General features: G+C 36.6%; 3 protein-coding genes across 4 annotated transcripts; 1 reads left to right on the forward strand and 2 right to left on the reverse strand.

Moving 5' to 3' along the window:
* Positions 1-5,053: 5,053 nt before the first annotated feature.
* Positions 5,054-10,155, reverse strand: LOC110734485. Of its 2 annotated transcripts, none has more exons than XM_021914648.1 (4): positions 9,652-10,149; positions 5,862-5,969; positions 5,411-5,475; positions 5,054-5,292 (listed from the first exon to the last, which is right to left on the reverse strand). In XM_021914648.1, exons 1-4 carry the CDS (start codon positions 9,748-9,750, stop codon positions 5,148-5,150), a joined length of 417 nt encoding a protein of 138 aa, XP_021770340.1. In that variant the 5' UTR covers positions 9,751-10,149; the 3' UTR covers positions 5,054-5,147. The 2 variants fall into 2 exon arrangements, with proteins under 2 accessions (XP_021770340.1, XP_021770341.1); XM_021914649.1 differs by having other exon boundaries at positions 5,200-5,292; positions 5,416-5,475; positions 9,652-10,155.
* A 2,150-nt stretch (positions 10,156-12,305) lies between these two features.
* On the reverse strand, positions 12,306-29,627 carry LOC110734486 (kinesin-like protein KIN-7K, chloroplastic). Its single transcript, XM_021914650.1, has 24 exons — positions 29,267-29,627; positions 28,879-29,135; positions 28,657-28,754; positions 27,581-27,670; positions 26,883-26,935; positions 25,219-25,284; positions 25,070-25,123; positions 24,756-24,815; positions 23,501-23,579; positions 21,734-21,801; positions 21,270-21,332; positions 21,024-21,128; positions 19,019-19,123; positions 18,804-18,911; positions 18,589-18,732; positions 17,223-17,405; positions 16,919-17,074; positions 16,035-16,253; positions 15,624-15,761; positions 15,417-15,542; positions 15,270-15,320; positions 13,536-13,583; positions 13,241-13,444; positions 12,306-13,079 (listed from the first exon to the last, which is right to left on the reverse strand). Exons 2-24 carry the CDS (start codon positions 29,109-29,111, stop codon positions 12,534-12,536), a joined length of 2,997 nt encoding a protein of 998 aa, XP_021770342.1. The 5' UTR covers positions 29,112-29,135; positions 29,267-29,627; the 3' UTR covers positions 12,306-12,533.
* A 4,396-nt stretch (positions 29,628-34,023) lies between these two features.
* LOC110734487 (glutathione S-transferase T3-like) lies at positions 34,024-51,018 on the forward strand. The gene is made up of 2 exons (XM_021914651.1): positions 34,024-34,324; positions 49,722-51,018. The coding sequence occupies exon 2, from the start codon at positions 49,863-49,865 to the stop codon at positions 50,820-50,822; it is 960 nt and encodes a 319-aa protein (XP_021770343.1). The 5' UTR covers positions 34,024-34,324; positions 49,722-49,862; the 3' UTR covers positions 50,823-51,018.
* The last annotated feature ends 9,866 nt before the right edge of the window (positions 51,019-60,884 follow it).

Consider the following 60,884-nt stretch of genomic DNA (forward strand, 5'->3'; position numbering starts at 1 on the left):
GAGGGAGATGGAGATCATGAGTGTTCTTCTTTTGAGGACTCTATGATTGATTTCAATGCTCTTATTGGTGATTTGAGGAATGGTGGTGAGGTAAAGTTCATAGGTGAGACTATTGCTCCTATTCCCTTTTCTCATGTCCCTTTTTCAAGAAGATTTAACCATATCCCCTACTATCATATGTCCCTCTCTTCTTTTGTCAAAGAGTTTGTTGGGGCCCTCCTTCTATTGGTGATATTCAAGCCCCTCTCTCATCGATTATTGAGGAAAAGGGTGATTTTGACACCCTAAAAGATTTTGAGGAGATTTTGCCTTTTTATTCTTTTTCTTTTTCTTCTTTTTCTTCTTCTTCTTCTTATTTTCTTGATTTTTCTTCTTTCTTTTTGCATCTCCCTCCTCACTTGCGTGCACTAATCTTGTTGCACGTCCTCCTTCCGTCATTTGCCTACTATTTATCCTATGAAATGTTTAGTTTCTTATTTGTTTTGATAATCCGTATTTCTTATTTGTTTTGGTTCGCCCTGTTTACCGTAATGGTAAGCAGTGTTGACTAATTTCAGGTGGAGTCAAGAATTGAGCATATGGGAGTCCCGGAAATGTTTTTCACCTAGATAGGATTGTTGGTCCTTGTTTAATTATGAGTACTCATGACGATGGTTTCTATTAATAGTTATTGTTAATAAAGAAAGAGTTTGAATTTCCGCTACAAAGTATTGGTTTGGTTAGTAGTTGAGTAGCCTTGCGCAATCACACGACGGTAATACACCTAAGTCTATCTCTACGATATAATTATACGTATTATACTAGTATTTCCGTAGAGGGAGATTTGGGGGTGTTACACGTATGAGGGGGCGTGATAGAGTATAAAGCATATTTCTAAGCTTTAACCATAATCTTAAGCTTTTGGTTGAATTGGTCCTTTAATAGTTACTATTTAAATTATTTTAGTTAATCTGGTCTATTTGTTTACTCTCTCCTATCTTTTTCTTAAATGCTTGCTTCCATGTGGTGAGTTATTACAAACAAGTAACCTCTTTTTCTTAGCAATGTAACCAAATGTTGCTTCAACGTTCATAACCATTATAAAGCTGAATATAATTATAAAGTTGAAAAAGGAGAGGACTTTAAGGATGTGTGCTATTCAGTTGAATTTAACTTCTTTGAATTTTTTTTGAACATAGAGTGTATTATTCTCTTCAACTAAACTTATCTTATTTGACCTGATTATTAAAAAATATGGTGTATTTTATTCGCTTGTTTTTCACTTATTAGAACTTATCTTACCTGAAGTTATTTGAATTTATTAGACATTATTTGTACTTGATTGGATATCCCTTATCATAATTTATTTATCCTAAATTAAACTTATTAAAACTAAAATAAGATGAACAGATTGAACAAACCCTTATTAGCCTTGTCTTATGCTTTATATTTACACTTGATTGGATCTAATTAGACTCAATTAGCTCTTAATCCTTTTTTTAAGGTGAATAGAACACACTTTTTACTGAACTCATTTACACTTATCCGAACCAATAAGACCTTATAAGAACTTGTTTTAATTGTAAATTGAACTTGGATAATTCTTATTAAAGCATATATGAAATTTATTTGAATTTTATTTTCTTGAACTTATTTTATCTTGACTTATTAACCCTTATTTAAACCACTCTAAACTTATTTTCTTGAAATAAATGAAATTTAGATGAATTGAATTGGGTCTAAATTGTAGTTTGTGATAATTAATTTGGTTTTATTTAATTATTTTTTCATTTCTCATTATAATGGATGATCACCATACACTTGTCATTTGAAAATAATTAATAAAAGGGAAAATTATCAAGTATGATTTATTACCTAACTACAAAAGGCCATGATTTATTACCATTTTCCATCAAAAGGCAGTAAGGTAAATAAGGAAAAATATAAGCAATATCTGATGATATCCTCAAAAAAATCCTTTCGACAACTAAAATTAATCTGTAATATCTCAAATGCTTGTGATATTGGTGTGATTTCAAACGTAACCATGTAAGTCACACTCTAAAAAGTAATAAAAATAAAAAATCACATTTAATAATGAAATTTGCTCAAACAAATAATAATTTGATGATGTGTTATCATCCTTAGTTCTTCAACATTCCTATTATATAAACTCATTTACTCCTTCCATTTCACACACACACAAAAAACTTCTACTTCGCTAAGTAAATACCCAAAAACCCAAAAGCCAAAAAAAAAAAAAAAAAAAAAAAAAAAAAAATTGTTTTCTTTCTGTTTTTCCACCAGTTTGGTGCACCATGGCAAGAATTAGGAGGCACAAAAGAACTCCACACATGCCATGCAAATCCCATTCCCTTGAGAGTACAGGCCGATCTCGATTTCGAAGGGTGGAAGAAGGAGAAGAAGTTAACTCAAATCGCCCAGGTGTTACACCTGAATACCCTTATTTGTGTCCAGTATGTGGTGAAAGGTATAAAATAAGAGGTGAGTTTTTCACCCATTTGAAAACCTATATAAGTGTAGGTAGACGCCGTAGACAAAGGCCATCTGATAATCCGCAACTTGATGAGGGTCCTTCTGAGCCACCAATCGAGCCTCAACCTGAGCCTGAGCCACCTCAACCTCCTCCTCCTCCTCAGCCTCTGCATCCAATTTTATCTCAACCTCTGCTTGAGCCTCATTTGACTGAGTGTGTGGCGGACTCTTGGTATCAGCCTCAGCTTGATCTTCAGCATGGTCCTCAGCCTCAACCTCAACCTCAACATCAGACGCCTCAGGAGCCTCAGCCTCAGCCTCAGCTTGAGCCTAAGCCTGAGCCAAACCTTGAGTTTGAGCCTTATCCTATGCCTCAGCCACACCCTCAAGGTGGTTTAACAACAAGGCCATTTTTTTTCGAACCAAGAGCACCACCAGCATTTCATGATTTTCTAGATCAAACCAATGGAAGAAGGGCTAATAACGGTCCTCGCACTCCTAGAGTGGATCTAACCCTAAGGCTTGGACTTAAGGCTCGTCGAGGACGACCACGTCTTCGTCTGGTGCCATTAAGCCCTATTGGACCAATTCGTCGGTTTTTGTGGTTCAAGGAGTATGTCAACAAATTCAGGCTTGCTGGTGGCAACGTTGGTGCAATCCTGAATGTTGCTGGAAATAATGTTGAGATGGCCAACTCTTTTCAAACTCTCACTGATGAAGAACTTGAGTTGAAACTTGGAATCTGATCTCAAAGCATCATATCATATCATTTGGTGAAAGAGGGGGAAATTATATCAAACTTATTATGTGTCTTTTTATTTTAAGTACTTTTTTTTTTTTAGTCTAAATTATTATGTCTTTAATTTATGTTTTATCATCGTTGTCATCGTTGTTTGTTTTAACATTGTCGTTGTTGTTTTCGTTCGTTGTTTTAATGAAAATGTTGGTGTTTAATTTGAAAATGTTGGTGCTTAATTTGAAAATGTGTAGTGTGATTTGGTTGATTTATGTTGATTAAATCAATATCAATGGATGATTTTGAGATGAACAAAAGATATGGAAGATCATTAGATAAAAAATTACTGTATTACTTTTATTTTATGAAAGTGTTTTTTTTTTTTTTTTTTATTTAAGTAATTTTATGTAAGAAGGGTTTTTTATTTTTATTTTTTTAAAAAAATAATTTTATTTAAGTTGTTCACGTTATATCCCTACTATTCTGTTTGGTGCATTTTTTTTTTTCAAGCGTTACATGCTAGAATACTAAGTTTCTGTTTAGAATGCTGAATTGTTATTGGTTCAGTTTTTTTTTTCCAGTTGGATTATAGTTTTTTGTGAATTCTGGTATAAGAAAGTCTTTGTTTTTCATTAAAAAAAAGGGTTCTTTTCTTCAAGTCTCAACATCAAAAAAAATGTTTGTTAACTGTTATTACACATCATTTCGATTTTTGAAATTGTTTTGCTTGAGAGATATAAACTGCAAAGCATGTAAAAAAATTTACAATGAAAGATTAACACGACAATTATAACGAAATTAACGATCATTTAGTTAATAAAAAGATCATTCTAACGAATTTAATGACCATTTAGTTAATAAAATGTCATATATATTAGGAGTACGTCGAGTTTGTTAAATTCTCTAATGAACTCATAATTATGAACTAACGACATATTATATTATATACATAAGATATATTTATTACATTTTCCCTCAAAATAAATAAATAAATAAATAAATAAAATATATATATCTTGTATATATGATCTCTAAAGTATTAATTGATTCTAATAATTAGTCACCAATTATGATCTTATTGAATTTGTAAGTTCATTGAACTCAATTTAATTTAATGTAAATTATTTGTTAGCCCTGTAATTAGTTCATTTAGCTTGATACTCTAATAAAATTCATTTAGGCAACAATGTATATTAAATTCAAAATCATAAGATTTTTATAACCTACAATGCATATTTGATTTGACAAATTACGACAAAAAAAATTAATGACAATCATATAATTCTTAGTGATATTCATAACGAACTTAACGATCTATTTGTCATGAGACCTACAAGATCATAACTAAAAACGAATTTTTAACAATAATTGTAACGAACTTAACGAATTAAAGCATTGTAGGCATACACGAAGTTTAATCTATAACAACTTTTTAACAATCAATATAACAAACTTAGTGAACCTTTTAATATAAGAACATATTAGGTTTATAAATTACGTACAACAAAAGCTAATAGGAAATTATAACGACTTTAACCTAATAGTTATAACGAACTATTTTTAACGAGGCATATAAATAATATTCGAATTATGTGGAGTTCAATAGCTTGAATGTTACCCTATTATGAGGCATGCCCAAATAGGTTAAATATATATAACGAATTTTGAACCATTATTTAATATAACGAACTTAATGAACGGTTAATAAATGTTAATTATGATACCTATATGGCTATATGGCATTAGGCGGCGTACCTGGAGTTCAATTATTTGTATAACTAGTTTCTTATTTAGATGTGTTTTTCGGATCTTTCATCAAACCACATTAAAAGGTAAATAGGAAACCATAACGACATTTTAACGATAATTATAACAAAACTGTTTAATATAACTTGTGTCATACAAGTACAAAGAGTACATGAAGCCCTTCAAGTAATTATTTCCTTTTGGGATCTCGACTCAGGTTATGCTTCTTCAACGTTTTGATATAATTTCTCATGAGAGAAAATTTGTTGGAGCCAAGGTAACAGAAATAGTTCCATGTGTATATCCCTGTTTTATGCAAATCATCAAAGAGCAACCTGAACAGCATATAAACACATTTAGAACATGCATGAATATGAAGACTTCACAAATAGGCTTTTATTCGCCAAAAAAACTATGCTACTTCATCTTAAGATACTAAATGTCTAAACATACCTCACCCCATAATTCCCTACAGGTTCTGCAGACATGATCCCTACATGACGCCGGCCAAATATTACCTGCAAGAGAACAGAAAAAAAAAAAAAAAAAAAATCACTTGTAACTGATGAGGATTTCTAGTTGGGTTCGTTTGGCTGTTGAAATAGTCCGGTTTTACCATCAGTTGTCTCCAAAGTCAAACTGTCACTTCTCATACATGAATCCAAATGCAAGCTCAGTTTCTAGCTAGCATATTTTTTCTAGTCATACTTGCTTACAACACTGACAGAATCCCAGAAACAAACTTAATGTACGAAGCGTACAAGTGACAAACACCCAAATGCTGTTTCAGTAAGGAATTGCAGTGTAGCGAATAGTTTAGTCATCTACAAAACCTCAATGGCAATTGGGAATTGAAAAGGATTACCAAGGAACTACAGACAAACAAAATTAACACACATTCTACCTTTTCCCCACCAATGGAACGGATCTTGCTGTCTGCAGCTGGGCTAAATACTCTCAGAAACTCTGCTGATAAATTGAATGCACGGCCATCAGCAAATTCCACCTCTGCCTGAAAGAGAACGTCCAATGTCAAGTTAACTCCCAAGCCATACTGTGATATGACTAATGACTAATGTAGAAAAAAGTAAACATGCAATGTATAAAATACATATGCAGTTGTCAAGACACAAATAACCTTTTAAATGTCCAACACAACAGAGAAACAACTACTTTGCATTACTGCCATGGACAGATTAGGTTAACAGAATTATTATGAAATCAAACAAATGCCGTTAGAATCAAGTAAAAGTTGTTCAGTAAAAGATTCCAAACTTGCTCTTCACGATACACCAATATGTAACACGTGTTTTGAAGCACCCACCAAGTAATTGAAAGCATACTTTAAAATCTCAAGATAGATATATCAGTTACTACCTATTCTTTTCCAGCATTGGACATTTATTATTGAAGAAAATATTTGAAAACACTTGAATTACAATGACAATTATCCAAATTTCAATCCACGTCACACAGTCACAACTCACAAGGGATAGCATAAATCCTGTAAAATGCCACTTCCCTAAATCCAGTGACCATTCCAAGATCATGCCCAAAACTGCATACTTTTTCTATGAGTTACTATAGTAAGAGGTGATTGCAAATGTATGCATAAGATGTGATTGCAAATATATGCATAAGCATTGTATGATTTGTATCACATATATTTCAGATACTAACAGTTAATGCAACTTAACTGCAAGCAAAAGCTACGCAGCTGTTCTGTACACCGAGCTATGGTAACAGTTAATGCAACTTAACTGCAAGCAAAAGCTACGCAGCTGTTCTGTACACCGAGCTATGGTAATATTGCGGGAAAAAAAGCTCACACATATCTACTAGCCAAAGGTGGAAATAGAAGTAGACAAAATCTTAAGGAATAATGGCATGCCCACTATCAACCTAATGCAGAATGATAATCTGGTTTAAAAACAGAACAGAAAAGCATATACTTTTCTAAGCATTGCACAACCCAAATGGTGTTATGATACATGGACTTTAAGATGTCACCACCTCAGCAGAAAAAACAAAATCAATTAAGTGCACTAACAACTTATAGCAGATTCAAGCTTTAGTTCCTTCCATGTTATTGACCAAGGTTAATGCCATGATGATACAACTGCTTTTAGCATTCTTTTCTGTTCTCTCCTTCCTTGTTTTGCGCTACATATTACACTAATTTGGTTTGATCCATGAAGAATAAAACACAACAGATTCAAAGACAAGTAGAGAATTGAATGGATTAAATCCGTTCCACTATCTTGCTCCCTTGTTTAAGTCATTTTAATAATCCACCAAAATTCATTTCCCCTCTCCCAGACATCCATTTACCTCTCTACGATGTTTTCACCAACCGGCCCCGTCTTACTACAGTGCCTCCAAACCCCAAACCAACAGAAGGCCACAACTCCACCCTCTTATCGACATCACCAACCACAGATAGGCTGATCTGGCACAGTGACTCACTGACATCACAGGTTAATTGCAGAGCCAAGATAACATAAATATCACATTTTTGGATCTCCCCCCCCCCCCTTCTCCTGTTATGGCGCTTGTGTTGTAGCTGGGTAAATAGTTGTAATTTGTGAATATGTGATGGTGATGATGCAGGTGATCTAAAGCCAGAAGATAAAGGAAAATGGAATGTTGGGGATGGCTTGAGCTTTTACATTACCCTATAGCAAAGGGTGATGGAAAAATGAAGAGTAGCAAATTGGGTGAGTCGGTGAGTGAGATCAAATCTTTTGCCGGAGTCCAAAAAAAAAACAAAAAAAAAATCATGAGCAAAAAATTTGGCAAGGTTGTTAATCCATTCCATTTCTACTCCTCATAATTAACTAATCAAAAGAAATTCAACACCACAATTACTATAACTTAGATCCCCTCCCTGCCAAAATAGTAATCTCAAGTGTGAATCACTAACCAATACGCATTCCAGCAAACATAATAAATCAATAAACTTCATTTATTTTTATGAGAAAAAGAATCTATATCTCTACTTTATATACAATTAAACTAGTTCTTTTAAATCTCTGCACTTCTGCAGTTGATTTCTTCAAAGCACAAACACCTTAGCCTCAAAGGATGTTAAATATATTACCCAATCCCATAGAAAATTGCAAGATAAGTTGGCTCCCTAAAGTTGCACTGAATATTCTCCCTAACCACACACACCACAAGATGTCAGAAAAGTACTACAACACACCAACCCCTTCTCCTTGACCTCTCCAAACCCCACAAGGAGCATCCACAACCAATCAAAAATAGTAAAGAGAAAAACCCAAGATTTCTGATGCACGACAACCTCCTACAAACATAACACACCACTTAAGAATAAAGAAAAACATACACTTTTGAATGTATTAACTCTACACAAGTACACAGCCATAGATGAGATATCCAACCTTGGTGACCTAGTCCCTGCTTTTGTTGTATTCAATTAGTATCAATCCTATCAAATGCCAACATCCAAACAAAAATTTTCACCTTAAGAGCTATGTCATTCTTCCAAATGAGATTAATATGAAAAGTCAGAAGAGATAAGATTGAGCAACACAAAAGAGACTGAATTATAAAGCTCCTAACAAACCACCCACCTCAAGTATCTATATAAACTCATTTAATTCCCTTGAACCATGGTCTCATGCTCTCACGAAGAAATCTCCATGAATATCCCAAGCACTATCAAGTGTCAACATGAAAGATAACTGAATGGTCTGTTCATATTTCCAAACATTGTCCCATGAACAAATGACTGAACCCCGTGTACTCTTCCGTATCTTAAACTCGATCAAGAGAGAAAATAGAGCACACCTATGAAATAAACTACCACTAGACCAGATCATACATCATAGCTGCAGCATCCTTATCCCACTCAATCTGACACAAAAGTATTCCATCTTCATTCTTAGTACTGCAATGTTAAAGAGACTCAAGCTACTCCCTCCATCCCTATTCAACCTTGAGCATTAAGCACGGTTTCCAAGAAAAGAATTTGACAAATTATATAAATAGCTATGCATTTATACAAATAAGAAGTTGACATTTTAAAATAATGAAATGAAACGAATCTAACAATACCTCATACAATATCCATATCATTATGCATATTTGCAATAAAATACAATCAAAATTTACCAACTTTGACCAATAAAAAAACAATTGTTAAGCTTATATTAAACCGGAGTGGGTTTTGGGAATGAATTAAGTTTAATTTGGCAAGCAAAATACCATTCTAATGTCAGTCATGCAATATCATTCCTGTACTTGTTCTTTTCTTTATGAATGTCCATTACAACCCCAATGGTAACTGATGATACGAAACATTTGCTAAGAATTAGAGATAATTTGGGATGAATTACATGGAAATCGGCATTGATTCATACAAACTTATGTACGAATCCATTGTCATTACGATTTACCACTGATCAAACAGGCAGTACATACGAAATTTAAAAACACACAAGAAAACAAATTGTAAATTCAAAAGAGTACAGTATATAGAACTACAGGACTAATGGAGCAGAACCAATGTAATATACGACGGACATGCTATTTTGATTCAAATTTCAACTAAAATTAGCAAGAAAACGGCGAAATCGAGCAAATTAGGCGATTGATTGAAACAAATATCAAAAAAATTGAAATTAGAAACTTAAAGTTAAGAAATGAAGCACCAAAAATAAATTGCTTACATAATTAGGTGGGCGGAGAGAGAATCTGGTAAGGCGAGGTGCATCTGCAGCGGGGATGTGGATGTTTCTCGTGGCTCGTTGAAATGCTAACATCGCCATTATTCTACTCCGTGTTTACCACCGGAACATACTCATGGAATTGGAGTAAGACAACTTTGGTTATGCGCGCCTCCGTCTGCTTTTTTTTACCGGCGATTGTAGTCGCTGCCGTGTCTAGTATTATGAATTTATGACTGAGGAAGTTAATAAGATATCAAAATGTCGTTTGGTTTTGAATTTGTAAATTGATACAGTAGACTTTGTAGAATTAATACAGTGGAATTATTTTTTTTTTTTTTTTTTTGGAAACATATAGTAGATCTACTTTGACAATGATGAAACAAAGTAAACGGAGGGACCGAGGGAGTATATAAATAAATTAAGAAAAAAAGGGTTTGTTGATAAAAATCTAATAGAGGGGGATTTTTCCCTAAGATTTTAGAATGCGTAAGATTTTAATTTTAAAAAAAAAAAAATTAGAGCTCCCCATAAGAGTATGATTTTTAAAAAAAATATCAAGTAAGATTATGAATTTTAAAAAATTAACTTGAATAATATTAACCATAAAAAATCATATTTAAAAACTAATCTTATCGATAATAATTGATATCGGTATTATATTTTATCAAACAACAAGGGCTTGTTTAATAAAAGAGATTTGTACTTAATTTTAGAATTAAAACTACGAATGACCTAACATATTTAAAATTAATTTATTTTAATAAAAATTAACACATAACTAGCAATGACGAATAAGGTCGCATCATAAATTACATCAAAAAAATTAAACCTTAGACTTTTTTGAATAGACAATAGAATTTAATTTTTTTTTTATCTGAAACCGTTAAATAGTAGAATAAATCAAATAAATTTAAAGTAACTTAGAATCTAACTAAGAAATATACGGAATATTTTTTTTCAGATTTATGTATTAAAAATTCGTGCATTGGATGGGCTTTTATCTAGTTTTTTATTCAAAAATGTAAAAAGTTGAGGATTTTATTTTTCTTTTTAAAGCAGTGCAAACTTATTCTGGTGCAATCCAAATTATGCATAAATAGATTATACATACAATATTTGGTTAGAATTAGAAACAGAAATGATACCAATCCATACCATGACAGCATACATTTGAAACTTGATATTTGATACCGTGTGTTTAGAGCTGTCAGTTTCTAACTCGAACCGTTAAACCCGATTGTTTCGAATCGATCTGAAAAGGAATTGAACCATGTAAAACCCATTTTTTGGAAACCGAAAATCGACCCGAACCAATTTCTTCTAACCCGAAACTAAGCTTAACCGAATTTGTGCGAACCGTTACTAACCCGACCTGTATCAAGCCAAACCATTATAACTCGAATCTGACAACAACCCAAACCTATAAGGTCTAAACCCGATAGTCACCCGACCCATTTTAAACCGAAAACCGTTTAAACCCGGCAAAAACCCGATAAATCTGAACCGGTACAACCCGTAACCCGTTGTGATCGAACCATTTATAACCCGTAACCCGTTGTGACTGAACCGTTTCCAACCCATAACCCGTTGAGACCAAACTGTTTACGACCCGTAACCCATTGAGACCGAACTGTTTGCGACCGGTAACCTGTTATGACTGAGTCGTTTACAACCCGTAACCCAATATGTTTATGATCTGATCCTTTTCAACCCATTACTCAATAAACCTAACTTATTTATGACTTAACTTGATTATAACATGACCCGTTCCTACCCATTATCTAACTAACTCGGTTCGATAACGATCCGACTCGATTTTAACCCAATATGATTTGGACTGAAACCCGCTTTAAATTACGTCAACCCATTTTCAAACCGACCAAGTTCAATCCAAACTAATTATGACCTGAACCCCGATAATGACAGGACCCGATTTCACCTGATCTGCTTTGAACCGAAACCCATTTTTAAACCAACCCAGTTTAACCCAAACTGATTATGACCCGAACCTATTACAACCCGACCCGATTAGGATTCGAACTGTTTTGAACCGAAACCCACTTTAAACTGGCTAAACCCGTTTTCAAACCGACCCGGTTCAACCCAAACTGATTATGATCCGAACCAACTACAACCCGACCCGATTAAGACCGGACTTGAATAGAAACCGCATTAAAAAAAAAAAAAAAAAAAAAAAAACCAAACCGAACTGACATGATGATTTTCAAAACCGACCCGCTAATTATTTCAACCCGTTATAACCCAAAACTGATAAACCCAACCCAAACCCAAACTCTTTACCCGAATTGACACCCCTAGGTGTGTTATGTTAAGTTCTAACTTGTTAGTATGAGCCTGCAAGGCCAACAGGCCTAAGACCCCCCTTGCCTAATCAGTTACTGCTGATTAGGTGGTGTAACTGGTGATTATATAATGAAAATGACTGCTGGTTATCGGCTTGGAACGGTGTCTCCTAGACTGCCTAATAATTCAAGTCTGTTTAGATGGGGCACTGAGCCACTGATGTTTTGAAAATCATTGATCAGAAACTCTGCCCTGTAAATGGTTAATTCATAGCGGAAGTTTGCTTGAAGAACAGTAAGCATCAATAGAGCCCATGAGAAGACTCGGTACGACAGGAAGCACAACAGGACTCAACGAATGGGAAAATTAGCCAAAAAGGAACTTGATTGGCATTAATTACATCAGAATCAGGGTATCAATAACACAAAAAGCTCACGCATCAGCACTCATCGCAAAATCAATCTGAATTTGTTAGAGAACCCTGATACTAACCACCAAAGTTCCACATTTTTTTTTTCAATTTACAACTCCCTCCCCCAACTTTTGTACATTCCAATACAAATCTAGCATTTGTCAGATTACCAATTGTCCGTTCTCTGGCTTGCAGAGTCGGAGATATCAGATTCGACTCCTTGTGATTTCTTTAGCTTAGCCACAAGAACCCACATGTTTGCAAGTTCATTCTCCAAGTATGCTTCTCGTTGTTTGGATTCTTCCACTTTTCTTTGGAGTTCTGCCTCTCTTTGATCCCTTTCTTGAAGGGCAGATTCATATGCAAGCTCTCGCTCTTTGCTAACGACCAACTCCTTCTTAAGTTCTGAGGTGCTCAGGCCTTGGTCTTGGCGTTTCACCTGACTCTCTCTCCTTCCATTTCTTGATGCTACAACTGATCTACGCTGAGTGGGGGCATTCTTTAAAGCTGTTATCTCCGTAGAAAGCTTTTCATTTTCATTCATCAACTTGAAGACCTCCTCCGACAACGCCTTTAATTCAACAGCTGCAGCAGAAGCCAACCCTTTGGCATATGAACTCTCCTCCGCCAACTTCTTATTTCGTTGCTCCAGCTGGTCCTTTGTCTCAGTTAGTTCAGCCAATTTCTGCTTCAGTTCTTCAATCTCAGTGGTCTATTAAAGGAACATGAGATGAACACATGAATTAAAATAGGAACACTATGCTGTACTATGAAACTGAACCTTCCTAATGATGGCAAGTACATATTTATTCACAAGATATACTTCTTTTTTTGAGGCATAATAAATACCATGAGATAAAGGGAGTGGCAAACCTGGGCACGCAATAGCAATTTTTCATTCGTATTAACCAAAGATCTATTTTCCTTCTTCATCTCAACTCCCTCGGATATGGATTGCATTCTACCATGCTGCTGCGGATTACTGAATGTTTGGTTCACATTTCTTGATTCCAAGGCCTCAGAAAGTTGCTGCTTCAAGGAATTAATCTCTCCCTGTAATGTTTCAACTTCACCAATCTGCTAGGCAGCATATATGGAAGTTAGAAAAGGGATTCAGATACACAGAATAAATAGAGTAACTAGCAGGAGCCAATTGTTACTTTTGTACCTTCTGGTCCAACTGTTCTTGGATTATCCGATTATCTGCAATCTTAACCTACAAGAAAGAACAGGATACTATTTACACCCAAACATATGCTACAGCAAAACCTTGAACATAGAAATAATATTATGAAAAGAATTTGAGAGGAGAAGAAAAACAACCAAGTAGAGAAAGAAAAACTGAATACAGAAAAGAAAAGTAAAACGGACTAATAGTTTTCAGAAAGGCATCTAAACTTCTTCAAACTATAAGCAAAAACCAAATGCGAAAATGAAAAAATAGAATAGATGAATAAATAAATATATATACTTCCTCCGTATATATTTACTTACAACCCACCACTTAGGCACGCACTTTAAGAAATTTATTGTTATTGACAAAAATTTACCACCAATAAGAAGAAAGTGCTTAGTAGCCAGTTGCTACTGTTAAAATTTTATACTACCTCCGTTAACAGTTAGTTGCAACGATGGGACATTTTTCCTCTCTACTTTATGTCAAATCGTTGCAACTAACTGTTAACGGAGGTAGTAGTTTAAATCCTTCATTTACCTAGTCTAATCACTTTCTCAACAGCGTGCTAAGAAGGTGTGTTGCAAATATAAAAAAAGCAGAGGAAGTATATATATGAACAGAGCTGGCAGAAAATTGGCACCAAAATACATTTACAGTTGGCCACTAGACTGCTAACTTATAAGCAGCAACTTATGCCTTAATTCACACAGGAGATCAAGGTTTAAGGGGAAATACAAGCAGTCTTGATGTGTATATATGTGAAAAAATTGTTTGTAAAAGCCCTAGCCAGAAGTTATACTACCCACCATAAAATTCAAGTGACTCCTCGTTAAATCAATCAATCAATCAAAGCCTTGATTCCATAAGTGGGGTCGGCTAAATGAACCAAAGTGACTCCTCGTTAAAAGCACACATAATTGCAGCATCCAGCTTTTTTAAAAAATCCCTTTAAATTTGAAGAACAATATCGTATCCAGTTACAATGTTGGCTGACAAAGAGCATTAAGAGAAATAGATATATGCTGTTTGTTGAAAAAGGTTCTCTCTTCTCTCCAAATCCAAGGTTTTTTATGAAATTGATTTCATCTCATGGAAATTCTACTCACTCTGCAGTCATTGCTTTATTATTTTTCATCCAAGTTCATACTTTGAAAGCCAATTTTCAATCAGGAGAAAGTTGACCCAAAATAAAATTGCTATAGTTTGAGGCACTAACAGAGAGCTATCCGTAGAATCCATACACAAGCATCATCGTGGCTATAAAATTGACTAGAGTCTAAAACTTCCTCCGTATAGAAATAGTTGCACCGATTTGGCTTTCACGTTTGCCAACGCACAACTCTAACCATTAATAACTTTAATTATATATTAGTAATTAATTTTAAATGTTGATATTTTGAATACATACATTGAGATAATCCAATGTGAAAAAAGGCAAAGTCAAAGTAGATGTATGAATAGTGCAGAAAAACTATAAAGTGCAAATGTTTCTAAATGGAGGTAGTAATAACAAAGAAAAAAGAAGTTTTTGAGATATAGTATTACTCTAGAAGCATTTTATAAAAACACATTCTCTCTAATTACTTTATTTTACATCATAACATGATGGCTAGAGGAGTTGGTTGCACCTCTGTCAAAGGAAATTTTACTCTCAAACACAACAATAAAAGAAAAACATGACAAATATATAAAAAATAAAAAATAAAAAAACAAACAAAAACACACCTCGAGTTCAAACGACTTCTCGTTCAATTGGCTCACAAGTTCTGCAACAGTCTGGAGACCACCCAAAAAAGAGAGGAAAATTGATGGCTCAGCTATCAAAATCTAAACTTGAGGTCCTCATGGATTGAGAAAAATTACACCACTTACTTGTGACATCTCAGAATTGTCCATCTTGTCATAGTTGGCAGCCACAGTATCAGCAATTTGCTTCTCGAGGGACGCTATTTGTTCATTTTTAGCTCTGATTTCTTCTCTTAATTTCCTCATCTCCATCTGAAATATAAACAAACATAACAATGTCACGGCATTTGATAAAAAGCAGATCAGAGCCACTAAACTTTACAAGCATCTTACATGGATCTGCTCCTTAGGATTTTTTGCTGCTTCTTCGGACAAACGTTTCAAAGCACTTGAATGAAGTGCAACCTCACCAGACAAAATCTTCTTCTGCTCCCTGAGAAGATCAATCTGATCGATTGATTTTGTACTTGTCTGACACAATGGTAATGAACCTTCAGACAAAAGCTATGATATGCAAACATGTATCTACAACAAAGCTACATTTTCCACAACAGTATTACTACGAGAAGGCATTTGATTTCACCACACTTGACTTATCACTGCAGGCACCCCCCCCCCAGGGTGACACAAGTGACAGCCCAAGGTAACTTGTTATGCCTAATCTATGCCCCTTGAGTAGAAACGTACAAACATAAATTCCATTTATGTTGGACAAACTTATGGATCAAAAGAAAAAATACTTACCAGAGGTGTCCCCTGTCCAGAAAAATCCTCAGGGGTTTCTCTATCATGTCTAGCTACAGGTGAAAGCTCCGCAGAATTAGTCCTTTCGGTAAGCAGAGACTGGGAAAGTCGGGATTCTGCATTTAGATTAACACTGTCTGCCTGTGGGGTTGAAGGCGTACTATTTGATTTCACCACACTTGACTTATCACTGCCAGCACCCAAACTACCATCTTTTTTCTGGATTTAAAAAAAAAAGTACAAGAGAAAACAACAAGAATAAATGATGCCTTCAAATTAACATCATTAAAGGCAACAAGGCCTACAAATTCTACTTTTTAAAGTTAATGCTTGATTTGAAATAGAAGGGCGCTTCATCCCTTTAGAAGACCTTCCACATTATAATTTCAAATCTTAGTAGCTCTTTAATAACCTAAATAGTAACTCAAAACTGGTGGACCGAGAAGACAGGGCAAGTCACAGCAATAAAATGCATAAATCACACATTTATATGCTGTGAGCCTATAAATGCAAATGCCATGTTTTATCTAAGTTGTGTATCTAATGATGAGAACATGCCAAAAGCCATAGCCCAAAACATTTTACAGCAGATCATTCTAGAGCTTGTAATGTCCTCCTTTCACAATGCCCATGTGAGCACCATTTTCTTAGCAGGTATGTGAGCACACATGTACTAACAAGAATCTATTATTTGCATGTGGCACTATTGGATATATGTTCGTACCAACAGCTCTAAGCATTTTATTGGTGCAAATCGCACCTTATACATGCATTACGATACTCCAGTACCCCAAAATAGTTTCATGCGTCAAATTCATATACAATATGAGAATAAGAACATTAAGTTATTACAGATATATTCCGTCAAAAGGAATTGCACTTACCCTAATCTTTAGCCAGTTTAAAAGTCCATTTTTTCGAGACTTCTTCTCCTTAGAGATGTCATCTGGATTCTCGGCAGTTCCATCATGCGCAATGTACAAGTCAATGTTCTCATCATCCAGAATCAAATCCCGTCTCTTGTGTGGAAGATAAGCAAGCTGCAAATCATTGAAAATGTTACCATAAAGTAATAGAAGCATTTTTTTAACTAAGATTTGAAAATTATACACATCTGACTCAATCTATGCTGAGGTATCACATGCTACTGAAATAAATGGACAAAGAAAAGGAAAAGGGAAGCTGCACTTCTTCTTCTCCAAAGGAATGCCTTCTTCTTGGACCAGGACGGTGTGAAAACCTTGATGACTGTGAAGATTTAGTGGACACCAATATCAATTTTGTCAGCCGTTGTATTCTAGATAAGAGAGCTGCTTTAGCTTCTTCCTCTTCTTCCAGCCGTGATTGGAGCTTGACCTGGCCATCCTCTAGCTTTACAGACCATAACAGAAAATGAATTAGCTAATGCATCTAGATGAATTAATCAGAAAGCAGCACAAGATAAAAGCACCTTTAGGCTTTAAAACCGATGCGTATATTGTATATAAATTTTATAACAAATAATTGGTTGAACAGCAAAGACGTTACAGCAGCAGGGGACCAGAAGTCCTCTAAGTAGATTAATAGGAAAAAATAAAGTATACCAACCAAGCTTTAATATCCCACGAAAACTCCAATAGGACAAGTTAAAAAAAAATTGGACTACTTTGTCTTTCAAGATTCTAGTGTTGAGGGCCTATTCCGATTCCAAAAGATCCTATCATTGTTTTTCTGACCAAATAAATAAATTAAAAAAAAAAATAGAAAACCACAGGATAGACAAGGAAGTGGAACTTTGAATTGAGTCATCCTCCCCATTTAATCCTATCGAAGATTGCATTGCTGATCTGCAAATGCATCATGACAGATTACCCAACAAGCCAACTGTATCAGTGTATCCCAGACATTTTTCCTTCCTTTACCATCAGATAATTTCTAGTTTTTTAAAAAACTTTAAAGTGAAACCTTTATCATTGCCCACGATTTTTAATACCCTCAACATAGTAATCTGTTTCAAGTAAGAAAAAACTCAGAAAGATTGTATCTGGGTTGAATTGCACTACAAGATATAATCAGAAGTCCACCCTTTTCCCCACCCACCAGTGTTGTTTAGGAATCGATATTGTACTTAGCATCTATCTAGCCCAAGACAGTTTTAAAAGCGGTTTCTAACGCTAGTGATCATCAAATTTGAATGTGTGATTTGAACTACTTATGAAGACACCTGTTCTCTCCTGTCTTCGTCCTCTTTTTTCTGCAATGTCTCATTATTGGTTAACTAGCTACTACATCAGCCTCTAAGATAAAAATAAAATAAAAGTTAGCATGTTCATGAAAGCATTAAAACACATTTCACTGGGGAGAAAGACTTTCTAACTAAAACTGCAGATTTCAAATTGAAAAATACATACAATTAACTCAAACATTACATGGCTAGAAATAAGAATAGAGCTACTTGGACAAATAAACACAGTAAAATGGATCATTTACTGCAATGAGTTTCAAAATGTCCAATGCAAGACGACGTTTGATAGTATGTGGCAATAAAATAGCCCTTTCACAAAGATATGCATACCTTCTGTTTTAATAATACAATATCTTCTCCACCAACTTTAAGTTGAGGAACAATGAGAATGCCTTTCTTCAATTGTTCCAATTCTTCCTTTAGCAAGCGAATCTCACTCTGATACTTCTTTATAAGTGACTTCTCATCAATTATCTGCTCATGGTTGATATGTGTCAGCAGCTTCAGTACAATACATTTCAAAATTCAGATACAGAAAAATATACCTTATTTTGTGCAGCTTGGATTTCAATACATTTTGCACGATGTGCAAACTTCAAAGTGTTATGTGTTTCCTCTGTATTACTTGATGCAGGAGTTACAGTGCAAATGAGCTGCACATATAAACCAGAGTATTAATTCACATCAGTCAGAAAAATATGATAACTTCCTACAACCCAAAGCTCAGATTCATCAATTGATGATTGAACCTCAAACTTACCGAAACACGCCCATGACCACTCAATGAAGATTGAAGAAGCCTAGTCAATTTGGAATCCCTGTATGGTATATGTGTAGACCTGCCTTCAGTTAGTTTTGATATGACCTGTTTTTATCATCAGTAACCAACAATTAGGAAGATTCAGCAGATAGCAACATTAGATACAGAAATTTCTAAAGGATGAACAATGAGAAACCAATGATGGTATGACAGTAAGGCTTTTTTTCCTGCAGTCATCAAACATATAAAAAAACAATAAAAAAAAATTATTATAAATGGTAAAAGTACATAATGCAACAAACCAGGTAGAGGCTAAAATTAATCAAAACCTCCACCATTGCCCAATTACCACTTACAAAAGGTATGGTGATTTCACTCCACAGAACACTATCAGAAATTCACACTTTCACAGTAAAGAAGCACAGCAGAAAATCTCCCCCCCCCCCCCCCTAACACCACTAGTCACCTCACAATGTAGTAAGAAACAAGGACCAAACTCCACGGCTATTGAAGGCACATTAGTAGGCCAGGCATATTGTTGTGAAAATATTAATCTTCATTAAAACGATTACATACAAATTCTATATCTTCTTGCTGGGATTTGCACAAGCTAATAGAATTATACAGATAAGAACAGCACAAAAATCAAGAAAGGCCAACCAATATCCTCCAACTCTTTATCTTGGGCATCTCAAGTCTCAACTTATTAAGGCTCCATTTGATTCGACGGAAAACATTTTCAATGAAAAATAGTTTTCCATATAAAATACTTTTCACAAGAAAACAGTCGTAAAATAGTTTTCTCAAGTTTCCTTACAAGAAAAGTAATAGAGAACAACGAAATGGAAGTGAAAAGGAGAGAATAAATGGGAAGAGGGGAAAAGAGTTGTAAGGAAGTAGAGTGGAACAAGTGGCACTCCTTCCTTACAAAAGAAAAATGTGTTCCACCATGGGAAAGTTAATTTTTCACCAATGGGAAAATTGTTTTCCACTCCTTAACATAACAAAGGATAATGGGGAAAGAAAAATAAAGCCTCCACCTTGGGAATGTTAATTTACACCTATTGGAAAAGTTTTCTCCCTCTCTGTAATCAATCATTCTTAGGAAGGGGAAAAAATTCTTATTATTCTAGTCAGTTAAAAAATATATAAAATAAATTAAAAAAATCACTAAACACCATAAGAAGAGCTTTTAACAGCACTCTGCCATTCCTAATTTCTTAAAATGGCTTTAAAAATCATCAGTGAGGGCTATGTCCTAAACTCATACCAAAGATTGCTCCCCTAATCTGTGCAGGAAAAGTTCACTAGCCTATTTGTTATCCACATGAAAAATGGGGCTCCAACGTGTATCAGAGTGTGCTCAACCAGATCATCTAAAGATAAACTCCAGTAGATATTAGCAATACCAAAGCAATTGCCACTTAATCTCTCATGATCTCAGCCTCATACCCTTATTCACCTCTAGTTCCTCAACTATGTCTCTCGCGCAGCTCATCACCTTGAAAAACAAGATTGACCAATATTACTCTCTTTAAGCCTTCATCTTCTGGCACTGTCATGTTCACCAGAGCCCCATTAAAATTCTACACAAAAAATGTCCTCTTTTATCCAAAAACCTATTAAATATTTTTCATCCTTTATATAAAATCTATCTCCTCAAGAGTGTCTTCCATTTTGACCTGATTTGGCCAAAAACCTTAAATTACTTTGAGCACCTTCATTCTATCTTTCAATACTATGGTTTGAGCACTCAGTAATCCTTAATCCTGATCCTAAAATCTTATTCAGAAGTTATCATAATGTAGAATCTCATCAAAAAGCGATATTGCAGCAAAACTTTATGCATTTCCACAAAAGAGATTTTTCAAGATGAGCAATTTTACTCTTTTTTAACACAAGCAACCATGATGTATAGAGCTATTTGAAAAATAGAAAATAAAAAATAAAATAAAATAAAAAAAACATGATGTATATAGAGAATAAACAATGACAGGATCCTCACTGTTCCAAGAGTCAGCAGGCTTTTATTTATATAAGCTCCTTCCTTACGTCGAACACCAGTGGTCTCGGCTTTAGAGCTCTCAGAACCTGCCAGATCGATGAGATGCTGCATGCATAAGTTAGATAAAAACAGATCTATAAGTCTTCAACATATGCTTCAGTTTACAAAAAAGGGAACAGGTAGAATTCCAGAACCAATTAGTAAGTTGTCACAGAATCAAGAAGTGTGTGAAACAAAGATACATACCAACTGGGAAAGATTAACAGCTTCTCCTTCACTGTTTTCACCACAAGGACTGCTCTCAATAGTCTGATTTAAATATACCAAAAAAAAAAAAAAAAAAAAAAAAAAAAAAAAAAAAAAAAAAAAAAAACCCAATTAAACATACTTGTAGATAAAAGAAAATGAACAAGTGGTGTAAATCAAGACACGGCAGTTTATCTTTTTCAACTTTTATTGCAACGAATTATGCACAGGTAAATCATCTGAGAAATATAGGTTATTCCTTGATAGGAAGATACCATAAATTAGGCAATGCATGGCAGCTTCCACGAGTATGTAAAGATAGTAGCAATAGTCTAATCTTCTACCATAGCATTAGATAATTCAGTAGGTTAAGGATCCCAAGATGTAAGATGTCTGATTCAGCACTCCAAGTTCCATACCATTATTAACTAGTTCATTAATAGAAACAGGTAGCAGCAACTTACCAAGGTAAATATTGTATGACTTCTGCTGCTAAGAAGATTGAAATTGGTGGAGCCAACATGTCTATGTTCTGTCACCAAAAGAAGAATTCATGAAACAAAAGATAACAAGGTCTCATAAAATAAGATCAGAGTATACACCATCATAGCAATCAACTTCAAATTTATTCATCAATCATACGATGGATTATCTTCATCTACTAGAGCCTAAATTTTAATCCCAGGAATATCATATTCAATTTTGCCTTTTCATTTACAGTACTCTCTCTCTCTCCTGACCTATACATCACTCACCCTTTCATCCTCTCTTCTTCAGCTCTTCTTCCCTTGAGATTAGGCTCTCCTCTTTTCAATTTCATACTATGTTGTTTTTAGAGAGAATATGTAATTACATTGAGCTGGGGAAAATGTAGATAGAGAAAAGTAAACAGGACAACATATAATGTATACAAATTCTCCTAACACCCACACAGAGAAATAAAACAGTCAAACAATGTCGCTTGATATCAAAAAAAAGGTCAAGGGCTATCCTTGAGGGACATTGTTGTCCAGGGTCATAATTCTCCTATATCTTAGAGTTATCATCCCAAAAACAAATAACAAATGGAGATACACTAGCCCTACTCAGACTCCGGAAAAAGAACTTCCGAAAGGCATGGGAAGACGGACTCTTACTAGAAGATGTCCTCTACAGCCTAGCCCGCCCTATTTCGCAAATGGAATCCTGTAAGCAACCCTAGCAACTTCCAACAGAAGAGATACTCCATACTGAGCACAAAAACAAAATTCCCCAGCAACATCAAAGTTATCACAATGCCTGTGAATTTAAGGCATCCTCCAATGATAGAGTTAGGAGACCCGATGTATGTAGAATTCAGTTATAAAAGGGAGTTTTTATCTTAGACCTAGTATCATCAAAAGAGTAGGAGTAGAAAACAATGATGAAACTGAAATAAGCATTACTCATAAAGAAGAGCAGAACAAGAGGCCATTAGTCCATTACCCAAAACTAAAACGCTAAGAGGAATTTTGTCCACTTGGCCACTTTTGATTTTTACCCCAGCACCCAGGATAGAAGGGAGGAGGTGAAGAGCTACATCCCTTCAGCCCTTATGCCTTGTCACCAACTCACCATATTCTCCTCTATGATTCTTATGTTTTTGAAGCATACTAGAGTAGAAAGTAGGCCAATATAACATTTTGAATAAATAAAAAAAATTGAGGGAATTATTGAATATACTAAAACTTAGAGATGAGTGTCACTTGTGTACAAAGAGAGGTTAGAAGTTTCAAACCAAATAATGTTGATTATATTAATTATTCACAATTAGTGCTTAAAGGTACTAAGCTTTCAAAAACGGGTCACATTGTCGAAGAGATTCATGATCAAGCTGGAGATGACTTTTGTCAAGTAAGCTTAAGCTTTCTCAAAAAATTAAATCAAGCATTAAGCTTTCTCAACAAACTGAAATAAGCTTCTAATATAAAAAATAAAAAATAAAAATAAAAGAGTTAAATTTTCCGAGATGAATAGCTATATAGTTTTAGAAACAGTTGCAAAGCTAATGATTAAGTTGCTAATCAACTAGTACCTACAAAGTCAGTTAATTCATACAATTCTAACTGAACACAAGAGAAGATATCACATTTTCTAAATTTCAAAAATATTGAACACTGTATGTTATAAACCTGATACATGAAAATTGTATAAGACAGGCTTTCTATACAGGTGCAAGCATGAAACACATAAAGAATTAGTTCCAAATATACCTTCACCAGCAGCGATCAATGACAATGCATGCGCCGGGGACAGAACCACCTCCTCCTTTACTCCTTCGACAAAGACTCCCTGCAGTCGTCTTTTTTTAAATCTTATGGCCAATAATCAATGAAAAAGAATGTTACATAGCAACCTCCAAACAAGCAGTAAATTTTAATGCTTGAGACTATAAAATTACATATCTAACAAATTTCAGGGGGTGGAAAGTTGTAGAAACACAATCTCACTTCTTTAGCATTTTCTTTCACTTAATTCCAAATTCTGTTGTATGAGTGATATAAATACTCCTACACGTGAAAATACCATTAAGGAAACTTTTGGAGCCCTAGATTATGGATGATAGCTGTACAAATAAATGAAAGAAATATATTCGATATTCAAGAGAATTAGCAAAGGATATTAATCGCTGGACCCACATTTTCTACAAACCTAGACTGGAAGGCTTATGGAACCAATTAAGGAAACAGACCGTCTCACATCACAGATAAATGTAGAGTAAGTGCATCAATTGTAAGATAACCCAGCAACTTTCAAACTAACTCTTTATGACCTTTTTCAATGCAAAATTTGGCTTCCAGACTACCAGTATATTATATTTAGATGAATGGTGACTTGCAAGTTGCAACCCTATATATTGCATATCCATTGAAGTTAAAAAAACAATGATAGTAAAAATGCACCAGTAAGGCATGTAAGGAGGAGGAACTCTAACTTGGATATTTCTATTATCATAAGGGGTGCAAGATAAAAGTACAAATGTACTATACAATATTCAATTATATAGAGTAAAGAAATCAATGATAATGATATTTTTCAATAAACAATTTTCCCTAGTGTGATTTCATAAAAATGATAGTATAGGAACTTATATAACCAAAATTCACATAGCATGATAAAAAGGTCTGATAAGGCCAACCTAACCTCAATAAAAGTGCCTGATTGGCTGATTGTAAGACCTAATAGCCTGCAGTTGCAGGTTTATGTAGACCAAAGTTGTCAAAACTCTCCATTTCTGCAAGGTAAGGCTTCAATCTGGAAAGAGACTTACTAGATTGTGGTTGTTGGAAAACACACACACACACTAAATTACAGGGATGGATCATCAAGGCAAGTACAGAAGTGCCTGTTGATTTATCACTACTAGCAAGTCTTTCTTTTTTTATATATCTAATTTACTAGTAGCGACAAACAGAACTATGAGCAGAGAGTTACTGAGGCAAGCATGAAACCCTCAAAAGAAAGTACCTGATGGTCCTCTCTGATTCTTAGATTTTGTCCGGCAGGATTCAACAGATCATTTACAACCTAGATAAAGAGAAATAGAATATTAACAAGGAGAAAGCAAACCAAATAATGTGATAAATCTATTTGCTATAGTAAGCATTTTAAAGAAACGAAACGAACTACTTCATTTATAGCTAAACGTATGAATGTAACAAGTCTGAGAAAGCAAGGAAAAGTCACGACAGTGTGATACAGAATTATGTTAGAATAATAAATCTGATATGCATCTTTCAATGACTAGTAGAATGAAGTGAAGAATCAAGAGAAATACATACCTCATTATATATCTCAATATATGACACGCGGAGAAGAAATTCCCGGCTGGGAGTCTGGAACATATATGTAAGTGTCAGAAAATTCTCAAAATAACCTTAAGACAGCCTATATAATACTGCAACTCTTTACAAAGGGGAATGGATGGAACCTCTTGGATAATACTAAAAGCATCCTTCACAGCCAAAGGTATGATTCCAGGGGATCTCTGATCTCCCTGCCATTAAAATGAATCATAAAAATTAGTATAGTCAAAGCATAAAAAAATACATAGTATAAAGCACCCAATAAACCATACAGCTCCACTAAATGCCTTTTACAGGAGATTATAAGAAATTATTCTCTTCATCTGTAATAGGGTATTATGATCTGAATAAGATTTAATCTGTCCTAGTCTAAATTTGGTTTGGTATGGTCTAATTAGATGTCATTGTCCAACAAAACTTTCACAATAATTATACATCCCCTATATTTTTATTCTATTTTTATATGTTCCCAATTTGATTATGCATGTTTGTCAAATTACATCTTTGACCATTAATATCTCTAATGATGTATTAGTAAAAGTTATAAATTTTGATATTCTTAAAGCATTTATTGAGACGAATTAACAAGACCACACATTGCTATGTTTTCTTCTTTTTTTTTTTTTTTTTTGGTGATAATTATAAGATTCCTTTAAATTGTGAATGGTTGTAGGATTCTAAATAGGAACATCAAAAAGAAACACAAAAAGTACTAATGTATAAGAAAAAAAAGAAATAATGTATAAGAAAAAAAATTAGTAAGAAATAAAAAATAAAAAAAAATAAAAAAATTAGTAATGAGTAAACAAAAAATAAGAAATTTTAATCCAAGCTGGTCTGAATTTTCAGGTTTGATCTGATTTAATTCTAACAATAATAAGAAACAATTTTTTGAAACAAGGTGAAGCGAGCAAGTCCTAAATCAAGTTAGCACAATTAAAAAAATTTAAGAAAGCAATTTATCAAGATTAATTTCCATTTAATTGAGAAAAATGAACACAATATCAATAAATTCAGCTAGGCTGCTAGAAATGATACAAGTCCAACCCTATTATCAAAGTCTTACGAAAAACTATCTAGAATGCCAGGTGGAATTAATAGAGGCCTCCAGAAGCTATCATTTCTCATGTGGCAATGCAACAAAAAGGCTTAGCAGCTGGCAAGATTTTAGTTAAGACAGTGTGGCGTGGTCAGTTAATTGATTCTGGCCAAAGAGACACTAATCCGGAGTAGGAAAGTTGTAGGTTAAGGAACAATGTCAAGTTTCACAAAAGACATAATAGATTGATCAGCATTGTATGATGTAGATCAAATTTAAGTGCCTCGTAGAAGAATACACTAATGAAAGACACAACAAGAAAAATTATCGGTGGCAAAAACCTGAACATATGACAATTCAGCAAAAATGCAAAAGCATCTAGAATGCAACTTGATCACCAAGTAACACCTGGTCTAGTGGCATGGATCGTCTCTCAGAACCTCATGGTTGTGGGATTGATTGGGAGTGGGGGTTCCCTTACCCTTCCCCACCCCCAACTTGTAAGGAGTCTTGCCTGCTAACCCGGGTTGACCTATGAGAGATTCCGGTTTGGTAGGGTGTCCTCTTCTATACCTACCCCAAAAAAAAAAAAAAAAAAAAAAAAAAAAAAAAAAAAAAAAAAAACCTAGAATGCAACTTGACTGACTGGAAATTTGTGAAATACTGATCAAAAAGGACTTTTCTGTGGTAAAAAAATCAAAACAAGGATACATCCTAAGAATTTAAATTAAGCAAAGACATAGGTCTCACATGCATAGTATGAGTCTTGCCACTGCTGGTCACGCCATAAGCAAAAATAGTGCCTGATAGAACAAAAACAAAGTCAACTACAATCATCCAAAGTATCAGTAGAATCAACCTAGTTGACGACTTTGAAAAGGAAAAAGTAATGGCATTTTATCTTGAACCATCTGCAAAATGTAAGAGAAAAGATTTCATACAATTTTTTGGGTACTCTAGTGCAACAAAATCAAAGTAGGTAAGTCCAAGTAAGTTTAAAAGGAAAACAGATAACTAGCAGTAAATAACAGAGAGAATTGATATGAGTTTGTTCTGACCATAAATAAATATGTCCACATCAGATACCAGAATAATACAAAGACAAGAGTCTTTGCTTTGATTGTCCCCATCAGAAATGTTATTACCCTTCATGGAGTAGCAATCCAGATTACTACATGATCTGGAAACTACAAGACAATGTCTGGGCCATGCGGTGTTATTTAGGTATGGTGTGCATAAAACCCATGATTTCAAAACTCTTTTAGATTTCAGTGAGAATTATCTTAAGATTGCAGTGCTACATAAGAAAAGAGGCCTTTCAAAAATCGTATAATAAACAAAAAGAGTGAACTCATGTGAACCATAATAAAATGAGACACAAATTTTTTTTTTCAAGAAACATAATAGACTGCAGCCATTGATGCCTGTTAATATGAATGTTAACGCACCATTGATGCCCTCCATTGCACCATTGACAACATGCTGAGCAGCAACATCATAAACATGGCGTGTAGTGGTCGTGGGCCCAAATACTCTGTCTACAAAAGATTAAAAGAAAGTTTAGATAGGAAAGTAAATCAAAGGAAGCACATCAAGGAGACCACAAGCCTCTTTCCATATAAATTAAAGAAACAGAAAGTAGAATTATCCTTCTGCATTTATAATCGTCTTGAATTAAAAAAAACTTCCATCACTGTTAATTAGATAGTATTTTAGAGAGAATAAGAGATATCATACATCTATTGGTATCATACTTATAATCGTATCATATTTTATTATTTTGTGAATATCTTTGATATTATTCTCTATAACCATTAGTTAATGTGTATCTCAATAATTTCATGTATACTATTAGTGATTATGTTATGCTTTAATTCTGCTTTGTAAAATATAAGATGAATACAATTAATCTTTCTAGCATCTTTTTCTCACAAGTCTATCAACATGGAAATTCTGGATGTTCAAATTATGGACCATATATTTAATAAAATCAAATCAAATATTTTCTACACCTAAAGAAATTATGCATTTGAGACTGAAATCTCAATGTAAGATAAAATACAATCTGACATCAAAACAGCCAATTCTTCCACTATGATTCAAATGCTATACCTACATTAACACATGATCACTCATGCATGTTAATACTCAATGTATTGAGCATACATCTTGAATCCACACCTAGGATAGTAATTGCCAGCATAAGATATCACAAAGACTTCTAACTTGCAACAACACCAATAGTTATTATAAGACTCTAAAAGTATACAGACATTAGCAACTAATTACTCATACATGTATCGAGTTTTTGTTAAAAAAAAAAAAAAAAAGAACGATCACTCTAACAAGTTTAATGGTTGCTGTATCGTCTTTTTGTCACAGCTAGCCACATTGAGATTAGTAAATGCCAACACAAGATGTCACTAAATCTTCCAACATTAAATTAACACCGATTCTTTTACTAAGACTCGTAAATTATACCTACATTACTGAAATACTCACTCATGCAAGTAATTAAAATTACCATAGGCGTAAGCTATCGACGGATTATGCTCACTCCTCACAACTGTCTCGCCGTCAGCATACCACGCAATCTCCTCTCCCTGCCGAATTTCCTTCGGACTGATTCCACAGACATCATCAGAATCCAGAATACTTAATTAATTGCAAAATGAGTTCATTCAATTCAATTATAAAACTAAACAAAAATACAAAAATAATAAAGAGTAAATAGCAGGAAATTCACCTGAGTGGACGAAAGCGAACTGTGACGGTGACATTCTCCTTCAATTTCTCAGTTTCAACAGGAGGACTCTCTGAGTAGAAGTACTGATGATGATTCTTACTCTTCACCGAAGACGACGCCGGCGAAGTCTGACAATCCGCCGAAGTTTTCAGAAACTTCTTCGATGACGTCGTAGTTGAAGTTGACGCAGAATTCGCCAATTTCCTCGTTTTTGACCCGTACTTTGACGCCATTTCCACAACAAAAGCTACTCAAACCTAACAAAATCAGAAATAACACAAAATTAATCCAAAAATTAGCAAAATTAAGCTGAAAAACAAGTAATTAAGCTAGAAATAAGTAAAGTTCAGCAAAAAAAGCTGAAATCAAAAAATCAACCAAAAATTACCTGAGGAATAATGATTAATTATCTGAACATTGCTGGAAAAATTAGAGTAATTTAAAGAGATCTAGAGTGAGAAAAGCAATCGTAATCAATGAGAGTAAAATGTGAGCGTTAATTTGACAGTTTTTCTCTCTCTTCTTGTGTAACAGCAAAATTGGATGGGGCTAGGGTTTGTTCAGCTTTTGTAGCTTGCCTTCGAAGCGATTCTCTCTCTTTTTCTCTTACCTTGTTTTGTTTCTCTGATGAAAATGAAAAAATTTCCCCAATAATCTACTTTTTTTAGGAGAGAGAAAATGGACTTGAATGCCAACAACAACGTCGAGTGGAAAGTATTTTCTGGTGTTTTTTGTGAAAAATATTTTGCTGCACCTTGTTATAGTAGTGACAGAAAAAGAATTAATTAAATACTCTGGCTTTGTTTATTACGGAGTAATAGATGCATCAATTTAATTGGCGTGTTTGTTAATGTAACCACTATAATGGTTAATCTAATATTTTGCCTATTGTAATTAATCTAATAATAACCTTTGTTTTTATTTTGTATTCTTGATTGTAAAAAAAAAAAAAAGAACCACCTTTGTTTTTATTCTAAATAAATAAATAATAATAACCTTTGTTTCGAATGTAATTGATAAAAAATAGGAAAAATTGCCCGAAATAATTTCACCTTTGGGGCTTCCGTCCAAAATAATCACACCTTTGGATTATTTTTAAATAAGCCGACCTTTATAGCCAATCCACTCCAACGGTCCCAAACGGTCAACTAATCTGTTATAACAAGTCAACTGACACATGTCGGCCTGCGATTGGTCAAAAAAATAACAAAAGTTTAATTTTTTAAAAAAATAGAAAAAATTAATTAGTTATTTTGAAAAAGGCCCCACCAGCCAAAACCACCCTCCCCACCGCTCGTTCCCACCGGCTCAACTGTCGGACTCTCCTGTCCCGCACGTCGACCGCCCAGAAGCTCCACCGAAACCGCCATCAAAGTATGGCTGCACCGTGAACCAGCCCCATCCTCTTTCTTTTCAATTATCGCATTCACCACCAAATAATTCGGCGCACACCACCAACACCCCAGACCCTCCTTTGAAAACTTAGGCAACATTTCAGGAAGCACCAGCGAGCAATAACCACCCTCCACCGTCGATTTCGGAAAACGTCGTCCCGATTCCGGCATCTCTGTCATTCCCCCGCCCCGATTCCGGCCTCCTCCTCTTCCCCCGCCTTGATTTCGGCCTCCCTTACCTTTCCCTGCCCTGATTTCAGCCGCCCAGACTACCAACAGTAGCGACGACACATCTTGCATCATGAGCTCTGATCTCACAATGGGTGGATTTTATTCGATGCTTATTGCAATGGCTGAGGCTTGGGAGTGGGTGGCTGCCGGATTTTTTTTATTGAATTCATTTTTTTTTAATTTAAAATTGTAGACAAATTATACGATGACATGTGTACTTTATACTAAAAAAAAAATATACCTATTTAACGGGTAAGTGATCACTTGGGACCATTATTGAGCAAATTGATATCAATGGTCGGATTATTAGGCGAACGCCCCAAAGGTGGGATTATTCTGGGCAATTTTTCCTAAAATATATTAGTTAAAATTAATACATAGTATATACCAAGATATTGATAGTGAAAAAGATAGGGTGATGTATTGTAATTAAATATTAGTTACACAAATTATTGAAAATTAGTGATTGATAAGTATTATATCGTTTGACATGTATTTGTTAAAAGTTGTTAATGATACCTTAATTAAAATAAGAAATATTCAAAGTGTGTGCACCATAGGTTTTACTTCGTATATCCTAGGATTCGCATTAGATATGTCTCAAATTCAAATCATCCAGTCTCATATAGGAATTTGTAAAACAGTTTCACACTCCTTATTTTTGTATGCTTTATACTGCAATTAAAATAATGCATCTTTTTTTCTTTTTTTTTTTTTTTTGTTGTGTAAACTTTGTTACAGTATCCACCTAGTAATCTTATTTGATTATTTAGTCATAAGCCTAGTAATCTTATTTGATTATTTAGTCATAAGATATCATATCTTTTTAGATTTATTACACTATCATATTTTCATCATATCAAATCTAATAGTTTTAAAACATATTCCGTAAATAATTAAATTAAAGGAAAAATTATTTTAAATAATCCAATCTTTGCTCCGTTCTCCCAGAATAATCTAACCTTTTGATTATTCTACAATAATCCAACCTTTTACCCCATGCTTACGTATCACGTTTTTATTGGTTTGGTTTAGATTTTAATTTATATATATATATATATATATATATATATATATAAAATAATAATAATAAAAAAAAAACCACCTTTCTCTCTCCTCTCTAATCCTCCATGACCACCGGCCCCCGAAACCACCTCCTCCACCCCTGAAATTGCCACCCATAACCCGAAACAACCCATAACCAAAATCCTAGCCCCCAAACCACCTTCTATACCCTCGAAACCGCCGACCATAACCCCAAAACAACCCATAACTAAAACCCTAGCCCTCGAATATCACCTACTCCATCCCTGAAAGCATCCAAAACCCAACCCCCTCACTTTCTCTCTCGTCGAAAAATGCAAATTAAAGGGGTTTAAATTTTTTTGGTGGGAGTAAGCCGCTTTGGAAGTGGAGGAGGGAAAGGGTGGGCCGGTTTTTGAAAGCCGGCAGGTTTGCTAGGGGAAGGGGGGCGGTAAGTTTGTTGGTGGGAAGGGGCTAGAGTGGTTGGGGGAAGAGGAAAAAAGAAGGGGGTGGAACTTTGGGTGGTGGAATGGAGGAAGATGGTAGGAGGGAGGAGAGAGAAAAGGATGACCGGTTGTTTAGGTAATCGGTCATCTGGGTTCATTATGGGATTAATACCGTTTTTTAATCCCAACTTTCACCATTTTATTTTCATTAATCCCAACTTGGATTATTCCTCAATAATCTCAACTTTAAGGTGGTCTATCATTCTTCAATCCCAAAAATTGGTTGCCGGTTGAATGGGTTAATTTTGGTTTTTTTTTTTGTTAAAGTGACACGTGTCACAAATTAATTGGTTAAAAAAAATAAAATTAAAAACAAAATTAAAAAAGAAAAACCACCCAAAAAAAAACACCAGCAAATGACCCAACCCTCCACCCTAGCTCACCGGAATTCCTAACCCCACCCACTGCTCAGACCGCGAAACCTGACCCCGACCCTCTCCCACCCCGGAAAACACCATCTCCACCCCCTATATGACATCCCTCATCCCGAAACCCCTAACCCCAGCCACCGAACCACTCTTTCCTTGCCGAATCACCACCATGGACCTTGAAACCATCACTGAACCACCATCCTTGTCGAACGACCACCACCACTATCTTCACTCTCAATTCAATTTTCTCTCTCCTCAACCAATAGGTCCATAGCCCACCGACCAACACTCCCAATCCAACCTTCGATTGTTCCCTGAAAATCATTAACTCCTTGTTAAATGACCACTTTACCGACCAAATAACCACCATAAATAGGTTGCCTTCACCCCACAACTCTACTTTCTCTCTCCTTTACCACTTTCACTATCAACAATTCAAGTGGAAAAGGAAATCACATCTGAAATTTGCAAATGGTGGTGGTTTGATTTCTTAATTTCTTTCTTCTTTCAACAATTCAAGCCCAATTTTATGGTCAGACAAGGGTGGTGGTGGTTTGAATGAAGATGGTGGGTTGCGACTGGTTAGATGTCGTGAAATGAGTGGTTGCGAGGGGGTTTCGGGTTTTTATTGGTGGTTGCATAGGGGGTTTCGGGGAGGGGGGATGGTGGTTTAGATGGTAGCGGCCGGAGCGGCAACTCTAGTGGAGGGGGAGGTCCGGCGGTCCGACGAGGGAGATGGCTGGGCTGGGCGGCCTGCCGGAACTCTTGGGTGGTTGGGGTTTTGGCTGGGTGGTTTTTTTTTAATTTTGGTTTTTTTTGTTTGTTTTTTTTGTTTTTTGTTTTTTTGTTATTTTTTTCTTTTTGTTATTTTTTTAATTTTTTGACCAATCAAGACTTGACACGTGTCAAGTGACCTGATATAACAGGTTTAGTTACCGGTTGGGTATGAAGAATGATAGACACCTTAAAGTTGGGATTATTGAGGAATAATCCAAAGTTGGGATTAATGAAAATAAATTGGTGAAAGTTGGGATTAAAAAACGGTATTAATCCTTTCATTATGTGAAGATGGGGGTAAAAGGTTGGATTATTATGAAATAATCAAAAGGTGGGATTATTTTGGGAGAAAGGAGCAAAGGTTGGATTATTTAAAGTAATTTTTCCTAAATTAAATATGAAGTGTAGTACAAAAAATTTAGTACAACTAAAATTAATTTAGGAGATACAAAGTACTTTATACGTATGTTATTAACTTATTATTAATGTTTATTTATAGACTATACATCTATAATTAACTTTTTTTTAAGAAATTATAAACTATATATATGGAGTATAAAGAGTTTTTAGGTTGTCATACTTAGGCCCCATTTGGTAATTAGCTGGCAGTTAATTGATATAGCTGGTTGTATTAGCTGAATTTGATTAATTGGTTGTAAATAACTGATTGTGTAAAATTGTTTGATAAATAGCTACTAATTGTTATCTGTTTTAGTGTATTTAATAGCCAAAAAGCTAATTGTTTAATAAGTTCATTTCAAAAAACTCTTATGATGAGCTTTTTGTAAAAAACTCTTTTAATAAGCTATTTATCAAACACCCAAATTAACTTTTTTAAATAGTCAAAACTCTAATAGGGCACAATAAGCTAAAATATCTCCAAAACAATACCAAATAAAGCCTTAACTACCGTAGGTACAAGAACTCGACAAAATCTCACAATTTCACACTGTGCAGAACTTAATGAAATAAAAAGCCCATCTTCCCAACATCTCTCTCTCTAATAGTTCTCTCTCTAATTTAAACACCTTTTCGAGCCACCTAGCCCGGTTCAGCCCAACTGGCTCGTCGGTGTCTGGAGTGGATCAAATATCATCCCTTTAGCACCGACGAGCCGAAATTCTTGCTCTACACCTTTTGATCAGTAAGTACTCTTGTCTTCCTCTTCATTTTGGGTTAAAGTTAGTTTGTTCTTTCTTGTATTATATTAGTTCCTTTTGAGTATTGTGTCTTGTTGTCGTCTACTATGGTAGGCTTGGGGGTAGACTTTTCAATTGCTCCTCTTCTATCACACCACTTAGATAACTTGGATGAAGGTGACAGTGATATTGAGGAGCTCTTTATTAAATTCAATGGACCTAATGAGGTTGTCCCATATGTAACTTCGATCCCTTAAGGAAGAAGGTAACTCCCTTTTCAAGGAAGGTGAATTTAGCAAAGCTCTTGATATCTATAACAAAGCAATTAAGAGTCTATGCATTGTTATCAGCACTATATGCGAGAATGTTTCGAATTGCGATAATAATCCACTTCTTAAGGATTTCACTCAAATCTTGGTGCTTGTGCTCTAAAACTGAACAAATTAAACAAGGTCATTGTACTTAGTTCCCTATTAGTGAGAGTGGATGGAGAAACTGTGAAGGCTCTCTTTAGAAGAGGGGTTGCTTTTGCCAGTTCGGGGATGCTGGTGGAAGCTCAAAAAGACTTGATGAGAGCAAAAAACTTGGAGCCTAAGAGCAAGGAAATAATCAAGGTGTTGGGTGATTTAGAGAAAGTCATCCCCAAAAATTTAGATGTGGGTGATGTAACGTCCAGCGAGAGTATATGTATATAGCCATTGAAGACTGTAGACCAAAAACTAGGGTGATGACTTTGTCTTCAATTAAAGGAGAAGATCCCAAGTAGTCAAGTTGAGGGTATTAACGATAGTAAGGCTAAAGGTAGGCGAGAAGCCAAGAATCATGAGTAGGGGTGTTCAAAATTGGTCCGGACTGAAAAAATGGATCGAATCGGACCGATCCGGTCTCCGGGTTGAGAAATTTATTTTTTCGGTCCTCGGTCCGATCCGGTCCAAACCCCTATAAAAATTGGTCGTGGATTGGACCGGTTTTTATAAAACCTTTAATAATGATTAAGATTATCCTTATCAAGCTTGGAAAACTTTAGTCGTATGAGCTTTTTTGTACTAAACATACAAAAAAAAGATGTTAAAATATTGTTTTTCCTTAATTTTTTTCGAGTTTTCCATAAATTATTTAAAATTTAGAAATTTTTTTATGAAAATTCTAAAATCGGTCCAAACCAGTCCAGTCTGGGTTTGGTCCTAACTTAATTGGTCCAGTTTTCGGGGTTCTTGAAATTCAATTTTTTGTCCTACTTATATGTACTATTCCAAAATCTAAACTCTTACTTTACTTCATAATCACTTTATAATATCAATGATTAGTTATATTATTAATAATTTGGTCAAGATCGTGTGTTATTGTTATTAATTAGTGTTAAATGATATCATAATAACTACATTATTAAGTTTTATTGTCATTATTGGATATCTTATTGGGTACCCGATAACCGATCCGAAAATCTGAGTATCCAAAGTCCGGGTACCCGATCTTATCGGTTCGGTTTATGAATATCACTTTTAGTGATATTGATTATTGTTTACCCAAACCATTAGTACTAACGGTACGAATACCCGTCCCATGCTCACCCCTGTACTTATTATAATTTTCAAATTTTACAAAATAATACTCGTATGAATTAATTTATGTAGACGATGTATGATTTGTGGGGGTATTTGGATATGTTTTTGGTCGCGCTAACTTAGGGGTAGTCATAGACTCACAAAAGTCGCGTGTTTTATGTTGACTTATTGACCAATTAAAAATGTCCACGTGGAGATACATGTTAGTCTTACCTAATCCAATAGTGTTATAAAATTAGGACGTACTCGGTCATGTGGAACGTGACTTGGGGAAGAAATTTTTAATTTTGGCAATGCTTGTAAAGTCAAAATTTTACTACTACTACTACTACAGTCCCAACGCTCTCTCTTCTTTACTGATTAGGGAATTTTTCCCCACCAATCACCATCTGACAAGTGGACCAATCAAGTTCCGCCATGTGTCCGTCACATGGGCCAATAGGAGTCTGCCACGTGTCAAGCAATGATCCGTCCACCATGGACCAATTACGACACGACACGACACGTGTCCTTCCCATGAAACCTGGGATAACCGGTCACCTAGGCCCAACTTCCGAGGGAAGCCCAATCAGCCCAAGGTTAACCTAAACCTAGATTGGCACGTTTCCCGAGGTTATAAATACCTCCCTTAATCCTCATTAAGGGGGATTACAGGCTGATCACGCTAAAAAAGCAGATTACCTACATTAAACACTCTCACCTAGAGAGACCCAATCACTTTAATTTCCGCATTAATTACTCCTTAAACAAGTACTAACTTGATCGTTGGAGGCGGAGCTCCCACCACAAGGAGTCTCCGTTGTTTTGCAGGTACAGGCGTCCGGTTCCAGTCTCGGAATTGTAACTCTCCCGCAGGACATCAGAAAACCCCGAAACATTTGGCGCCGTCTGTGGGGAGAGTACTTCTGAGATGGCATCCACGTTTGTACCGACTCCTGAAGAGAGGCGTCCCCTGGACGACCCTCTAGTTCAGTCGGACCACGATACTGAGAATGAATTTGAAGTTGAAGCTCACACAGCTTCAGACGGGACCCTAAGGGCCCGACGTACCCGTCATACTGAAAGGAGGGAACGGGAACATCTTCAAACTGGAAGTGAGCCAGCAGGCGCACCGCCTGTTCGGCAGCAGCCGACTGATGGGTCTGCTCCCATCACAAGGAACGAACTCATGACCTTCATGAGGGACTTCAAGGGAGAAATTCAAGAGTTGATCAACAAGAAGCCGCCTGCTCTGGACAAGGAGCAGTCGGCTAAGAAACCCTCCACTTCACAGAAGAGGAAGCCAGTTCAAGGGCGAGAGGCGACTCCTCATCCTAAATCTAGGAAGCGGGAGCCGACTGCCCTTGATTTCACAAAATACCGTTTTCCTACTCCAGGAAATAGGAAACCTGTTCGTCATATCTAGGCGGACGGGTCGAGGAAAACATACACAGACGCTCGGCTACTGCTAGAGCAGAAGAAGAGTGACCGATTGTCAGAGTCGGCCTCTACTTCAAACTTCCAAGACAGTCTGCGAAATACCTCGATGAGGCATACTCATTCGTATCGTGAGAGTCAGTCAGGCGGCACCTCCCGTCAGTCCGGCTTTCATAGCGACCAGGCGGTACCAAACTTATCGTTTTTACCGCAACAACAGTATTTTTTACAGCCACCTCCGTTTGGTGGACATGCAGCAAAAAATGTCCAACCTATGGACTGGCAGCTACGGTTGCTTAGACTTGGTGAACAGCCATCGGCCTTCTCCAAGGAAATTACTGAAGCCGCTCAGCCGACCAAAGTGAAAAATGTATTAGTAGGCGCCTATGACGGCACTACTAACCCAGAAGACCATCCGATGGCATTCACCAACCTGATGTACCTTCAAGGGTTGGATGATCCCACTTGGTGCAAGTGTTTCCCAGCGACTCTCAAAGGAATCGCACAACAATGGTTCGGCAACCTGCCGACTGGTTGTGTAAATAACTTCAGGACGCTTGCTTACTTATTCACCTCCAACTTCGCCATGAACATCCCTGCGAAGAAGACGACCCTTGATTTAGGAACAATTCAGCAGGGCGAGAAGGAGGGGCTTCGTTCTTACATCAGGCGGTTTAACCTGATGAGAATACAGATTCAAGGGTTACCAGATGAAGTAGCCTATACTGACTTTTTCAGAGGTCTCAAAGACGGGTCGACCTTCAAATTTGATTTGGTCCGAAAGAGGGTGGCGACTCTTCAAGAGGCCTTGATTGAAGCGGAAGCCTATATACAGGCGACTGATCTTTGTAGTACGGTAAAACAGTCAGACGGGAAAAGGTCCGACAAAAGAGAAGGACGACAGAAACAGTCGTCAAACAAAGACGAGAAGAGAAACGGGGTCTGGGCGGCTGATTCCTCTAAACAGCTGGCCCAGAAAAAGAAAAAAGAATTCAAACCATACTCCCCAAAGTATGCGTTTAACAAGGATAGCCAGTTTATCCTAAAGGAAATCAAGGGACGGATCTCAATTGAGAAGCCGATCCCCATGAAGGGTTCTGCAAACAACCGGAACCAAGAAAAATTCTGTGCATATCATGAAGATGTTGGTCATCACACCAATGAATGCATCAGTCTCATGCGGTACATGGACCGCCTGGCTGAGCAAGGTGATCTTGACACTTATGTCAAGAAATCTGCGGGGAACACTTCCTCAAGAAAGCAGTCGGCCAAAAAGAATCAACATGCCGACAGTTCCGATACAGATGATGCAGTCGTCTACACCATTGCAGGCGGCTTCTCAGGAGGCGGCCCCACTATTAGGGGCAACAAAGACAATATCAGACGGTTAGATGTAAATTCCGTTCACCAAGAAAGGCCCTCCAAATATTCATTTCCTGAGATTGTCATCACTGAAGAAGATCTAGGAGGGGTACGAGGGCCGCATGACGACCCTATCGTTATTGAATGTAAAGTGGCCAACCAGAGAGTTGGCCGAATCCTCATAGATACCGGAAGCTCCTCAGATCTCATCAGTAGCAAATGTCTGTCGAAACTAAAATATCAGACTGATTGCATACATCCGGCATTCCACCCTTTAGTAGGGTTTGGAGGAGGAGTCGTCCACCCAGTGGGACGAGTGGATTTACCCATCCGCCTGGGCGAAAAAGGGGAAGGACGACACATGGTAGTCCGATTCCTGGTAGTAAAAGAACTCTCGGCCTACAACATGATTCTGGGACGACCAACCCTGAATAATTCCAAGGCTGTTATAATCCCATCTCTTATGTTGCTCAAGTTTGAGAGGGATAATGGAACAGTCGGGTCCCTAAGGGGAGATCAGAGGATGGCCCGAGAGTGCTATCTCTCGGATGTCAAGCCCACTGTTATGGCTACTGGGTCGAGTGGTGGAAAAATAGACCTTGACAATGTCAAGGAGAGTGCGCCTGTTCAAGAAGCAGGCGACAAGAAGAGAAAGGCATCCCAGACAGGGGCCGCAAGAAAAGACAGAAAATAGCAATCATTGGCAGAGGAGCGGTCGGATGAATTCCGCCCTCAGCCGGCTGGTGAGCATACGGACTTGATCTTAGACGATTCACGTCCTGAGCGAACAGTCAAAGTTGGGACGACTGCTCTGAGAGTCCTGGGTGACGACTTTCACAAACTATTGAAGGAATACAAGGACATCTTTGCATTCGAAGTTCATGAAATGCCAGGCATTAGTCCTGATCTGGCGGTACATAAACTGGTCGTGGATCCGAAAAAGAAGCCGGTACGGCAGAAGAAGCGGAACCATGGCGAAGAAAGAAGTCAGGCGGCAGCCGCTGAAGTTAAAAAATTACTTGATGCAGGGTTCATTCGGCAATGTTACTTCCCAGACTGGGTTGCAAATGTGGTGCTTGTTAAAAAGCCGAATGGCACCAGGCGAATGTGTGTAGACTACACAGACTTAAACAAGGCGTGCCCCAAAGACAGTTACCCTCTGCCTAAAATTGATAACATGGTCGACTCAACAGCCGGCCATGCTTTGATGAGCTTTATGGACGCCTACTCTGGTTTCCATCGAATTCCTTTATGGAAGAAAGATCAGGAGAAGACGGCCTTCGTCACTGATCAGAGGTTATACTGTTACACGGTCATGCCGTTTGGTCTTAAGAATGCCCCGACCACTTTCCAGCGAATGATAAACACTGTGTTCTTTGATCAAATTGGGAGAAATATCGAGGCATATATTGATGATATGATTGTCAAGTCTAAACTTAAGAAAGATCATCTGTCGGACCTCCGAGAAACTTTCGCCACACTCAGGCGGCACCATGTCATGCTCAATCCCAAGAAATGTGTCTTTGGAGTTGAGTCTGGGAATTTTCTCGGATTCCTTATCAATCAGAGAGGAATAGAGGCGAACCCTGAGAAGGTGCAGGCGGTCATTGACATGCAGTCGCCTCGTACCATCCGAGAGGTTCAGAAGTTAACAGGTTGTCTGGCGGCCTTGGGAAGATTTCTAAGCCGATCAGGCGACAAATGCTTATACTTTTTCCAGGTAATTAAGAAAAAGGCAAGGTTTGAATGGGGGCCGGATGCTGAGGCCGCCTTCCAGAAATTGAAAGTTCACTTGCATTCCTTGCCGAGGCTGGTCAGCCCTTTGCCCAAAGAAGTACTCTACATGTACCTGGCCGTCTCTGATCATGCGTTAAGCGCTGTTCTCCTTGCTGAAAGAGACGGATGTCAGCTCCCGGTCTACTTTGTCAGTCACGTACTGAAAAATTCCGAGTTGAGGTATCCCTTAGTGGAGAAATTTGGTCTTGCACTCTTCATGGCTGTTAAAAAATTGAAGCCCTACTTTTTGGCACATGCAGTCGTCATGTATACAGACCAACCTATCAAGAGGCCACTGACCATCATGGAGTCGTCAGGCCGAATGATCAAATGGGCCATAGAAATTCAGAGCCTTGAAGTTACTTTCAAGCCTAGAAAAGCAGTGAAGGGGCAAGCCTTTGCTGACTTTATTGTTGAGATGACTCGTCCTCCGGACTCTCATGTTACAGACCAAGTGTGGAAGGTATATGTGGACGGAAGCTCTACTTCAAATGGTTGTGGAGCAGGCGTCATATGTCAATCGCCAGAGGGCGACAGGTACGAGTATGCTCTACGCTTCAGTTTTCAGGCCTCAAACAATGAGGCAGAATATGAAGCTTTACTAGCCGGAATCCGCATGTGCAAGGCGGCAGGGGCAAGAAAAATAGACGCCTATTCCGATTCACAATTGATAGTGAGTCAGTACAATGGCGAATACGAAGCAACCCATCCGGCCATGATCAAGTATTTACAGGCGGTCCGACAAGCAGTCGGCTCCCTTGAGGATTTATATCTGATCCAAGTGCCGAGATCAGAAAACAACCAGGCGGATGCACTTTCAAAATTAGCATCATCCGCCTCCTGTGATACTCCTCGAACTGTTTTTTGGGAAGTAATGGAGAAGAGAAGCATCGAGGAAGACCCTATTGGAATCCTAGACAGAAGCTCAACCTGGATGGATTCAATCAGGGCATATCTGACAAACGGTACCCTGCCGGATGATCATCAACAGGCGGCAGCACTAAAAAAACGAGCAACCAGTTTTGAAATAATAAAGGGAGAACTTCACAAAAGGGGGTACCTTCAACCCTTCTTAAAGTGTGTTACTCCAGAAAAGGGACGAGAGATACTAGACGATCTTCACTCTGGTTACTGTGCTTCCCATATAGGCGGTAGGACGCTTGCTCAACGGGCAAGGCGGCAGGGCTACTTTTGGCCTACTTTAGAAGCAGATGCGATGGAGATGGTGAAAAAATGTGACAAGTGCCAAAGGTTTGGAAAACTAATTCACCGTCCGGCTACTGACCTCACTACCATTCATAGCCCACTACCGTTTGCTAAGTGGGGCATGGATATTCTGGGTCCATATACGCCTGCTACAGGCGGAAGGAGGTACATAATTGTTGCCGTCGACTACTTCACTAAATGGGTAGAGGCGGAGGCTGTAAAGGGAATCAAGACGAAGGATGTAATTTCATTCATTTGGAAAAATGTCATCACTCGGTTCGGGGTTCCCATGTCTATGGTTTTTGATAATGGTCCCCAATTTGAGACGTCTGTTCTCAAAAGCTGGTTGGGTGATCAAGGAATTTCACACTACTTTGCATCTGTCGGCCGTCCACAAGCAAACGGCCAGGTAGAAGCCTTTAATAAAATCATCTCAGACGGTCTCAAGAAAAAGATTGAACGAGCAGGCGGCCTATGGGCGGATGAATTACCACATGTTCTCTGGGCCATTAGGACGACTGAAAAAGGGGCGACTGGAGAAACTCCATTCCTCCTAACTTATGGCGCGGAAGTTGTTCTTCCAATAGAACACTACGAGCCGACTCTTCGAGTAATGCTATATGACGAAGAGGCAAACTAGGAAGCCATGCGCCTGGCATTAGACTCACTTCCTGAAAGGAGGGGCAATGCTGTCTTGCGCCATGAAATTTACCGCCTGAGAATGACTAGATCATACAACAAAAAAGTACACAGGCGTCCACTCAAAGTGGGGGACTTTGTACTTAGAAAAATGGAAGCAGTTGGTAGGGCTAATGAGTCTGGCAAACTAACTCCCAACTGGGAAGGACCCTACCGAATCTGTGAAGAGGTCAGGGACGGTACCTACCGTCTGGGAACACCAGACGGACAACCGTTGCCTCGAACTTGGAATGTAGATAATCTTAAGAAATATTTCTTTTGAATGATGTAAATAGTCAGGGGCTACTTAATAAAAGTTTGCATACTTAATATTCAATTTTGTACTAAGAGGGGCACGCCTGCTGACAAACAGTCGGCGACTCTCCATGTTTAATTTTTATTCTTACTTCAGAGGGGCATGCCGTCTATACATTTACAGTCGGCTACTCTCCATTGAGTATTTTACTCTATCTTCAGAGGGGCATGCCGTCTGTACCTTTACAGTCGGCTACTCTCCATTGAGTATTTTACTCTAACTTCAGAGGGCCATGCCGTCTGTTCCTTTACAGTCGGCTACTCTCCATTGAGTATTTTACTCTATCTTCAGAGGGGCATGCCGTCTGTACCTTTACAGTCGGCTACTCTCCATTGAGTATTTTACTCTATCTTCAGAGGGGCATGCCGCCTGTACCTTTACAGGTGGCTACTCTCCATTGAATATTTTACTCTCACCATAGGGGCACGCCGTCTGGACATATAGTCGGCTACTCTCCATAGAAGAGGGCCGACTGGTTCCAAACACACAGCCACCCCCCTTATACTTAGCTAAAAATGATCAGGGCCTGGCCGACCCTGTGCCTAAACAGGCAGCTACCCTCCACTTACTTAGCACCTACGTTCACCAAGAACTAACCAAGGCCACAAGCCGAATGATCAGACCAGGCGCCAAGCCAACTGATCCAATCTTCAAAACTAATACAACCTGTCCCAACATCATAGCAGGCGTCCGGCGGCATCCCTCCGGATGAAATTCGTCGCAGAGAGTAACTCCCTTTTGGGTGGAACATTGCTCTATAAACTAATTACACGGCACCTATACGACTGTCCCCAAGGGCAACCACGTAGCCGTTTTTGAGACAAGGATAACTCTATCACTAACCAAACCAGTGGTAGCAGTTGACATCTGAGTCAGATGACCACCTGTATTACTTGGGATAAATGCAGGGGGTACCTCTTGAGTTAATAGCCAACAAACATTGGCGAATCAAAAGGATCAGCCGGTCTCCGCCGCCTGGTACCTTTACTACTCAAGCAGGAGTGACGGCGATTGAGTAACTCCAAAGTTAACTCATAGTCACTCTCTCAAACTTAGTATGGAGCCTAAAAGGTATGAGTCGTCCGCCTGTTTTTAGCAAACAGGGGCTCTCAACCACTACTCCTGCTAGGTTAACAACTTATGAGTTAAAAGCCAACAAACATTGGCGAATAAAGGGGAACAACCGGTACCAACCGCTTGATACCTCTACTACTCAGTTACTTGGCGACTAGGTAACAATCATGTGTACTTGGTCAAACCACTTTCCTACTTGGTTAATTTTACAAATGACAGGACCGCCTGCCTAAAGGGGATCCATTCTTTAAAATGGTTCGAATACCGATTGGATAAATGGCCGACTGATCGTCTAGCCTGGAAACAGACAACCAGTCGTCCAGGGGCATAGGCGGCGTGACTAACTATCCGTACCTGTCTGCAACTATCGGCCATGTAAAACAGTCGGTATAGTGTACAATTGGATATCAGAATATTCAATACTTGAACAAATTTGAAGCAAAACAAAAATATTCATTAAAAAGAAGCCGGTCATTAAAGACCGGCAAAATATTCAGAGCCCCGGCCCCCTGGCCGGGTAAATACAAAACAAACGGCACGCGGGCTGTGGAAAGAAGACATAAAGCTTAAGAAGGGGGCAGATCTTCAATATCAGCAGCTGCCGCCTGGTCAGCACTCTTCTTGCTGGACTCGGCTTCAGCTGCATCCTTCTTTGATGCATTACCCCCAAGCGGCACAAGCGCCACTACCGGCTGCTCCTCCTCCAACGCCTCCTCCAACGCCTCTTCCTCAGCAGCCGCCAGGATCTCTTGATTATATCTATCAGAACACTGGCGGTACGTTTTTTCCCATGAGGCAAAGTCGGCATTGGGGAAGAGGCGGCCCCAAGTCATGCGCTGGATTTGAGCAGAGTCTTCCATCATCTCCCGGACCAGCTCTTTCTTTTCTTGCTCGGCCTTTTCCGAGAGCTCCTGAGTAAGACTCTTCTCCTGGGTCACCAGGCGTACCTTTACGCTCGCCAAGGATTTCTCCAAGGTTTCGTATGAGGACATCTTTTGGCGAAGAGGTCTCAGCTCCGCCTTGAGGTTGTTGATGGTCGCCTCCAGCTCGCTATTCCTCTTCTGGGCCGCCTCTAACTGAGCCCGGATAGCGGCGGTAGCCTGCGCCTGATAATAAAGAATATCAATGGTCAGAACTTCATTTTGGGCAATTTGAAACATTGCCTTATCACAGTCAGAGGCGGCCATAGCTTTTGCAGCCTTTACCTCTTTGTTCTTCCGGTCAAGCGGCTTGCGAAGGCCGTTCACTCGGAGCAGGGCCTAAGTTAAAAGGGGAACAGGCGTCAGTTTCCAAACAAAAAAGAAAACAGGCGTCCTGGAATTCAAATACTCAAAAATATGCTAAGTATACCTCAGCAAGGACCCCTGCAATCCCGTCTAGGTCAAGGGTGCCGACACCCCTGACCGCCTCCCTTTCAGCTGGAGGAACGACCTTGATCATAGACTTGGCCACCTCGACCAAGTCAGGCTCCTGAGGGCCGGCTGCATCAAGCATAAACAAACGGATTAGACCTAGTAAAGAAGGGAGCAAGTCTAAAATTTACAAGGATAATTTCATACTTCTAGGTGGCCCAGCTGGAGTTTTAGAAGAAGTGGCCGGCTGTTTCTCAGCCGCCGCATGTTTCCTGGCAGAACCAGGAGAGCTCCCAACAGTCGTCCTCCGGGCCTTGGGGTCCGGCTGTTGGGAAGAAGAAGCTCTTGGAGCGCCCGCCTAAAAAAGAAGAAAAGTCAGTATATGCATAAACCCAACTCCAAAAAGAGGGTGTAAGGTTCGAAGCCCACCAAGGGTGCCCCCTTGTTGGGGGAGTCGATTGAAGACTGTTGCATGATGGAGGCCCGCAACATGGCCGCCGCAGTCTTGGAGGCGGTAATTTTGCTCATGGCGTCCGCTGCAAAAACAAATAGCAAAGTTAATAAAAGTCATAACAAGAAATGCACGGAACAGCAGAGTATTCGACAGGCCGGCTACCTCTTGAGCACCGACTGCTGAGGCCACAGGCGGCCAAAAAGTACTCGTCGTAGAGCCATTTGAAGCTCGGGACGCAGTGCAGGGGTACTTGCTCTCGTACCCCTGAAGTAGAGTTCACCTTCGACTCTACTTTGAAGAGTCCTTTATCTAGGATCTCTTTCTTAGCCTTGGGGGGAACAGGCGGCATGCTGCGGCCGCCTGCAAGAAGGGGCAAATTCCTGTTCCACCTGTTGAAGCGCTTGTTAAGCTCTGTGTCTGAACTCTCAATGATGAGGAAGGTGCTCCGCCAATCCTTCCATTTGTTTGCTTTACCTCTCGTCATGAGGTAGCCCCTGTGGCTCGTCAATTGATACCAGCCGGTACCGCCTGCCTTAGGGGTCCGGCTGAGGTAGTTCATGTGGGCGAAAGCCTCGAAGTTCGGCTCCACCCCGTGCAGTTCGCACCCGGCCACATAGCCGAGTACGTTGACCCAGGAGTTCGGGGCTAACTGCCATAACCCCAACTCATACCCATCCAAGATCCGCTGAACAGCCGGATGTAGTGGGAAGCGCAGCCCAGCCTTAATGGCCGCCTCGTAGCAGCCAAAGCAGGCGCCATCATAACTAGTACCAGCCGGCCAGACGACTGTGTCCTCTGGATCCGGCACGAACACTAAAAAGTCGGGGCCCATTGTGTGGTTTGCGATAAAGCTCTCCACTTTCTCTTGCATGGCCGTGATCCGGCCCCGAGGTACCGTGCAGTAGTAGGGGGTATTTTGCTCTCGGTGAGAGGCGGATGGCTCCGCCCAATCGTCCCCCTTCTCAACTGCGTGAGAAATCCTCGCCTCTTGTAGGCGACTGTTTTTCTCTTCTGTGTCCAGGGAAGCATGGCCAGAAGAGCTAGACTCGGAATCGTCCTCTGACGAGTCCGAAGAGGACGACTCCTCCCCTCTCCCGGAGGGGCCCGCCTCCTCTCCTTTAAAAGGAGCAGGAGAGAATGTAGAATTGTCAACTGTAAATGGGAAGGGGTCACTTTGACTCCTCCCTCAGAACTGCCGACTTTCAAGCCGCTTTGTTTCACTTCCACATCTGGCGCCTGGTCAGATGTTTCACTAATCGGCACCCTGTGGGAGGAGCCGTCTGAATTTGAGATCCTGACAGTCTTTTTTGTTCTGGCCATCATGCTCTGCATAGACACAGATACAGTCGGACTTTGTATAAAGGGCAAAGATGGGTCCAGAAAAGGGCAGGCGACACTCCTAGTCCTAGATTCAGCCGTCCCCGGTGACCGGCTGATCAATAACCTAGGTCGTGTCGTGTGCTTCCGTGGTGCCATTTCAAAAAAGAATAAAGTAAAGAGAAAATTAAGAGTAAGAGAACCGACGGTTACCTGAACGAGTGACGATTGATGAAGTTCTGAAAATCCTTTGCAGTCGGCTTGTCAGAGCAGGCGGTAGGCAGAAAGGGTCCAAAATGTCAGAGCAAGTTCAGGGGTCCGAATGTTCTCTCACAAAGTTTTGAAGTGTGAAAATGACCGAAGTCAACACTCCTTTATATAGGCGAAGTGAGAAGGCGAAGGGTCACTTCCAGAATTCAAAATTTTGGCGGGAGAATCTCTCGGCCTCTCGCCGAGTGACACCTGTAGCAGGCCGTCGCCTGTTACAGGGTGACACCTGTCACAGGTAACACGTGACCAGTCACGTGCCACTTGTGAGGGGCAAATGATTAGGGGATTTTTCCCCACCAATCACCATTTGACAAGTGGACCAATCAGGTTCCGCCATGTGTCCGTCACATGGGCCAATAGGAGCCTGCCACGTGTCAAGCAATGATCCGTCCACCATGGACCAATTACGACACGACACGTGTCCTTCCCATGAAACCTGGGATAACCGGTCACCTAGGCCCAACTTCCGAGGGAAGCCCAATCAGCCCAAGGTTAACCTAAACCTAGATTGGCACGTTTCCCGAGGTTATAAATACCTCCCTTAATCCTCATTAAGGGGGATTACAGGCTGATCACGCTAAAAAAGCAGATTACCTACATTAAACACTCTCACCTAGAGAGACCCAATCACTTTAATTTCCGCATTAATTACTCCTTAAACAAGTACTAACTTGATCGTTGGAGGCGGAGCTCCCACCACAAGGAGTCTCCGTTGTTTTGCAGGTACAGGCGTCCGGTTCCAGTCTCGGAATTGTAACTCTCCCGCAGGACATCAGAAAACCCCGAAACATTTACCATCACCAATTTTTTATTTTCTTTTTTTGCAAAATAGGGTGTGCTAGAAAAATTAATCAATTTCTTGTCAAAAAAAAAAGAAAAATTAATCAATTTAAGAAATTGTTCAATCAACTAAAAATAAGGTACTCTGTTTGTGTTTGATTTTAGGAATAGCTATGATCTACTCCGTATTAGTATTTGATTCTAGAGAAAACGTTGATTTTATCTAATAAATGAACTACCTTGAGAAAGATTGGTTTAGTAGGAAATATTACACCTTCTAGCCTCATAGTTGGGAGTTTAATTCTATTATTGAATGAGTCCGGATTTGAGTGAGATGGACATAAGTTATTGAACATTTCATATAAATTTTGAACATCGATCTTGACTATTTAGATATTATTTCTTTCCCTCAAAAAAAAAAAAGATATTATTTCTTTGACATAAGTTATTGAAAATTTCATATAAGTTATTAGACATTTTTTATTTCTATATATTGAGTGGAAAGGGTAATCGTGACTCGGACTTATCCAATACTTTATGATCACGATAAGAGACACTCTAAGGGTGGGGATTCCTTACCCTTCCCCCTCATATTATTAAAAGTGTATGTATAACCCGCCCAAAAAAAAAAAAGGATTAAGGCCTAGTTAGGGTATATAAAGAATAAGCATTATTAATTTTAGATCTTGTTAGATTCGTTTTAAAGTGTACTACCCAAAAAATGTTATTTTCAAGCCTTTTGATGATTTGCAATGAACAAAAAAAATATGTAGAAATAAAAAGTTTTGGACTCATATCTTTCATTTTTTTACACAGTTTTGGTCTTTTATTTATCACTTGAAAGAAAAATTAATAAGTAATACTCCTTTCCATTTCTAAATAAGTGTATCAGAACACTCCCAGCAATGAGGGAAAAAGCCCTCACGAGTGAAAATTAAGGTGTAAAAAAAAACCCGAACACTACATCAGTGAGGAAAATAGCTCTCACGGTTGAGGAGAACCAAAAACACACAAGATTAGAGGAGAAATGAGAATGAACAGTAAATTGGTGGGACCCAGCAAAATCTGACGCAAGCCCATTATAATGGCTGAGAAAACGTCCAAAACGACGTGTTTTGTGCATTCCCAGGCCAAAACTACGTCGTTTTGGTGTTTTCTCAGCAAAAAAAATTTGAACTCCCTGGCAACTGACGCGCGTCAGGCCAGCCAATGGGCTTGCGACACGCATCAATTGCTTCCACCAATCAGATTTTTTCTGATTTTCCCAACGGTTATATTAAAAAAACGGTAATATTGCCGTTAAAAATATATAAAAAAAAAAAAAAAAATTCACCAACGGCCATAAAATTTTTTTCTCTATAAATAGACATGCATTTTGATATATTTTGATATACTTTCAAAAACACCAAAAATCTCCTATATTCACTAATTTCCTAATCCTCACTTCTTATTATTATAATTATTATTTACGTTTTTCTGAAAAAAAAAATTTTATTATTATTATTATTATTATTATTATTATTATTATTAGTGTTATTATTATTATTATTATTATTATTATTATTATTGTTATTATCATATTATTATTATTATAATTATCATTAATATTATTGCTGTTGTAGCTGTTTTTATTTTTTGAAAATATAGTTTAGTTTTTGTTCTTTTAGTAATTGTTGATTTTTTTACTAATTATTGTTTAAAGCTTTATTTATTTTTCCAAAAATAAAAAGCTTTATTACTTTTCTTCTCTATTAACTTATGGATCCTAATAACCCTAATTTTTCTAATCATTTCTCTGATTTGGGTGATGATTTTGTCACTAATCCTCGATTTCAGCTTTTCCTACAAAGGCTTGGAAACAATTCTTTGCAAAATTCAACACAACAAACACCTCGTCAAACTCCTTTCCAAAACACTACCTATGAACCACATTCACCTCTTGTTTATCAAGGCACCGATTCTCAATTAGATGATGAAATGGAAGAAAATGTTCCAGACACTCCTCAATACTCTCCACCTCCTTCAAGAGTGTCTGTGAATCAAAACCAACCACTAACAAAAGGAAGTCGAATGTGGTCTGTTGCGGAGGATGAAGCTCTAATTGGTTTGTATCTTCAATTCAGTGAGGATGCAATTGTTGGTACAAGCCAAAAAGCAGCTGCGCTATGGCGAAAAATATCTGCAGCATATGATCAAGCACAGGCTGAGAGACCCCACATCCTGCCGCCAAGACCTTTGAGGAGTTTGGAAAGCCGTTGGAGAAGGATGGCAACTGATTTAATACAATGGAGTAGTTGCTATGACGAAGCTGGTAGGGCAACTGGAAGTGGTTACAACGAAGCAGACCGAATTAATAATGCAAGTAAGTTATTCTATATTTCCTCCAAGCCTACTCCACATAATTTTAATTGTCACCATGGTTGGGAAATGGTTAAAAATGATCCGAAGTGGAGGACAAAACTGAGATGGGCGTTGTCAAGAGAGGAAAGATTAGCTTGCGGTGATGCTGTCGAGGATGACAGTAGTGGAAGTGAAAAGCGGTGTAGAACTGATGATGAAGATGTTGTTCACGTTACCGGTTTCACTTCTGGGGGTCTTGCTCGACCTGATGGCGTTAAAAAGGAAAAGTCCAGGCGTAATAAGGGAAAAGGAGTGGTTGTTGACGTCTCAAACATTACCGAGCAAATGCAGCAGAATAATGCTACGAGGGAAATCGAGGCACAAATGCGGTTGAAGAAGATGGATTTCGACATGGAAAGGGAAAGAAGGAAGCAAAAACAAGTAGAGCTTCACCAAAAACAAGTCGAAATTCAAGAGAGAAGGCTTAACTACGAAATGCTGCAAGATCTAATGGCAAAGGGACCGGACCTAACTCCTGATGAAGAGGCTTACAAGGAAGAATTACGTGCACTACTCTATGGTAGAAGGAACATGTAATTTAGATCAGCTTAATGTGTTTGCTACTGTTTTTATTTAATTAATGTTTAATGTAGTCCTTTTTATTTTAATTAATGTTAAGATGTACTCCTTTTTATTTACATTAATGTGAAGTGAATTATGTTTTTTATAACATTAATTATGCAGTAAATTATTTACTTTATGAAATTTGTTTTTAATAAAAATCACATGTAATGGTTAATGACAAATAAACATCTCCCAATAAAATCTCCACAGCTTTATGTTGAAGAGTCAAATCAACTGTTCAAGTGTCATACATCACATGCATCTATAATTCAATTGCAATTCAGAGTGCAACGACACATCAATTTCATTGCAGAGATTGCATTGAAGTGTCATATGGACTATATATACATGCATGACACATCAATTTCATTGCAGAGATTGCAATGATACATGAATTTCAATTCAGAGTTACTCACATGCAAAATCAGAGCAACTCACATGCATTGATAGTCACTTGGACTATATATACATGCAAGTGTTATTCAAAACGGAAAGAATCCCAAACAAACCAACTATCAAACCATAACCAAAACATGTCTTTCATTTCCTCCACCTCAAGCTCTAGTTCTTCTGATTTCTCAAATAACGTTGAATTTTATCGGTTAGTTGATGATTATGCTGCTAACCACCTACCTCGTATTTTAATTCCCCAACACTCATCACAAGAATCCCAGCTTAATAATGATATAGCAAATGTCCCGGAGCCTAAAAGGGATAGGGAAAGAGAAAAAGGGCATGTACAACTATATAACGATTATTTTGCGAGTAATGCAGTGTATAACGACAACCAATTCCGCCGTAGATTTCGTATGCGAAGATCTTTGTTCTGTCGCATTATGAATAAGGTGGTTTAAGGGGATCAATTCTTCCAACAACGTCCGAATGCAGCTGGAAAGCTTGGTTTATCACCGTTGCAGAAATGCACCGCTGCAATAAGAATGTTAGCGTATGGCGTAGCCCCCGATGTCGTGGATGAATATCTACGTATCAGCCAAACAACCTCAAGGAATGCATTGCAACATTTTTGTCAGGGGGTTATTTCACAATTTGAAAGTGAATATCTACGTAAACCTACAGATGAAGATTTAAGGAGAATCCTTCATCAAAATGAATTGCGTGGGTTTCCAGGCATGATTGGTAGTATAGACTGCATGCATTGGGAGTGGAAGAATTGTCCTACGGCTTGGGTTTACAAGGAAATTAAATCATAAATTAAAACATATATTAATGATCAACCCCATGTAATGACCCTGGACATAACCGAGGCCCAAAAACTAGTTTTTTTTTTTATAAGTGGCCATAGGCGGTCAAAGTTTATTTAGTTTGACCCCATGAATTGTAGTATGTTGTTAGTAATCTAACAAAAGTTTACAAATACAATCAATTTGAGTGTGAATAGTACAAAAGTTAAATGAGACCATTATCAGCAATGAGGAGAAAACAAACCCCTCAATCTCTCTCTACCCACTTTCTCTCTCTTCCCATCCAATTCCTCTCATGAGAGGTTTTTTTTTTCTACACCAATGCTCTAAAAAAAAAACTCCTCATCACTTTATCCTCCACTATTTACTATACCCCACCATAAATACACATCACCTTTTTTTTATCCTTTTTTTTAATAATGTTTATACTACATATTTAAATTTCCAATACAATTAAAAATATGTAATATTTTTTTTCATTACATTTTAATTGTAATGTAATATTTTTTAATAATTTTTTAATTATTTTGGTAAATTTTTATTTTTTTTGTTTTATATTTGTATTTATTTAATGACGGGTAAAATTAATAAAAAGAACATTTTCAATATAATTTTGAATTTTACGCTCTTATTAGAATATAATAATTAATAAAAATTACAGCAATTATAGATTGTACGAAAGATGTTTTCTTAAACTTAAACGATTACATAATAAGAAGCACATTTTTGAAATGAACACATAAACGACAATACAAATACATCGGATATTAAATAACAGTACGTTTACGAACTTAATAAAAGCGGTTTGAGCTAAAATAATACAGGTGGACGAGTATTAAAACTTAAACACGATACGATTACATTCTACAACTTTGCTTATTCGGCCGTATTATGACGAAAGTTCTGCCATATGTGTTCTACTAAATCTTGTTTGAGAGACGAATGAATTTCTCTATCACGAAGGGCAATCCTCCTCTGAAAATAAACTTTGACCGCCTATGGCCACTTATAAAAAAAAAAAAAAAACTAGTTTTTGGGCCTCGGTTATGTCCAGGGTCATTACATGGGGTTGATCATTAATATATGTTTTAATTTATGACTTAATTTCCTTGTAATTAAATTTGTTAATCATATTGTCATTTGCTACATATTAATATTATGTATTCAAATGATAACATAAAATATCACATAGTTTGGTGGTAAGACACTCAATTCTAGAATTAGAGGCTGTAGTATGTTCAAATCGTGTGGATAATTTTTTTTTAATTAAAAGTACATGAGATGCAATGAGAAACAAATGGAAGAGAGAGACAAGTAACTTGTCGTGGCATAATGAAGCGGTATACATGACACATAGACGTTCTTAAGAACGCTTTTTAATATATTAGTATAAATTATAACTTGTGATCCTATTAGAATCGTTTCACCATGTAATATTCAAATATCAAATTTTCATAATTATTTACCTTAAGGATAACCCGTATTTGAACTTATTTTTCCTTATGGCAGGCTCTAATGACATTTGAACCAAATTGCGCCATCTAAGAAAATAATTCGTAATACGGAGTACTCTTTAACTGAAATTGGTACAAGTAAATTACTAGCATTTGGGATTATTGTACAACATCAAATTGACAGAATCTAATTAAGAAAATAATACTCTTTATGGACTTTGATAGTTCTTATTTGTTTATTATATTTAGACTCTTTTTGTGAGAAAAAATGGTAAAAGCTTAATCAACAAAAAGGAATGGAGTGAGTAGCATTTTGGCTAGTGTACAACTTTCAAGCAATTTCAAAGCACTTTTAAATTTCTTTATCTTTAGATGTGGCCAGTAGTACATTAGTATGTAGTTAATTAATGTGCATTGGTATATCTTTCGTTGTACTGTGTATATAATATAAATTAGAGAACTCCTTTGGATCTTGCAATCATGACCACAGATAAATGTTCAACGCCAATATACTCTAATAAGGGTTTTAATCCCCTCATCAACTGTACTTTGCTATCATTCATAATTATTGTCTCTTATAATTAATAATATGCTACTCTTACACATTAGTTGTCTCTTTTAAAATTTTATTTAATACTTCGTAGCTACTAGTACTACTCAGCCACTCGGGAGAACCGTACCCAACATTGCATATCATTGGGTCTTTCTAGGTATGATTGCTTACTTATTGTTATTACACACTTATACACTATTCAATGTAACATTTTAATTTGCATTGTTTTCATTATAAATAATATAAACAAATAAAAAGTTAATATTATGAACGACATATTTAGACAAATCAAACAAGATCCTATATGAGCATGCTTTATTATTATCTCATACAATATCAAAAGAGTTTTAAAATACATTATCATATATTGGTATCTATAAAATTACAAATAAAACTATTATTAACTAGAAACAAAGGGACTTACGTAGTTCTTTTTTTATTTAATCAACCCTACATGTACCATGTACGCATATTAGCATGAACATACAACACAAAATAAATCCTCAGTGAGTTATGTTAATTAAGGTGGTTGAAAGATTAAATACTTGGTTGATACAGAATTTTTTAATTGTGCTTTAAAAAGGTTTTAAATTGAAACCTTACCATACTTTTCAAATGTGGTTGAATCAAGGAAAATCAAAGTGATCGTTAAAGCACGCTTTTATGATTAAAGTTAGGCTAAATGTTAACATATAAATATCATTATAAAATCCTAAGTTTAATTTAATATTTAGAACACTCCTATAAGTTGAGGTTGTTTTAATTAGTTGGTTTAATTTTCAGCTACGAGTTCATAATCTTTGGTAGTTATTCAATAAATAGAAATTTACCAAATGTTTTCATTATTATACTGAGTATTATCTTGAAAGTGATTGACCACGTAACAAGTAATTACTACGTACTAATTAGTGATAAACAATGAGGATTTGATGAAATTATGTTTCTTTTACAGAGTATAACTTTTTGGAAGCTGACATTTTACCTCTCTTTTTAATTTTTGGCGGGTTGTGCCAAACTTTCAATAATCTCTTTACACAAAATTATTTGTACTCCGTATTTTCCCTAGTCCAAAATGACGTAAAGAAGTAAAGAACATCATCTTATATTGTGAAGGATATACGCTAGGTATATACGGAGTATGAAGTACTATCCGTACGACCTTACAATTCACAAGATCAAACTTTGCTTTGGTTAGACGTACTATTTATACCATCCTAAAAAAATGAAGGAAAAAGAAGAAGCAAATGACATATAATTATGTTTCCAAAAAAAAAAATGACATATAATTATGACCTATTGATTTCATACTACTATTATTGTAACTTATTTATCTTACTAGTTTAAGTCCCGTGCAACGCACGATTTTAACTAATGTTATTGTGAATTATAATGTTAATTCAATAATAATTTATCCAAATAATGACATTAAGGGTAACTATTGCGTTAGGCCGACATTATAAAAAAATGAAAGAAATTTAAGAACTATAGAGGTGTGTTTAATACAGGAATACAATTAGGTTAATATTCATGCAATATACATATATACCTCCATCCTTATTTTGCTCACACACTTTGACAGACACAATATTTTATTGATTAGTTAAGAACATTTTTTGTACATCAGTTTTTGAAAATATAATATAATGGTGAGAAATTTTTGCACCAAAATTTAACATATATATACTACTTACTCTTTTTTTTTTCTTCTTTCTTTCTACGGACGCATGTTATTATTGATATGCTTTTTAAGAATAGAAAAATAAAGTATATAAATTATATATTACCAAAATGATTTTTCTTTTATTTATTGAAATAAATTTTATTACCTAAATAATGAAGTTGGAGCAATTTAAAAATAGAACGATTATAATAAAGAAATGTTGGTTAATAATATTATTCTAAATATGTTGCATGTTCATTTATTTTTAAACACCTACGTGTAATATAAATATATATAGAAAATATAACACATAATTTTTTTTTCTTTATATAAGAATCAAATTATTCTATTTGAGCGTATATGGAAACCAATATAATTGTCAAATGTAAGGAAAATATTTTTAGTTACGAAAAAATAGTGAAGATCAAATTTGGTAAAAAAAAAAAAAAAAAAAAAAAAAAAAGAGAGAGATAGAGAAATGGAGGTAAAATTTTCAACCAGGCGATGACATGTGTCACTCCTGGTTTCGCTTGTAGTATATAGTTATTATTGATTGATTTCAAACAAAATAAGTAGGAAATTAATTTAGACAAAATAAGGCCCTATTCTTTAGAGCTTCTGGCAAGAGCAGAGTAGATTTCACCATTATTATTATTATTATTATTATTATTATTATTATTTTTATTTTTATTATTATTTTTATTATTATTATATCTCAAAAACAGATAAAGTCATACAACCTACAATAAATTAGTGGGAAGCCGAGATACAATCTGGGCCCCCACTCCTCTACCTATAGTAAAGCTTGCCCTAGTGAAGATATATATGAGCTGCAGCACGAGCCCCAATGTCTTGCGTCGTCGAGAATCTCTGAACCCGTTTCAGCAACACAACAGCCTCCTTCTCTAATTCCCCAAGCGAAGAAAAGGAGAAGGGAATGAAACCATATCCAATCAGCCGACAACTAGCTTCATACTTCACCCGCTTCCGATGAGCCACATCAGCTACAACCTGTCCAGGAACAAAGTCAGATACCCTGTCTGTGTCAAAGGAGAAGACCCTGTTAAGTCCACACAAACATCGCGACCACGATCCCAGGAATAAAGTAACACATCAGCAGGTCTGAGGGCCCCGTCATTCCCTTTAGACAACTCTATGTTGTTGTTGTTGTTATTATTATTATTATTATTATTATTATTATTATTATTATTATTATTATTGCCGTTACTATTACTATTATTATTATTTATTATTATTATTATTTATTATTATTATTATTATTATTATTTATTATTATTATTATTTATTATTATTATTATTATTATTATTATTTATTATTATTATTATTTATTATTAATTATTATTATTATTTATTATTATTATTATTATTATTATTATTATATTATTATTATTATTATTATTATTATTATTATTATTATTATTATTATAACAAAAACCTACAAAGTCAAACAATTTACAAGAAATTAGAGGGGAGCCGAGATACAATCTGGGCCCCACCTTCTAGCTATAGCGAACTCGATCCTGTTGAAGATGTGAGCAGCTGCACGAGCACCAATATCCTGGGTCCTAGCATACGCCTGAACCCGCTTCATCAACGCAACAACATCCTTCTCTAATTCCCTCAATGAAGAAAAGGAGAAAGGAAGAAAACCACAGCCAATAGCCCTGCAACGCGCCTCATACTTGTCTCGCTTCCTCTGAGCCGCAGCCGACACAACACGGCCAAGAACGAAATCAGACAACCCAGATTGTGTCAAAGGAGAAGACCCCGTCAAGTCAACACATACATCAAGGCCTCTATCCCAGGAATAAAGCAACACATCTGCTGGTCGAAGAGCCCCATCGATCCCTCTAGTTAACCCAACGTTAACCTCCTTTCTTGCAGAAATCCCAGAGCGAAAACAAATATCAATAAGGGTATCATGAACCATTGATTTAGGTGAATGAAAATATAAATAGATGTGTAACATGTTTAACATATGTTAATAGTCAAAAGATAAAAGACAATAGTTTAACATATTCAAATTATTACAACCACATATCAAAATAGGAACATAATTAGATAAGAGTTTAACATCGTGGTGAATTAACCATCTACTTCCATAGGGTTGTTGGGAAGAACATTTCTTTTGTTTAAAACCTTGCATAATACTATTTTCATGCATCTTGGCTTTAGCTTTTGGATGTATTTGGTTGATTATTAATCAGTCCAATTTCCTTTTCTCTTAAAAAAAAGGGTGACAGTTTTTCAATTTTTTTTGCAGCTTTTTTATTCTTTTTATATCATTAGTTATTATTATAAAATAAAATTATGTATTTAGTATTATTATTAAATATTAAGTATTGCTATTAAAAAAAATATTAATTATTACTATTCCCTAAAAAAAATATTAAGTGTTATTATTATGATCGGTAAATATTAGAAATTGTTAATATTATTATTAATTATTAATTAATATTATTATTAAATATTAGTTCTTTATATTGTGAATTATTAATTATAATTAATAATAATAATAATAATAATAATAATTATTAATTATTATTATGAATATTAAATATTAATTATTATTAATATTAATAATTATTAATTATTATTATTATTATTATACAATATTAATTATTATTATTATTATTATTAAATATTAATTATTATTTTAAAACAGAGCAGAGTAGCTCAAAAGAACAGGGCCTAAGTTACGTAGTAATTATTTAATAAATTTGGGAAAAAAAAAGTTTAGCTTAGAAAAGTATAAGTTTAGACAAAATAGTAATTTTTTTTAAAAATACAATCTCATACATTATTTTAGATAATATTCTGTATCTTATAGTATAAGATCAGACGAATTAAACTTAGATAAAATAAAATGATTCGCGTAAATTTAAATAAATTCGGATAGATTTGAATACTCCATAATATAATTTCAGACAAATGAAATGAAACAAACAAATATACCGGTATATGTACAATACATACACCCATTTTCCATTGCCCTGACAATAATTATAGACACCTGTGTGCATAGTGCACCCGAGGGTATCTTTTACCCATTTGATAATTATTTGAGCAATAATCATCAAAATAAGCAGACAATATTCTTAGGTGCACCGTACACCCAGATGTGTATAACAATTTCTCCCATTAATCATTATACACATAATACCGATAGCATGGTTTGTTTCACCAACCCAATAGAAAAATTATACAAGTACATTATATATATATATATATATATATATATATATATATATATATATATATATATATATATATATATATATCAAGAAAAGCTTATCAAATAATGATGCATTATTTCCTCACCAAAAGTAGTTAGCATAATTTCTTTGGCTTAATCCATATTCAAGTAATGATTCCCAAATTAGACAATACAACATTAGATTAATAATATCATGGGACCCTTGCGTACTCATTGTCTCATTGAGGCCCCAAGATCAATTCTTTAATTTTTCTTTTTGTAATTATTTTATATAAATGTGTGTGTTAGGCTGCAAATGTGAAGCATATATAGTTCTTTAAGTTAGTTTTAAGCTATCATGAATGACAGAGAAAAATCTAAACAAACAGATTAAATATATTTGCAATCTAATTATTGGTTTGTGGGTTGACCTTTCCACATATTTTCATATAGCATTATAGCATGCAACTTGGAAAATGATATATTGAGTTGGTGAGGGATTATATATCACATACATCATATTGAAAATGAAATGCAACTGGATTTGATTTCATTGTTTATTTGTTAAATTTATTTATTTATTTATTTATTTTTTTTAATTTTTTTTTATTTGTAAATGCATAGCAATTAAATTGTCTCATCGTCATGTATTGCTTTTGGAGGCAGTAGGTATTTTCATGATTGAAAATGATTGATATAAAGCATGCAATTATGCAATATAATGGACCTTCATTGAATCAAAACAAACACTTCTATGGAGTATATCTTTTCTAAGAGCATATTATTATAGGTACACCGTATATGTTTATTGTGTATTTGTGTATATGAGTGATTAAGGCAAGAAATAAAACGAGCACTTTTCAACCTCAAGTTAGAAGGTTTTATACCCGCTAAGGGGCTTGTGTTCTTTACCTTATAAAAATGAGTTTCAGGTTTAATAAGTTCAGATAAGTTATAGTAAAGTTCAATAAATTTAATAAGTTCTAATAAATTAAATAAGGTCTAATAAGTTAAATAAAGTTTAATGAGTTAATTAATTAAAATTAGTTCTAATCATATCTAATATAATTATATTAAATAATATTTTTGTAAAAGTAATCCATACTATGTTCTTCATATTATATATCATATTAATAGTACCATTTTATTTCTTACTTATTTTAGTATTACAATATTAATTTCTATGTATTTTTTTAGGGTATGTATGTTATTTTTTTTAAGGGTGTGGATTTTTGAAGGCTTTAACCTAGGGTTTTTGCGAGGGATATCTTTGGTGATCATCCGATGTCTTGTGCTGGTATTGTGGGTATTAAATATTGGCATAATGTTGTTCGGGATACCCTTGTTGATATTTGTTATCGGTATGGAATTTCAGCAAGGAAAGAGGTTGATATTAGACTATTTGGAGGGAATGTCGGAGCTCTCTGACCTGAAGACGTGTTACACTATTGTTTCCATGTTAACGTTGAAAAAACGGAAGTTTTCTGGCCCTCGGAGGACCCTCGTAGCCGTCTGGCCGGTGTCTTTCCTCCGGATATTGCTCGTCCTGCTCATGGTGTTAAGCTGCTTGGGGGTCCTGTCAGTGCGGATGCCTCTTTCTGTGGTGAGCTTGTTTCGCAGAGAGTGTCAAAGACCATTGTGCTCATGGATGCTGTTGCTAAGCTTGAGGATCCCCAATGTGAGTTGTTACTACTTCGTGCGTGTACTGGAGTTTCAAAACTCTACTTTTCTATGCGCACTTGTCCTCCTCGTCTTTTTGAAGCGGCCCAAATTTCTTTTGATGTGGCCCTTCGAGGTTCTGTGGAGCGCATTGTAACTGCTTCGGGACCAGGTTTTGGTGATTGGCAATGGCGACTTGCCACCTTACCTTTTTCTTATGGAGGTTTGGGTGTCTATTCAGCGGGTGATGTTCGACACTATGCTTTCCTTGCGTCGCGCTTGCAGTCTT

Source organism: Chenopodium quinoa, unplaced genomic scaffold, assembly GCF_001683475.1.
Source record: "Chenopodium quinoa cultivar QQ74 unplaced genomic scaffold, ASM168347v1, whole genome shotgun sequence".
Lineage (NCBI taxonomy): Eukaryota > Viridiplantae > Streptophyta > Magnoliopsida > Caryophyllales > Amaranthaceae > Chenopodium > Chenopodium quinoa.

Coding starts and splice junctions, on each gene's coding strand:
- LOC110734486 (XM_021914650.1), bottom strand. CDS start 29,111: ATGGCGTCAAAGTACGGGTCAAAAACGAGGAAATTGGCGAATTCTGCG. Junction 26,936..27,580: donor TGCAATGGAGGGCATCAATG/GTGCGTTAACAT, acceptor TTGTTCTATCAG/GCACTATTTTTGCTTATGGC. Junction 25,124..25,218: donor CTTTTAGTATTATCCAAGAG/GTTCCATCCATT, acceptor TATATGTTCCAG/ACTCCCAGCCGGGAATTTCT.
- LOC110734485 (XM_021914648.1), bottom strand. CDS start 9,750: ATGGCGATGTTAGCATTTCAACGAGCCACGAGAAACATCCACATCCCC. Junction 5,970..9,651: donor CTCTCCGCCCACCTAATTAT/GTAAGCAATTTA, acceptor GTTCTCTTTCAG/GCAGAGGTGGAATTTGCTGA. Junction 5,476..5,861: donor GTTCCATTGGTGGGGAAAAG/GTAGAATGTGTG, acceptor GTTCTCTTGCAG/GTAATATTTGGCCGGCGTCA.
- LOC110734487 (XM_021914651.1), top strand. CDS start 49,863: ATGGAAGAAAATGTTCCAGACACTCCTCAATACTCTCCACCTCCTTCA.